General features: G+C 36.5%; 2 protein-coding genes across 3 annotated transcripts; both read left to right on the top strand.

Annotated features, from left to right (window-relative positions):
* The first annotated feature begins 14,361 nt into the window (after positions 1-14,361).
* Positions 14,362-26,737, top strand: TMEM33 (transmembrane protein 33). The gene is made up of 8 exons (XM_058803626.1): positions 14,362-14,400; positions 14,492-14,556; positions 15,883-15,977; positions 16,417-16,604; positions 17,567-17,634; positions 18,344-18,477; positions 20,420-20,503; positions 21,849-26,737. Exons 2-8 carry the CDS (start codon positions 14,500-14,502, stop codon positions 21,976-21,978), a joined length of 756 nt encoding a protein of 251 aa, XP_058659609.1. The 5' UTR covers positions 14,362-14,400; positions 14,492-14,499; the 3' UTR covers positions 21,979-26,737.
* A 6,053-nt stretch (positions 26,738-32,790) lies between these two features.
* On the top strand, positions 32,791-61,085 carry SLC30A9 (solute carrier family 30 member 9). 2 transcript variants are annotated; one of them, XM_058804394.1, is made up of 18 exons: positions 32,791-33,019; positions 34,786-34,962; positions 37,314-37,376; positions 40,127-40,226; positions 41,015-41,107; positions 41,328-41,410; positions 42,401-42,459; positions 43,179-43,246; positions 44,566-44,668; positions 46,091-46,146; positions 47,440-47,575; positions 48,002-48,041; positions 48,489-48,560; positions 49,015-49,122; positions 50,023-50,188; positions 55,569-55,698; positions 58,467-58,580; positions 60,112-61,085. In XM_058804394.1, the coding sequence occupies exons 1-18, from the start codon at positions 32,923-32,925 to the stop codon at positions 60,154-60,156; spliced, it is 1,710 nt and encodes a 569-aa protein (XP_058660377.1). In that variant the 5' UTR covers positions 32,791-32,922; the 3' UTR covers positions 60,157-61,085. The 2 variants fall into 2 exon arrangements, with proteins under 2 accessions (XP_058660377.1, XP_058660376.1); XM_058804393.1 differs by lacking the exons at positions 32,791-33,019; positions 34,786-34,962; positions 37,314-37,376 and adding an exon at positions 38,880-38,972.
* Positions 61,086-61,713: the final 628 nt, after the last annotated feature.

The following is a 61,713-nucleotide window of genomic DNA, read 5'->3' as shown; positions in this document are numbered from 1 at the left end:
CCTTCCCTGATCCATTGGCACCATGTTTCAGAGGAAGAGAGAGAAACACTAGCAGCTTCCCCTCTGTGACCCAGAACATGTGTTGCCCTCCACAAAACCTGCCAAAGTACCTAAAGTATACAGATAACTGCATTTTCTCTGCTGGCATATAAATCTGTTTACCAGCATTTCAGGACTTCCCCTCTGTTTATGGGCACCTCCTGGGTAACCACTGCTGACACAAACTAGCTATCTCCCCACCCTGATTTCCCAAGAAGCAGGGTCTGGTGGCGGAGCACAGAACAAGCTGGATCTGCACCTCCACCACATTCCTCTAATTTCACCTCAGGCTCTTTTCAGGGCCTCCACCAGATGCAGTTAAAGCTGATAATCTAGTCATTGGTCTTCTGTACCAGCTTTCTGTGCAGAGACAGATGGTACTTAATAGACTGCATACTCCCTTATTTCCAGACTAATATTCACTTAAACATCCAGGAAACAAACAAATTATTTTGTATCCAATAATTTTCAATATACAAAAAAAAAAATAAAAAAAAAGGAAAAGGTGAACCATGCATATTTTTTATTAAAATATGTGTCTCTCCTACCTTCCCCATCCTTGACAAAAAATTGTCAAGGGGCAGGGGAAGGAAGGAGTGAGCATTTTTCTCAGCCACTTTCAGCAATATGTTACAGACAGATATTTTGGCTGTAACTATGCAAATATTTGGAATATACAACTGAAATAACCTACATTTCTTTCCAAATTTGCCATATTACATTAAGTCTGTTACTGCTGGAACAGACTACAAATCTATCAAGCTTAATAACATTCTCTTTGGACCCTAAATCTTGGTATACAATGCAGAAAGTTTTTTATTGAAAACAAGCAACTGAAATGGCCCATTAGGACAGTTAGCCCAGAACCCTGCCTTGCCAGGTTCATTGCTTACAGTCAGGAGCAGAGGTATAATGCAATTATGTGGCTGTGTATTCTGCAGCATCTCAGGAAAATTTATCTGATCATAAGCCTGTTTTTCTCTGGTAAAAAGAGCTTGTGGACAGCTTGATGGCAGAATATGGCTGGTCTTTGTGTGTGGCGATAGCCAGACTGATTGCAAGAATTAAAGACAAAACACTGCAATTGCCTGTGATTTTATTTAGTTTTGAGTAACATTTGGAGTAATTTTTATATCTAAGGGGGCTGTATATTTGCCCAGACCTATTCAATTTTTACAGTGCTCATTGGCAGCCTTTTGGCCCATTCCAAGGGATGGATGTTATTTTGGAGGAAAATATGTACCTGGGGCTGCTCCTAATAAGCAGTCCTGGCAGGGTATATAGGCAGGGTTTGTATATTTTATCTGTATGCCCAGAAAAAAGACACAGGCCAACTTTATTTACTTATGTTGACAGCAATTTTCTCATAGTATCTTTTATAAATAGCTGAAAAATGAAGCAATTTCTTCTTATGTGATTAATTTTGAGGGGACCAAGTTATTTCCTGCCATGCAGTTAAACATTCAGGAGGAACTAATTCCATTCTGACAGAATCAGAGTTTAGAGTATGAATAAGTTTTAGTTTGCTTATAGCTTTTGTAAAAAAATCTTGCAGCAGAAATGTCTTTAATTAGTACAGCAGTTATTAGCTCATTAAGGCCAGTTATGATCTTGAACAAGAATTTCCTTTGTGCTGGGAAATTTCTTTTGAAACTTACAGGAACTGCATAGAATTGACAGTGCTGATTTTCCCAGTTAAAATGTTCCATCAATAAAGCCACCCTGAGCCTCATGGATGGTATGGATATGGAAAAAAAGGATCAGAATACAGCATTTCTGTTATCTCTACAGCTTCTTAGTGTTTGTAATGGGCAAGAGCACTGTTTGCTCAGGATAAGTCAGATGGTGTACCAGTGTCTCTGAAAACCCTCACAGGACAGGTAATCCGTACTGCTAAATTTAAAGGGGCTAGGCAGTATGACTGACTCCAAATGACCAAATAACATTTGTCCACATTGGTTTCTGTCTCCTTTACAGATTGTCTTTGAAGAAAATTTATGGAAGTAATCTAAAGCAGAACAAGGACTGAAAGAGGAACTGGTAGTATGGTCAGTCTATCACAACTGCTCAAATTCACTTTATGAATCTTTTTTTCTAAACAGCTTAAATGTCCTCTGCATCATCCTGACTATCCTGGATTTCTGGTGCAATGAGAAATGATGCAGTGGATTCAGCACATGAATCTTTTAAAACTTTAATTGATACCTTCTATGCTGGTCCAATCCAACCTCATCTAGGGACTGCCAGATGGCTCTGTGGGACGGATTGCAGAGAGAGGCCAGGAGTCCAAACTTCCTGAAATAGATAGGAAAAGTAAGTTTGCAGATAGGCCTTTGAATTAGGACTGCCATCACCTTTTGTAAGGATATCCTTCAGCAGCCTCATAACAGATAATAGAATAAGGCACAGGGTTTCTTTCTCACCTAATGATTTACAATTGAACCTCCTCATACACAGGTTCTTGTGATAGTTTAAACCATCACCCAAATTCTATTTTGTCTAGAAAAATATTTGGTTTTTTCTAGTTATTTTTACTTTTAGATTGATAAACACACTGAATTGTGTGGAGACTTGTTGACAAATATCTACAAGGAACAAGTAGGAAAACCACTAAGTTGATTTTCACTCCTGGTTTCAAAACCAGTAGATAGTCTAAATCAAAGATTAAGACCAAGTAAACTGTTTAGTATTAGCCTTAGGAATTTTGTTCTTCACAAAATAAAGGTTTACTTTGATACCAGGTGTTAATGCCTTTACTGAAATTGATCTCAGCTGATAGCATTACTGAAAAAGCTTTCAGCAACTGATAGAAATTGAAACACTGTCTCTATTCATGTATAACTAATACATATGGTAGACATAATTTAAAGTATTTCTCAAACTAGTTGGCTTGATATTCAGTATTCAAATAGGAAAGAAAAACTATTCACATTGATCTCCAGAGCAGAGCAAAATCAGATGACTAGTGACTGAGCAAGCTAGGTTCATGAAAACAACCTTTTAATATTATGGGTTGAATATAAAGAATGCACAGAACAGATAAAATCCAGAATGCAATACTGTATTTCTATTCACTGGATATCAATGTGCCCCTTTTATTGGTCTTGCAGAATCTGAGGAAGTCGTGATTAGATGGCATGAGTATTCCATTTGCAAAAGAATAGATAAATAGCATGAAAGTTCTCTTATGACTTTAAGAAGAAATTCCCCCCACACTATTTCTGGTTCCTAGTAAACTTTGCTGTTCTTTGAGAAATACCATTCCTACAAGATATCATGCAATTCGACATCTGCAGATGCCAGAAATACTGGGATGCCAACACCACTGAAAAAGTCCTTCAATATATAAAATTCATCTCCTAATTATCCTTCTTGTAATAAATATTATTCACTATTCATTTCTAGTGACCTTTTTAGCAGTGTTAGATTGTTTTATACTTTAAACAAGAAGAATCTTAGTTTGAGGGTCTCCAGTGAAATTTTATGAGATAATTATACAATAAATGATGAACGTACTATTTGCAGTCATCACTGTTCTGTGTTTTATTGCTTTTGTAAGCACTACCTCTAAAGGCCTCAAATGAGGCTATTGAGACTGTGTTGAATGCTGCACTTGCTCAGATTAAAAGAAATCTTGATGTTTTCTCTTTTGTTCCTGGGTTTTTGCAGTCTGAGGCCCTGACTGAAGTAGGTGGGTTCATATCAACCAAGGTAAGTGCACCTCTTAGTACTTACTGAAATTGTACAAATGTACTGGTCTACTTAGTTTTCAAAACCAATGAGTAGACATAATCCAGTTTCTGGATAATTAGACATCTGGATTATCATAAATCACCTTACTTAAAAGGCATGGTAGGAGTTAAATTTTTCGGTACACATAGAATAATAAAACTGTCAGATTATAATGCTTTAAATCTCCAGTAAACCAAACCCTGAGAAAACTGCAGAAACAAGAAATTCACCCATGCTCATCACCCATTTACTGTGTAAGAGTTCTCTTATTAACTCCAGAATAACAAAATGTATTTCAAAACCAAGGTCACCACTGGTTTGCTGTGTTACTGAGGTTCATTCACTGGAGTTTAGTGAGAGGAAGACTTGAATTGTCTGACATGATGTTGTTATCACAACAGAATCAATTGTGAGGTATTCCAGCACTGACAGGGACATAATGAAAACAGATCTGTCTTCTGGCCCTGCTATCTCTTGCTGAGCAAGGTGTGGTATCTTCAGAAGAGATGTGAAAACCCAGCTTATTCTTTTGGCATAAAATAATATATTTGACCACTAACCATGACTTTCCCTTTACCTGCTATTTGGTCCTCCATTCTTATTTTCATCAGTTTTGCAGCATCTCATCTCTTCTCTGGGCCATGCAGTAATACACAGGATATCACCCTGACAGGAGGAAATAAAAGATATTTGTGCCCTCATGATAGCCATGTATTTGACCAAGTAAAGAGGACAACAATCGATTTATTTTCTTAGGCTGATTTTTTTCATGTATCACAAGGCTATTTTAAATTATATTCTAATTAAAGGTAGAACCACTTTAGGAATAGAAATGTACTAACCTGATGATTCACTCATAATTTTAACATTAATCAAAAGTCACAGGAAGATCTCCAAACTCTTAATTATATTATTTTTTTACTTATCCATGTTTTACTTCTGAATTATTTTCCAGTTCTATTGCTACATGATAAATCCTCTGGAAAGCATATGTAAAGCCAAGACAAATAAATATTTGATTGACACAAGTTTTATTTTGTTGCATGAGCTGATGCTCACAGGTGAAAATAATTTTATTGTTTATGCCTGAGGCACCTCTGGTATAAAACTGTTGTAAAAAATACAGATCATGTTTAAGAGTTAGAAGTGTACACTGCCACTAGGGCATAGTAAGGTCATTAGACTAGCAAATGTTATCAATATTCATTTTTTTTTCTGGAAAAACATCTTTTTGTTTCTTTTGAGCCAAGGTCTTCATAAAAACAGACACACTAGAAACCATTCTTGAGGAAGCAGGTTCTGTGAACAGTCAAGACCTTTTATGGTTACCATGTTTTGAACTCTAGAATTCTGACAGCATCCTCATCTGAGTCATGGGCAACTCCACCATGTTAATTGAATGAATGTTTGGTGTCCTGGCCAAAAGTGTCACATCTTTGTTGTGAATTTCAAGAGGACAAGCTCTGTGACTGCTCTCTGTCCATATTTCAGGCTGCCAGCTCATCAGTGCCCAGGTCCAAAGCATCCATGTGCTCCTGAGGAGAAGCTGATGAATGAGGGGCTGACTTTCTTGGTGCCCAAAAGAGATCCAAAAGGAAGCCAATGACTGGAAACTCAGTGAAGTTTGGGAGATTGATGTTTGGAAATTCAGACAAAAGTCAAGATCTTACCTTGTGCTTGGAGACAGCATTGGCAGACTGTTCTCATGCCTTGTGACTTGTTTTTTAGACACTTCTAGGAGGATTCTGTCCCCCGCTTGAAAGCTGGGGGCAAATTTTTAGGGACATTTTAATTGTTTGACTATGGAATCCACTATGCCATCTCATTTTAGTCACAGAACCTCAGAGATGCTTTTTTACAGATATCTTGCAAAATTGTTTTCTCTCAGAAATTGCAGAATTGCAACATTTCTGAGATTATTAAAATAAAATCATGAAAGAATAAATATGCATGATGGAGAAACACTTTTGCTATGAAAAATTAATAATTATTTAGAGTTTTAGTGTGGCAGCACTAGCAGCAGCAGTTCTCAAAGGATGCACTAACCACTGAAATCCTCTTCATTTTGTGGGTTTGTTCACAGTGTCCTTTAAAACGAAATAGTAAAAACAATCATGGCTGATGCTGTTCCCAGCCTCCCAATGAGTGGGTAAAATTGATTCCAACCCTCTATGGATGATTCAGAGACTTTGTTCTTAGCATCCCAGAAGGAATCATCTGGAACGATTCCCAGAAGGAATCATCTACAAATTTACTAAACTGCATTTTAAGAGTATTTAGATGTTTTAATTCCACTATTTTCACTGTAAGGATCTTATAGATTCTTCTTGTTTCTACTCTAAATACATGATTAGCAATTTATACTCCTTTATTTTTATATCAACTTCAACCTAACTAATTGCATGCCTGTCCTGCTGCTACCTAATACAGAGCAATTCTCTTCTACTGTCCTCTCATAAAATCTGCTATGCCTCTGAAAAATACAAATCTCTTTAATCTGTTTAAGTTCCCTTTTTTTTAATATATGTCACCAGCCTACACTCCCTAATACTGAGATTTTTTTTCCCCTCCTGGCCTTTTTTAAAGACTGGGGAAGGGATTGCAGACATTCTGGTGCAGCATATATAATTTTTTATTTTCTTATTTTACTTTTAATTGAATTTCTCTGCATGGATGACATCACTGGTAATTTACTTAATTTATTGATGGATATTCTTGTAAAATATAAAAAGCTTAGAGAAATATCTTTTGTTTATTCAACTTATTTTTGACCATATCAACTTGAAATTATTTAGTCCAATATTATTTTCAACAAATAGTTATAATAGAAATTTTTTATTTCCAAACCCAAGATTGGTGCAGCAGCTCATCTTTTTGATGCAGTATTGATGAGGAAGTTTGTGAGCTGTAGCATTTCAGAATAGCTGTACTGTATGAATACAAATAACTATATTCTAGTGCCTGTATCTTAGAAATCAACACTTCTCATAATGATGGAATTCATTAAAACATTTATTCTGTTATTAACCTCCACTGCTACTCATCACTTTAATTCCTATGAATCTTTAATACTCCTTATCCTTCCGTACCTCTTAACAACGTGTGCTACTCCATGAGGTATTTGCTATCCTGACCATGGTGGGTGTCACACCCATCACCAGTTGTTCCAGTTCCTTCATTTTTGCTCCTTAAGATTCTCACTTTGTACAAAATCAAACAAATATTGTTTGGAAGGGATCCCAGGACTAGGTGGTCCAAGTACCCCCTTGAAGTAGGACTATAGCTGAATCTTGAAAATCTTCAAGGATACAGATTCATATCCTGCTGCATGTAAATTATTCTCTCATTTCTTATTGTTCATCTCTCATTTGTCAATCACATTCCTGTCACTAAGCCTGCTACAACTTTCTTCTTACAACTCAACCTTCTCTAGACTGATATTTCTTTAGCTATTTTAATACCTCTATTTCTCTGGTTTTGGCGGATTTCTAAAAATTGTGTTAAAATTAGTATACAAATTAAACTTCTCCCTTTTTTATCTTCTTCTCCCATCTTCTTTTTCTCCCACAATGTTGATCATAATCCTAGAAAGCTGCCCAAATCCTTATAATGAATAACTCCTAGTGGCCAAACATCTTCCCCTGTTTCCTACCTCCCTCATCACGAATTTATCTGCTGAGGGCATTTTCTCATAGCTTCTGTCTCCTCAATGGGCTGACAGAGAATCATACTGAGAACTGTCTGGGTTTCTTTTCCTTTAAGCATCTTTCCTGGGATATTATCCATGCAGTCATTGAATTTTGTCACATTGGGTGAACTTCCAGAATTTTTTTCCAGCTTCTGTCAGAATTATTTAAATGTTACATCTGCACATTGTTTCTTGCTGTAGATAAAAGACTGAAGGAATCATGTGATGAGCTTGCCAGAGTTTTTAATATTTCAAGGTTTTTAATAAAGACCCTCTTCCTAATGTCATCCATGAAGATTAAAGCAAAGGTGCCATCTGAGAACTATTTGTAGCAGTCTTGGACCAACTGTAATGTAAAGCAAACTTAAAGAATATTTTTTTTTAAATCTCTGGTTTATCTTTCAATTAGGAGAATTTGCTTACTTTTCAGAACTGTGCAGCAGATTGAAATTCCTATCAGGAAGAATAAATAACATAACTCACCAAAAGTCCCATTAAGCTTCAGTGAAGAAGCTAAGAATGAGTGTACTCAGTTTTCTATAGCCATAGACTGAGTTCCTTGTGTTTCTCTTCCCAAGTCACTGACTGATAATACATTAACTATTCAATTTCAGAAGCTGTCATACATGTCAATAATCTTGCTCTGTTTTTAACTCTTCGTTTTACCTGTGACCCTCTCCAGATTGCTTACAATTTTCCTTGTGTAAATGCCAAATATCTCCCTTAAACTCGAACCTCCCTGTATTTTACCTTCCCAATGAAGTAATTACTACTGACTCTATATAAACAAACAAAGATTACTAAAGCAGAAGTGTTAGACAGGACATTTCTGCAAAAGTCACAGCACGGAACTCAATAAAAAGCTATGAGCCTCAAAGAATATCCTTCCATTACCAGTCACTCTGGTCAATATATAAATCAGAAGCTTTAAGCTTTCTTCTTCTGAGCAAGAAACTTATCCTTGACTTATCAAGTAGACTATCTGACTAATTGGTATCCTTGAGGATTTTTATATCTCAGTAAGAACATCTTCTGGGCTATGGACAGCTTGATTTCATTCAATTTCATGCCACTTCAGCACATGATTAAATCAGATTTAAATGGATGGACTTTACCTATGAGTGTTTGGAAGGACAAATTGAATTAACCTGATTGTCTTTCCATGTATTCTTTATCTTTTCTAGGTTTTAAGCTGTTACTGATTATCAGTGGCTACAAAAACCAGCTGGATAAAATATGCATATACCTTTTGTTGGCAATGATAATAAATTAATCTAACTAAAACTATATAGAATAAAACTAAAAATACAGAGAATAATTTTATAAACTGGAACACTTGCCTGCTATGTCTGGAATTGGATATGCTGCGAATGAAAAAACACCAATGAATAAAAATATCCCCACGTCCAAAATAAGCAATAAAATATCTGTGGAACATGTCAGTGGACATGTCAGTTGACTGTGCTTTAAATTTAATATCCAATATCAATTGTTAAAAATACTTCTACACATTCCTATCATGTAATCACCCATCCAGTTTTCTGTGACTGAATTTCTGAATGGGATCTCATGAAGAATGCAGAAAGTTTCTGATTTCTGAGTTTATCTGTATTGCAAAGTGCCTTTGAAAATTCAGCACTTGGAGTATATATTAAAAGATCAAGCACAATTTATGCAATATAATAAATGAGATCACTCAAACTTACCCTGGTTGGTAAAACATACCAGATTGTGTAAAAAGCTATCCAAAATCTAAAGCTTTTCTCTGAAGCCTCCTCTAATTTTAATAAATTCTTATATTTATACCTGTATACATTTACTGCCTAGGACATCTATAATGATGGTAAGAGTACAGATGATGCAGACAGACATGATCCAAGATCTAAAGATGCTTGTAAATGAAGCCAGAGGCAGCTTTGTGGGTGCAGAGAACAAAAAAGTACAGCCCATTTGTTGCAGTTGTGTGAGAAAACTTTTGTATGTGAATGGGATGGGATTCCCAACATACTGCCTGGCATACTTTTGTCAAAAGACATCTTTGGCTTTGTCACCTTCAGATAAAAGCAAAAATATTTCTCAGTGGTTCATTTTTATTCAGTTTATACAGCTTGCAACCCTAATCATTTATCTGTAAACTTCTGCTTGCACTGAATGAGCGGCAGAATGTAATAATAATGTCTCTGCTGAAGAAAACAGGACCACAGATTACAGTGTTATTAGTTTTTAGTTATTAGTGCAGAATCATGTTAAGTGTTACATCAATCTTGATGGGATTTTGCTCAGATCATGTAACAGACAGCAGTTTAAAAAGTGAATGACTTCATTTCACATTTCTCTGCATAGATAGAGCTAACATTCTCTGCATTGCAACAGAACTTCTGGGGAAAGCTCACAGATTTGGGGTTTTGTCCTTTATCCTCTTTTGATTCCCCCATTGTATCCTGTGATCAGTATGAGATAAGGAAGCCATTTACCAGCAGCCCAGTACTGAGTTCAGCATTGATCAATACACTTTCAGATACTCCTCTGAGCTTGCAAGATGATGCTTATCAATCTCTCCTGCTGTGGTACTTATAATCAAACACTACAGGTAGTCGAAAGTTTACATCTATAATTCACTATGTTCCTCCATTTGTTGATATGGTCTCTTGCTGCAGATTTCTAAAATCTTCCTAATCTTCCTTTAATTAATTTTTAAAAGAACAGTTACCTATCTTCCTTTCCATTCTTAAATTTTCAATATTTTTCATGTCCTTGATGGGTAAGACATTTCAAATAAAACACGCTGGCAAGGCTGCTCTCTGATTTAATCACATGACAATCCTTGTGCCATGCCTTGAATCCTATAACACACATATATAAAGTTATCATGTTTCTTTATGTACTGTCTTAAGTTTATACTTGAAGCTTCTGCGTCATCTATTTAATAACATAGGGATATAACAAAATGCTGGGAGTTATGAAATGCTGACACAGAAAGCGATTGTAAGGAATTTTGCACATTTATTTCACACATCTTCAAAAACTGTGGTTTCTCTTTTTCACTGTTTTGGCACAGACTCAGTAATTAAAAGGGTAATGCTTCCAGGAAGGGTGAGTAAATGGAAACTCCAGCTGTGAAGGAAAAGAAAAAAGAACATATTTGATATTGCTACAGACCATCCAGCAAAAATCACAAAGCAATCTGGTAGAGACAGAAGACTTCTGTTTCTTTTTCTGAAAAATGTAACAGGCATTTACCCAATGTCCTTTATTGTTTCTTGAGATTTGGATAGGCAGCTTGAGATAACCTCAAACAAGAACTAAATTGTTCATTAGAACTTTGCATAAAAACTTATTTTATCTTTGCATTATACACTACTGATACAAATAATGGAGCTAGTTTGGCAACGAGGAACTGTAATCCTATCGATCTTGGAGGAATGTTCTTTCTTTTATTTGAAATAAATAAAAACTGCATACAGATGTTAGCAACAGTACCTTCTTTCAAATCAGGGACAAAAGAGATAAATCATTATTTGAACCTCAAGTGCCCCTTGCTGCAAGGTGATGAACACCACCTAAACAATGCTATGCCATCATCTCTTAAAATGATTGAGAACTGATGCCACTGGAGATTGCATGCTTGTGATGGTGATGTTATTAAAAAGACAATAAAAAATTCAAATTTTAAACAACCTTTAATGCAAAATACCAGTTCTATAAAGTATTTATTTTGGCTTTCAAAATGCATTGACAAAGAATTACTGTTATAAAGTATTTCCATAGTGTCTGTAATGAGGTTCTCAGTAATTAATTTGAACACCATCAGAGCCTTCTTTGGATATTCAAACTGGCTTCAGATTGTCTCTGGAGTTTTGCATATGATTTCATCTGAAAACACATAGTGACTAAGAAAACTGGCAATGCTGGCTCTGGAGTTATATATTCCATTTCTATCCATATGCTACTGCTTGTGTGCCTACAAGTATATTACTAACTTTTTTGACCTAAAGTCTTCATTGAACTTCATCTAATTAATGCTGATGTGAGCATTAGTAAACTTGCACTGCCTCTGGAGAGTCTCATCCTTTCAGTCTCAGCCTTGCTAAACAAACGCAAAGCACTGCAATCATATTTTCTTCCATACAGTTCTAAAATGTGTGACTGATTTTGCAGACATACTAATTTATGTCTGCATAAAAAGGTGCTTTTTTTTTCTCCCAGGAGATATCAAACAGATTAGTGGAAGTAGGTGTATTCATCTGGGCATAAAAGGTCAAAATATATGCCTTTGCATCCATAACTTTTTAAATTAAGAGCAAGCTGCTCCCAGGTATCATTACTGTCAGTAATATTCTGATAGGTGTATAAATTTTTGGGGGGAAAACATGGAAGTGCTAGTTACAATTTCAGCTGTGTCTGTGCTGATTGTGTTGGACTGCCACAGTGGGAAAATGGGACTGTACTGCTAATGAGGTAGGTAAGTCCTCAGCAATTACAATGACACTCTTATAAATATCTGAACTATCAATTACCAATGAAAGCAAACGAGGGCCTTGATGGTATGGAAGAATCCTCTTACAACTGTTGGAAACAAAATCATTCATAACACACAGATCAATTTCTGCTCCTCCTCTCGGCTCAACCAGTAATGCCATTGCAGAGGAGAACTGGGAAAAGGAGGAGCCAAGAGCTGACACTTGATTTCTAAAAATACAATTTTATGTCTTCGAGCAAGTTAAACTAAACAGTAGTATGGTCTGAAGTGCTCGACAGAAGAGACTACATCGAACAAGAAGCAACAAGAGGTGCAAAACAAAAGGGGAAAGTAAGAAGAACAAGGATTGGTATGAAGGAAAAGGGGATTAGTTGCAAAGGGCAAAGAGGGACATTTTGTATTAAATCTTCCAAAATATGATTTTTTTTAATCCATGAACTTTCAGAAATAAATAATGCTTTAACATTCTGTTTAAATGAAATTAAGGCAAAATTATCAAAGACAACTTTTGCTGTTATGACCAAGAGACCAAACCAGAATCTAAAAATTAATGCTTTGCATAAAGGTGCATTGAGCACTTCCTAAATTACAAGTGCTTAGAAATGAAAAGGCACTCTTGCTAAAGACATGTAGCTGTCATCCTAGGTTCATTTAAGAAATACAAGTAATCTTGAACACTGGCAAGGTTTTTATCCCTTTGTGACATTTCAGTTAAACATTCAGTGGTTTTCATGTTTCAGTTACATCTAAACAAATCTCCTGGATATATCAATATTTCATTTTGAAATATAGTAATCTGGAAATGGTTCAACTTGAATTTACTGGGCTATATTTGTAGTCTTAATTTTGGTTTAGCATAAATGTTTGTCAGTCTCTATTACACACCTGAGAATGCCCAGCAGACACACTGAGAATCCTAATTCCCTACTGCTGTTTAGTAGAGTCTCCTCCACCTGCAGAAAAATCAACTCAAAGTAGGAGGTAGTTCTTGCATCTACTTCACAGTCACCTAAATGAGAGATGAATGGTTGGGAGAGAAGTGGGAAATCAGGTTCTGCATTTTCAATTTAAAAGTGTTAACTAGCCTAAGATTGCTTAGATTATTTGCCATTGTTATGGTATTAGAATCCCTATCAACTGACTCTTTTGCTCCTTTCTTGTCAACCTACTTCATTACACATTCTTCCTGAGCATCTTCCAATCAATCTTCAGGTTTAATTACCATAAGTCAGAAATAAGGATGATTGCAGATGTTGATTCCCAGCATCCTTGGTGACAGGAATATGTCTTTCTGGCTGTTAAAGAGTAATTGAATTGAAAGCCTCTGGGAACGATTAGAACCTGGAGCAGACGCTTGCTGTCCTGAAACCCGTGCTGCCAGGAGGGGGAACCTGCTGCACATCCTTGAGAGAAAGCCAGACGCACAACTACACGAAGCCACAGCAGCCAAAAGTCAAAGGTGTCAGTCACCAGGCCTGCATTTTGGTTTGATGCCACTTCAGACGAGTTATAGACTTCCAAATGAGAACAGAAACATGTTCACATAGCTATTCGGCACAAATAATTTTAAAAACCCATCAATATTAAAGGCAAGGGGAAGATTAATGAAGGGAGGATTAAACCTTTCCAAGACCTTGCAAATTACATAAGCTACATGTTGGAGACCGAACAGAAGGCTGCTTCTGCTTTGTGCCATCCTTCTGTCAGAGGTGGCTGATATACCTGTACCCGAGTGAAGCTCCCTAATTTATGATTTGATGATAATTGACCAAAGATTTCAGAAACTTGTTTCAAAAATCCTGCTTTTTAATATAATACCACTGACAGTCTTTAGGCTCACGTGGCCTTGAAGAGGTGCGGTTTACCCCCGTCTTTTTACATTATAGGGAAGCAATGACACTGAAACACAGGGGCACAACCTTGCACCGGTTTTGTGTGACACCACTGGGCCACCGCAGCACCGGGAACTGCGGAGCACCCCACACGGGTCCTGTGACGCTACGATTCCCATTCATATCGCTGATGCTCAGCACTGAGCCTCGCCAGGCCGCTGTGGAAACCCAGAGCCCTGGAAATCCAGCCGGCCCTCAGTGAGCAAACACTCCCCAAACTGGGGCTGAAGCGAGCACTAATACTGTTGCTGCAGCTGTCACCACACACAAGTGCCCCTGAGCAGACCCTGCAGACGGAGCCGAGCCCTGATGTCCGGGCTGCTGTGCACAGCGGAGCAGGAACCAGCGTCCCGCCCAGCGGGCTCGGCCGCAATCGCAGCCGCGCTCCCGTCGGGCCATCCCCGCGCACCTCCCAGCGCCGGCCCGCGACGCCACCAGGCGCCGTCGGGAGCATCCCAGACACCGCCTACATTGCCCGGCAGCCCCGCGGCCCGCGGGAAGTGGCGTCCGGCCGCATCCGGGAGTGTGGATCTGCCGGAGCGTGTTCCGTGCCCGGTGCGGCGCTTGCGGTGGGTCGCGGCCGGGCCGGGAGCGGGAGCTCGGGAGGCGGCGGCTGCGGTCGCCCGTGTCCCGCAAACTGAGGCGCTTCTCTCCCCGCAGGTGCGGCCATGGCGGACTCCACGCAGAACGGGCCCATGGCAGGCGGGGCCGGCGGCGGGGCCGTGGTAAGGAGCTGCCGGAGCTGCCGGGCCTGGAGCCCGGGCCGGCCGCGGTGCTGCTCCGGCGGCGGGCGGGGGGTCCTGCCGGGGGGACGGCAGCGAGCACCGCTCGCCCGGGTGCGGGCAGGGGCGAGCAGCTTTCGCTTTCCGATCGAAAGCGTGCTGTTGGTGTGCCGCTGCTCTTGAAAATGGCTGAATTGAAAGTAATTCCGTGTGCTAGCATCTGTATTTCACAGAATCATAGAATATGTTGAGTTGAAAGGGACCCACAAGAATCACTGAGTCCAGCTCGTTGGCCCTATACATGACGCCCCAAGAAGTCGCGCTGTGTGCCTGAGAGCATTGTCCAAAGGCTTGTACTCTGTCAGGCTTGGTGCTGTGACCACTTCCCTGGGGAGCCAGTTCCAGTGCCCAAACACACTCTGGGTGAAAAACGTTTTCCTGATAATCTAACCTAGCCTTGACACAGCTTCATGCCATTTCTGTAGTTATATTGTGCATGTAAGATACGAAATCGTGTTATGAAGATGCTTGTAGGTTTCTGATCAATTCCATAGCGATGCACTAGACATATAGGGGAAAAGAGGATTCTTCAAAAGCTGGTCCAGATTTGGAAAAAAGTATGAACTCTATCAGAAGGAAGGAAGCTCTTGTTTAGATTCTGATGCACATAGAGCCAAAAGCATTCTGTCTTTCATTAGAGCCTTTAAGGCACTTTGGCTATATCAGGACTGAGGAGGGCAGTGGTTAGGGAAGAGAGGTGCAGAATTGCTGTGAAAAGTTTTCTGCTTTTTCAAGGCCAGGAATATGTAAGCCAAAACGATGCCACTTTCCTTGTAATGTGGTTATGCTAGTTTTACCTGACCCTGTATTTTTTTCCCCTTCAATTGGAAGAATTGTGGAGATTTAGCCTCAGGTTTGTGCATTGAATTCTAAAAGAAACCTTGAAGCAAAAGTCAGTCAGGTCTGGAGACCCTACATGATAACATTTGTGAAGCTGACTGTTTAGTGAGGCATGTTTGGATAGAAAAACTATTTTTCTGGAATTTCTTACCACTGTATTTAATTGTAATGTACAAAGGAACCTCTTGGTTTTGAGGAAGCTGAACTATTTTTGATCTAGCTAGTAACATCATATGAGCCAAGTATTACAGAACAAAAAAAAAAAAAAAGCTTTCTGCTTCAAGCTATAATTTGCTTATATTTGAGGTTGGAGAAAGATTTGAAATTTAATAGAGTTGGGAAGAATGTTCATTGTATGCAAGTATTAAAATACCAACTTCTGGTGGGGCTGGTATTTTTTTTTCTTTTTTTTTTTCTTTTCCAATGTAGCAATTTCTGATGGCTAACAAGTTGGATACAGCAATGTGGATTTCCCGCTTGTTCACGGTTTACTGCTCAGCTTTATTTGTCCTGCCTCTTCTAGGGTATGTACTGAAATATAAATATAAATATTATATACTGAAATATAAATTTAAATATTTACAAACAACTAGATTCTCTTTACACGAAATTGTTTTTTCATGTAAGGTAAATTGCTGTTATTTGGGTTACTTAGATTCTTTTTGTCAGAATAGTTTATAGATTTTAGATTGGTTTAAAACACTTGTAGATGTGTTTGGAAAATATATTGAAAAAATGTAAAGTAGTGGTAAATGCATGTTTTTGTGTGTAAATGGAGTATTATATTGAGTTGTCTTAGGCACCTGCAGTAAAGTCAGTGTTAAACAGCGTTTGAGTTATTTTCTGGGAATAGTGCTTATGTACGATAACATAAATAAATACGTCAGGCATTGTTCAGTTGTGATGCAATTCTCGAAGGTAGAGCTTGGTTCTCATGGTAACATCTCCTCTGATGATTTGCAGGTTGCACGAAGCAGCAAGCTTTTACCAGCGTGCCTTGCTGGCAAATGCTCTCACCAGTGCCCTCCGACTACACCAAAGGCTACCGCACTTCCAGCTGAGCAGGGCTTTTCTGGCTCAGGCTTTGCTGGAGGACAGCTGCCATTACCTGTTGTACTCCCTTATCTTTGTGAATTCCTACCCTGTTACGAGTATCCTTGTCTTGTGTCATCCTGCTGATGTTTTTAAATATGTTAAAAACATGTTTCTTTTCATCACTTTTGCCATGATTTGAAAAGCTAGTTGAACTAGTTTGATATGTTTGCTATTTATAGAACATACTCTGTGTAAAATATGAGAGGCTTATGTTGATTGATCCATATTCAGTTTAATCAGCTCTATAATTAGAGCACTGCATTCTCTGTCTACTTAGACTTTCTTTTTTGAGGCCTAAATTTGGGGGATTTTATGACCAGCCTCCAGTGATATTTGGGGAAGATGGTATCTCATTTATTGCCAGTGCAGGGTTTATACATGTCTTCTCACTGTAGTAGACATTCATCATGTAGACAGATAATTATTTAGTAGTAACTTTCTCAGATAAGTTATTAAACTGATAAAAGTCTGCAAAATTTGCTCCTGTGGATTGTCAAAGGTGACATGTCAGAGCTGACATTTCTTAACGCCACATGATATATGCTTAATGTCCTACTCCTAAAATCCTTCTGGCAGAGAAATGTCAACATTCTTGCTCTGTAAAATCAGAATGGCTGGCAACTGCATGTTCTTTGGTAAAGAAATTAATTTTGTAGCATATTTTAACCAAAGATATGACTACACGTATTTCAGAGGTTTTGAGCAGTAAGCTCAGGTGTGCCTTCTGTGCAGAGAGAACACATTTCAGTAGAAATGCACTGCTGTCTAATGGTGTGTGTTATACTTTTGTATACTTGCAGACACCCATATTTTGAAGGTAATAAAAGTGCATAGCAAAGAAGTGTAAGAAGCAGAAGGAAGAGTTATAAATATAGGTCGTAGACTTAGACATATCTTCATCCAGTATAGGTCATTCCAGCCAAACTTTTGCAAAGATCCATCAAGCTGCCACTGGTGTAACATCATGGAGAAATGAAGCACTTGCACAGCCTGTAATTTTCCTTATGGCTTGCTTCAGTGAGTATTTTTCCAGTTCTGCTGTTCTCTTTGCTTCATGCTGCCACATACACAAAGAAGGTTCTTGATGTAAGTATGATCTGTATGTGTTACAATGAATACAGTTAGTATTCTTGGGGTTTATAAACAGGTTTGAGTTGCAGCTCTGGTTTGGTTGTCTTTGGCTGAATTAGAGGAATTAGAGTGAAACTGTAATATAGAATCTCAGCTAATTATTTTTCTCACTAATTATTTTTCTTCAAATGTTTTTCTTTGAAGGAAACAAAATCTGTGGAACAATTAAGTTGAAACTTAAGACATGTCTTTTTCAAGCTAAACCATAGCCTCTGAATTTTACTGTTCTATTTCAGTAATAAAGTAACAAACTACAGGGTGAGACTAGCAAGCAAAATACTTGTCAGTTGGACTTGCTGCTCAATGCACTGCCTTGTGCATGTTAACATAACTCCAGGCTTTGGTGTTCCTGACTGGGCTGTCTCGCTATCATAGGCACTTCCTCCTAGTGGACTGAACAAGGCTCATGGCTGTCTCTGTGCAGTTGAAACTAAAATTGGTGGGTGAGAGAATTGCAACATCTGATGCTTTTAATTGAACTCTGTAAATTATGGAGTTCCAAGCCTCCCGTAGTTTTCCTTAGGATATTAATCTCAAAAGTGATGAAGTCTTAAAATGTTGAAATGGGTGGTAAATAGCAATTGTTTGCATTTTGTTTTCTCTGTACTTATGGAGATAGATGTAACTTTTATGTTTTCTGTAAATAATTTTTTCTTCTTTAAAGGCACGAAGTTCAAATAGTTTGCCCTTTTTGAGAAATCTCTTAGAGAAACTGAGTGCTAATCAACAGAATATTCTAAAATTCATTGCTTGCAATGAAATATTCCTGATGCCAGCTACAGTTTTTATGCTCTTCAGGTAAGAATAATGGTAAATATTTAAATAATTTAAAAACTTGCTACTCAAGACTGCTTTTTGCAAATGAGTTCTCTGTGGCTCGTAGTACTCCATTTGTATGGTTCTGGCTGACAGAGGCTTGAACTTCAAATAAAATTTAAGTGATTCTTGGACTTCTTAAGTTGGTACATCCTGACATCAAAAGGCATTCACTATGATGTAACTGAGCACCAGAAAACCTTCCCTTTCATAGTGTGGGTGATGAGTCACATGGGAGATTTTCAGGCGTGACACTTGAATTCGCCTACATTTCTATCAGCACATTGTTCAGTAAGTTTAATTTTGGTTCGTTTAGTAGAATATTAAGATCTTCAGCTTCACTAAAAGTGAACTCTTATTTTTGACAATTAGATTCCTGAAATTTAAATGGCAAAGTTTCATTATGCAAAAAGTGTGCAAGCAGGAGTAGGTTGCATTCTCTCCTATGCTGCTTCTGAGCAGTGACGCCTCTGGGTTTTTTTATTCCGTTTGATTTTTCTTGCTGTGTTGCCTGTTGAAGTCATTTTAGGGATCTCAAACATGTTGAAATCCTGCTGAAGTTGTACAGGCATAATGACCTGCCAGTCACAGAAGTTTGGGTCATTGCCTTTTAATATTTGGAGAGGGAATGCAGCCTTTGTTCTATTTAAGTTATAGCATAGTGGGAACATTTCTCATGAGTGGTCTCATAAACAGCATAAAGGAGGCTTTACCTTCTTGGACAGGATGCATAATTTGTCTTTATCTTTTGATGTATCAGCTGAACATTTCAATGCTTCAGCCCTCAAGGATTGCATTGCATCTGAGACCACTTACCAGCTGACAGATACACTCTATCCAGTATCTGAAACTTTCAAGTGCTTTGAACTTAGTATAGCTTTTTCTTTTTCCTTTTGCCTCTCTGTGGAGAATGTAGTATGTGAAATATTGCTGCTTGATATGTCATCTGGTAGATACTGAAGCTTGTAAAAGGTCATATGCCAAACTTGAAAATAATTGAATTGCTAAATGCAGCTATTGTGAGATTTTGTTCTTTAAATGTTGTAGCATATTAAATTGTTTGTCAGTACTGTATAGGTTTCAAGATTTCCTCTTTCTTCCCTCTTGTAGCTGACTTTCACTTTATATTTTTCTTTTGGCTAAAGATGCTGCTAATACTTGAAGGAATTCTACTTACTGGAACTTACTTACCATCATGCCTAAATTCAAACATAATTTTTCAATAATGTGTTATTTAAAGTGGCTTCAGTCACTAAAGCTTAGAGCATTTCTGTGCTTCACTGTGTATGGTTTGTGTGCTATGTTTCCACTATTTCACAGCACAGCTGTGTCAAACAGCAGTTTTGTGAAATACCAAAGCCTAATTTTACTGTAACTGAAATAACTGGATATTAGCTTGGCATTATAGTCTCATGATACATCTGGAATTGTCTGCAGTGTGTTCTAAGAAGTTTTGCAAAAGATGCTAGAAATAGGTCCAGATATTCAAAGTGCTGCAATTAGATGGAACAGGGTCACTGTAACTGGAGTGCTTATGTCAGCCAGTTTCTGGGCTTACCAACGAGTGTTTTCTTGCTATGGAACACGTGTCCACCATCATTCCTGTAATTCTTTGCACACCACCAGAAATGAGGCATATAAAAACATTTCATAAATATAAAATCAATACTAAAAAATCTTTAACTGCTTCATTGAGCAGTTTTATTCTATAATGTTTCTGCATTTGTAAGTGTATAGTTATGTACTTTTGCTTGTCAGATCTAGATTTTCTGATCCAATATGACCCAAATCTTAACTTGTTTTTAAGCCCATGTAGTTTACTTGCTTTTCTTTAAAAGTTTTTCTTAAAAATTCCTTGGGTTTGGTGTTCTGTTTTGGATTTTTGCTTGTCACTAGTAATCTCTAGTGAACTATTCTCTTTCAGTGGACAAGGGAGTCTGCTGCAGCCATTCATCTACTACAGGTTTCTTACATTACGCTACTCCTCTCGGCGAAATCCGTACTGTCGGTAAGTGCTAAATTGATTTTGGAAGCTTGTGTTTAACTGCATGGTGCTTAGGCATTCAGAAACTTCTCATTCTAAAATGAATGCAGAACTCATAATACTCTGTCTGTAAATGGCAGTTATAGAATATGAAATACACCTGGATGCTAAATAAAACATGGTTGGTTAAAGGTTAGATTTATTTCATATAAGTGATCAGAAAAGTACCACCATTCTTGAATGGTAGCTTTCAGAACATACTTGTGTAATTAAAACTACACTTTGGGAATAGAAGTCTTTCTTATCCGAGAGATATCCTTATTTTTAGATTCTAGGTAGCACTTAAAAACTTGTGTAATAATGAGAGAAAAAAGTTTCTGTGGATGATCTTAAACATGTTCATTACCATCTTTAGTTAAATCCATAAATAAAGCTAATTGTATTTGAAATAAAACCTTACTGATTTTGACAGTTGATCAAGCTTTAGATTTTATTGCTTTAGACTTTGAAATCATAAATATTCCTATAAATGTTTACTCAGGTGAGTGCTTTTTAGAAATTTTCTTATGAGCATTTCATAGTGTAAGATTTTGTGAACAGACTTTCCAGTCTACTGGATCAGAAAATGGCTTGCTAGAGTGCCAAGAGAGTGGCTTTGGCTGCCACGATATGCAAAGACAAGTATGAGAATCATAAATTTAATTGTCTTCTATTCCTAATTTTTGTAAGAAATCAATGGTTCCATCCTACTACATATATTTATTTTTAACAACACCAACAACATCTATGAAGTTGCTCTACTACTTTGGTATCTAAAAATAATTTAGGCTGTACAGTACTAAAATTGACATTCAGTAGAACTAGTTTATCCAAAAGCTTCTGCTGGCATTTTTGTAGTTTTAAGGGAAATTGGTGCCAAGGGTTTTACTTCTCATGTATGTCTTCTAATAGTTGCTTCTGCAGTGCAGGGTTCTTGGATATTGCCAAGAAGTAGCACAAACACAATAGCCTCCCAGCTCCTTACACTATTTGTGATAAAGCATTTTCCCCTTTTCTCTTTTTTATAGTGCTTGTGTAGCTTTTATAGTCTTTTTTTTTGTTGTTTTGTTTTTTTCTTGAAGCTGGAATTTTTCTGCTGTCTCTAGCTCAGTAACTTCCAGCTAAGGATAGAGTTAGTTAAAATGTTAATGTTTAAAAGTCAAGAATTCTGAAGCTCTTGGAAGCAGTACTGAGTTGGTCTAAGGAATTTAACTTAAAATGTGTGAGTGTGATATTGAGAAGTTAATGAAAAAGATGTATGTGGATAGTACTTCTGATAAATGCTGTAGGATTTTATAACTGATTTTTATCTTTAAATCTGATTTTTCAGGACTCTCTTCACCGAGCTCAGGATTGTTGTTGAACACTTAATAACGAAGCCCTCGTGCCCTGTTTTTGTAAGAAGACTATGCCTCAGTGGCATTTCCTTTATAAGCAGATTGGCACCAACTGTTGCATAGCCAAATTCAGGCACTCGTGTTTTGTGAACATTATGAGCAGCTGGCACTTCTGCTGATGATTGGAAATTCCTGGTTTTACACTGATTTCACTCCAGGCTGTATAAAAATACATAAATGCTTTTCTTGGAGATAATATGAAATTTAGCATATCAAAAACAAATAATAGAAACTTAATTAACCGTGCTGTATTGTTAATTGATGACAAAAGTATCTGCATCCTACCTAAAGATGCCCTATCATACGAGTTTGTTGTTTTGTTTTGTTTTTTTTAAATCAAGGATTGTTTGAGATTGATTGAAAATTATTATAAGAAATCTGTGCTCTCTAGGTTTATGTTAGTTGGAACTATAGCTACTTTAGGATGTCTCCAGTGGTTAGCAGTTGATACATATACCTATGCAGTACACTTTGGACAGTATTCTTCTGCTTACTAAATGTATCTGTAGAACTATTTTGTCCAATTTGCTAGATTCAGTGTGGAAATATGGCTCACTTTGAAGTTAACACAAGGGATTAAAATCTATCCAGCTGACAGAGATAACACTCCTTTGTGAAGGAGAGGCTATTTTTATTCATAATACTTTAAAAGAACTCTCCCATGTTTCTACCTTGTGACATGATCTTACGTTATGCTGTTGGAAGAAATACTAAGACTGTTTTCTTGTCATAACAAGTTGTTTTACCAAGCCAAACTGCTGACCTGTAGGATTTTAAGACTAAGATGCAATGCTTAAACTTTTAACCATGTCTCAAATGAACTAATCAATGTTCATGAAGTAACATTTGCAGTCATTGCAGATTTGATCGCGTGTCCACACATATGTGAGACTGCAGTAATTGAAGCATGTTAGCTTTGTAGAAAATTAATCTGTAGGTACCTCTGTATAAATTGTTATTCCAGTTTCTGAGACCCTCATTGTGATGAGAAATTTGCATAAAGAATTGCACCTGTTTAGGCAGCTTCTGAAACAAATGGGTGTAGGATTTCTTGGCATAAATCCATCTGATGACTGATCTGAAGCCAGTGTCATGACTACAGAAATGAATATTAAATTAAGTGCATAAATTAATAACACTGGTTATGCATTCACCCAGCAGCTGAAGGGTAGGTCATGGAAAAATAATACTGTGTGAACACAACTTCTTGCCAGAAATTCAAGGCAAAATATTTGCCGAATTTTCTGTAGTTAGTGTTAGTATTCTAATTGCATAAAGAGCTTTCATTGGCCTTTTGTAAAATTCTGTAGCACTCAAATATTCCTCCACAGTCAGAGAAACTTTATGAGAAAACAGTTTCAAAAGCAGTCTTGAAGCAAAGTATTTTGCTGTGACTATTGAGTTTGTGATATGGATATCATTCCAACTTTCCAGTTGTGTTAGTTTTTAGATCAGAGCTATGTATTTATGAACTTATTTCATTTTTTTTGCTCAACCTCTTGGTACTGATGAACCATTTGGTAATTGAATATGATATTCTTCGACTACTTGTCTTGCTCTCTGAATGTGATAGCTGTTTATAGAATACTTGCACACTGCAGAAGCAACTGCATGCAGTTAATGCTCTACAGCTGCTAAAGACTTGCAATGAGATTGATTATGTGTATATCCTGTAATTTGAGGATTTGATAAAAACTAAAATTTCTACTGCAATAAAAGGAGTGTTAAATGTAACTTGCTAGGCTCTTCAGGCTCATTTTCTCTCTTTAACACAACTTACTGATGCTTGAACCTGGAAGTTGAGCAGAATGCTGTCCTGTATGTATGTGTACATGTTTTTATATTCCCACTGCTGCTTCTGAATTGGGATATAATGTCTTGTGCATTTCTAAATTATAGGGAATTTTTGCCTTCTAAAGTGCAAAAATTTATGACTTTTCCTTCAAAATCTAACCCAAGACTAAGCACTACAACAATGGTATCTAATCAGAGAAAAGTCTAGACCTACTTACTACTGTTTCAGTTTCTCAGCACAATTCTAGACCCTCTGTCATGTCGCATGATGTGTTTTCTGAATGGTGACATCAGATTCTCTTCAGCTGTTGGCACCACTGCGATGTAAAAATGAATTTGGTCATCTAAGTTGATCCCCCATCCTGGAATTGGAAGGCAAATAAATCTGTAATTGCAGTAAGCAAAATAACATGTTACTTCTGAGCAAATTTTTGTGGTCTGACTGCTGTTATGGGTGCATTCTAGTGTTCCTTAATTGTATGGTGGTACAGAATTAGAGAGGAGTCTAAACTGGATCCAGTGTAATGCAGCTGTAACTGAAGGATGCTAAATAGAGATCCAACTCAATGAATGCAGGAGGAGGATTAAAAGGAGTAAGTGAATGACAATGCTGTGAGTAAAGAGTTGGAAGACTCTTTGCTGTGAAGTAGAAGTTAACCAAGAGGAGGAAGTTCCATAAAAGGGATTTGATTTGGTTTTGCTAGTAGCATATTCTTAGCTGTGCTTGATAAATGAGCAGCTTGTGGCCTGGTAAAACTTACTTCTCTTATGTGCTGAGAAAACATGGAACAACGTTGTAAGAATAATGTTTAAGCCAAATAAATAGGGCAACTGACCTGTGCTTTGCATTAACTTTGATTTTTACTGTAGCCTTTTAGCTGCCTAAGTGATAACATCGAGTTTCCTCAGTGCTGGCAAAAACATGCTATCCTTGAGCCTGCTTCCTCACCACAGTTTGTGACTGTTTCTATTCTAATGAGTAAATTAGATGTAAAATGCTGGTAGTATCTGTTAGGTTGAGGGGTTTTTTTTGGTGAAGGGAGCTGTATGTTCATGCTGCTATGCTGTCAACAGCTAGCTGTGATGCAGAGGCTGTGACAGAAGTCTGTGATTGTTGAGAAATTCTGCAACTGACCATAAAGTGCCTGCCAATCCCAAAACGAAGCAGAGGAGTTTTTGTATTACTGAAAGGTTTCCTACCTAATGTGATAACTGTTTCCACTGGCATAAATCATACTGCTCATTGCTTTTTGTCTTCTTGGCTTTCCTATGTTAACAGTGTTTGACAGATTCTGTGGGTAGACCAACCCCTTGCTCTGCACAAGCTTTCTGTAGAAGTGATGCTCCAGCTTGACACCTGTCTGTTTTCATATGTAGATAAAGTATCAGGAGCCATTGGGTCTGTTGGAGCAGCTAATGCCAGTTAGGAATTCTTACACACAAAGTAACTCACCAATACATCCATGCTCTCCTTTATTGCTTTTTATTTCATTTTATACATATATTGTCATTTCTGTGCTGTCAGTTTTATGTTTTGCTCCTTTATTTGGTGGGTGTTTAATTGGAGCAATATCTGTGAATGTTGTAAGGATTTAAATAAAAATTATTAGGAGCCACTATTTCTTCAAACAGTTTTGGAGCTGCTAACTATGTATGTGATTGTACTGTCCAAACAAGTAACATGGCCAATTATTTTGTACAGTCTGTGTTAGACCCTTTTACCATTAGGCACCTGTATTGCAACATCTGCTGTACAGATGCTGTGTTTATTAAGGAAGTTCTTACCCATTTTAAAGACAGGAATGGAGACAAGGAAGGAAGGAGCACTTGCCTGATGTAGGAGTTCTGGCAGAGTAGGAAATAGAAAAGAGTTGGACAAGTGCCCAGATGAAACTGATTTGTTTCTGCCCTACATATAACTTGTTAGTCCTGCTGCTAAAATTATTGTAACTGTGGTCTTAAATACTTTAAAAAGTACTGTACCTTACTTTGCTCAGATAAAAAGTGCTGTACTTTACAGTGCTCAGATTAAGGGTAAAGAAGATAGTGTGCTAGAACAACACGTTCTTTCAAAGTCAAAATTGATTTTCACGTGCAGTGCTAGGTGTGGCCCTTGTATTATCATCTCTGACAAAAAAATAGCATTAGGAGCAGAATAAGATCCTGAACCCTTAATGTACAAGATGGTAGTAGGGTATGCTAATCTGTTTTAATTGTCTATAATTTTTAATTGCTGTCATACACCTATTTGTGATTAAACTATATATATATATATACACTGAAATCAGTTAGTGTATCTTTATATTGTAACTTCTGTAGTGCTGTAATTTTCTTAAAGTCACAGGAACAGTCAGGCCTTGCTGTTTTAAATCAGCTTTTAAGGACAGAACCTTAAGCAATTCTTTATTCCAAAGATGGAAAGATATCAGTATGGATAGTGTAATAGAATTTAATCTTGAATGTGGATTCAAAAATCTTTTTCATAAAATCTCAGCATTACTTTTTAACTTCTCTGCAGAAGCTAGCTCTGTGATAATGGCAGATGTTGTGCAGGTAAGGGAGTTTCATTGCTTAGTTCTGTGCCATCCAGATGGTATAAACTTTTAAAATTAATTGAAAAATTCATCTTTTACTTGTATTCAAGGACTGAGGCACAAAATGCTAATGTAAGGGCTCAGAGGGGAAATATAGTTCTCCTGCATATTTGAGAAAATGTGAAGCCCTTTCAAGAAAATCTAATAAACATAATAATCGCAGGCTGCTGACACTAAGGAAAAAGCACCTCATTCGCTCTTTCTTTTATGCAGTGATTTACTGGTCCCTACTGATTTTCAAATTGGATCACTGCATTAAATTATCCATACCAGTACCTGTGAAAGAAAGCACTGGGATCCATATTTGTTCAGTGCTGTGCTTAAATCAGCAAGAATGATAAATTTGATGGTATGAAATTGGAAATACCAAGGGCTTCTCTCAGTGAATGAGCAAGTAGTTCCATTTGTAATTTATTGTGACCCTTTTTCACTGTATGTGCTTTGTATGTCAAATATTTATTTTGAAACAAATTAAATAGTTTTCTGTATTGATACCTATTGTTTTGTTGATGTTCTTGAAATCAAACTGTGTATAGCTTCTGGATTTTAAATATTACCAGTGTGTGTTGCACTTAAGTTCAAATCTCTGAGTGAGTTTGAGTTACTGACCAACAGCTTTGTGTTAAGTCTTCCAGGTGCATGTTGGGTGTTGTTTTTTTTGTGTGTTTAGAATAATGCAGAATGCAGTGAGCTACTGCAACACCTCATTTACTTTTTCTAGAGAAACAGGAAGATTAAGGTGTATACCAAAACAACCAAAAAAGAGCTGATTCCTGCCTTTAATTCTTGGAACTATTCTGCTTTATATCTGGCATAGATAATACCAAGTCCTATGGAAAAAAATCTACCTATGTACCCAGTCTACTGCCATATTTTCAGTGCAGGTGTTAGCAGAGAAATTTGTATACCTGTGTTTTGGCTTGAGGAAACTGCTTTCCCTGAACAAGTGCAGATAATGGTATTTTCATTTGTTGTGTGTCTCCCTATGAATATTCACTCACGTTACTTTGCCAGTGTTAAAAGTATGTTAGATGAAGATGATGCATCAGTTCTGATATTTCACAGGAAAATGAAGCTGAAAATCAGAAATTGTAAAAGACGCAGGACTAGATTATCTGTAAGATTTAAAGCAGTATCAACTATAGTTTTCATGAAAGTAGAAATGCAATAGAAAAAGAAGGTAGAAGAATGGGGAGAAAAATAATGAGAACACAGAAAATCACAGAATCATAGAATATACTGAATTGGAAGGGACCAATCAGGACCAATGAGCAAGTCCAGCTCCTGGCCCTACGCAGGACACTCCAAGAGTCACACCAGTTCTCTGATACAAAGATGTCTGGAAATCCTGCTGGATGCTCTGTTGCTTTCACAAACCCCATTTCACCTTTCATGGTTTCATGCCATCAGTATCCTCTGGATAGTACTTAAATTTCCAAGTAAATGATGTATAATTTATTCTCCATTAAAATACTGTTGAAATGCCACACTGTACAGGAGCAGACAGTCAATCTTGATTTACTTAAAATGGAAAACAGCTGCAGTGGAATTATGTGATCTCTTATTATGTTTGAAAGTTCTGCAGTGAAAAAGTAAAGAAAGAAATAATCTGGGCTTCTTGGCCCTTTTTTTTGTTTGGGTGTTTTTTTTTTTTTTTTTTTTGTTTTTTTTTTGTTTTTCTCTTTCCATGTTGCTTTGCTATATTTTTCTTTGCAATCTGGGGTAAAAACCTTGTATGTGTAATTCATGAGTTTTGTCCTGATGTATGTTTGCATAGAACACGATATAACTTAGTTTTAAGTTTTAACACGATGTAACTTAGTATTTCAACACTTTGGGATTTATTTTTTTTTAATCTAGAAAATCTGACCAAATGGATGTCTACGATCCCTTTCAACATACTTTCTGCTGTAACAACTTCAGTTATGTTCTGACTAAAGCACAACAAAAATAATTGTGAATCCTTTCAGTGATAAAGTTTAAATCAAATCCATGGATGAAAAGTTTTTTGTAATGGTAGATGGAAATCTGAGGTTGACTTTCTGAATTTTCATGTCTAGTGGCATTTTCAGCTGTGTAACTGTATAATACAGAGAAACATTGAAGCCTTAGAAAACTACAGGTACAGCGACAAGCATCAAGTTCAGCATGTTTTTGAGCATCCAATGGCTCTATTCACATTTCTAATTATCTCGCATTTTTTAACATCACTCTGGGGCAGAGGTAAGATGTTCAGTTGCATAATATGTATGTACTGTGAATGGATGATGTGTATATATACTTACAGCAGTAGATAAATGACTAAATAAAATGTAGTACTTTGGGGTTTTTTCCCCCTTTTTGGAAATGGTAATACACTTCACACACTTCATGATGAAACAGCCTCTTCCCGTCCTCTGGCATCCTTCTCTCTTTCCCTTACATTTGTAAGGGAAATAGTTGTTAAAGAAGATTGTTGCACTGCACAGGTGTTTCTAATATACTGCCTTTATGCCCTTGGAAACTACTAATTGAGGTTATTTCACATTCTTGTAATTCTTTTTTGTTCCTTACAAGCAAAAGAATCAAGCTGCTTTTAAGCTGGTCCTTGCTTGGTTCATGCTAGAAATTATAGGACAAGGAGCAAGAGACTGGAACTGATTAAAGAAGCTTCCTCCAGTCCTGTGTTCTTATGCCTGTCTGTATATTACTGCAGAAAATGAGTAGTTGTTTCAGTATTTTATGTATTATGTACCTAGTATTGTTTTTAAGAATTTTAAGCTACCTTTCTTGCTCTTGGATGAAGGTAAGTGCTGCTAACCTTAAGAGTTCTTTTTCCTTACTCAGAGGCTGGAAATTTTATTTGATTGTATGATTTGTCTATTTGAAATGAAATTGAATTCTTCCTCCATGTGCTAATTTTATTCTAAACCACTGACCTCTAGTGGCTGGTTTGCAACTATGAAGCTAAACATTTTAGTAATGTAATGTGCTCCTCCTGAGTCTATTGGCTACAGGAAAGTAATTTCCAGTTTAAATTTCTCAGGAGAATAAGCCTCTTCAGGACTTACTGTCCTTTGGCAGTTACTAGCTGCTGCTGGGGTTGAACTGTCTTGTTGAGGACTGCTGCCCCCAGTTTAAGAAACTGCAGACTGCTGATATTAAGGTGAATGAACTGCATGTGAATAACTGGAAACACTTATCCATGTGCTGGAAATGAAAATATTTACTTTTGTTTTATGTAGATCTTTGACCTAATGACCATGAAATGGCTTTACAGAGCTGCATGACTCAGAGTGGTGTTATGCAAGCTTCTGAAGATGCACCATTCCCTGCTTCAGAAGAGTGATTCCCCTCGTGCACCTGCCTGTCACAAAATATTGTCTCATTTTCTGTGAATTTAAATGGTTTCCCTGAAAAACTTAAAGGCTGTTTGGGATCGCTGGACATTATATATTCACACTTTTTTTCTACTGTTGGTATGTAGCTGCTTTGTGTTAACTGTATATGTGTAGGATCATAAAAGGTACAAAAATCAAAAGTATTTTCCTTTTTTCCCCTTGCTATGCTATATAAGAGACCCACAAGGCAGGCTATGATGGAAGTCCTGAAGAGTAATTTAAACTATATTAAGTCAATATCATCAGCTCTTCCAGTGGATCTGGGAACATTGCAAGTCTCTCTCCACTGTATGAACTTGAAATTGTTAATGAATTTCAGATTAAAAAATATTCAAATTTGCTTTATATTACTTCATTTTTCATACAAGGAACACTAAAAATCCTTAATTTCTTATTAGGCTTCACATATCACATATTTCTTGCTAGATAGTAATACTGGAGAATCATGATGGACTGTTGTAGCTAGAGTAGTACAGTCAGTTACTGAGTTATTTTAAATAAACAGGAATGAGGAAAAAAGTTTTCAAAGACCTATATTTCAATCCAGTCACCTGTCTTTCCTGGTCTGCAACCAGTTCTATGTAAACTTTTCAAGTGTCTCCATAAAACAGGATCTAAATCTTAAAAGGTTGTAACCATAGTCCCTGTTCTTCCTGAAGACCTGGTAAGGCAACTTAACCCTATAATTTTTTGTAGGCAAGGTAATATGCTGTATAAAAAAGGGTTCTAGAGTTTTTGCAAAAGCAGGCCTGAGGAAATGACTGATATGGTAGCAAGTCTTCCCCCTCTTACGAGCAACATACCGAGATCTTCACACAACTGTCCCCTAGACAGAGGTTCAGGTGGCACAAAAGACATGTATAAGCATGGTATATAGAAATAATATTTTTATCAGTTTAGCATTTAGCAACTTGAATGTAAATGAGACTTTTTTTTTTACTAACTTGATTTTATGAAATACAGGCTTAAAGTAGCCAGTTTGGATGTCCTGAAATACCATGTAATTTAGGATGTTTCTCTGTTCATTGCTAGTGATTGATAACTAGTGGTTGAGATGCTCATAAATAAGGTTGATATTTTTTTCTTAGGATGCTGCAGCTGCATGCCAGGAGTTTTGGTACTTCATTAGCAATTGCTTTATGTGTACTTGGCTGTCCCATGCAGAGTAGGCTGTTATTGATGCTCTTTTATTTGCTGTTTGTCTCCATTAGTTTTCAGTGTTTGCCAATATAAAGGGTCATGCACAGCAGCTGATTGTGTAAATCCTGGTTGATCACCACACTTAGTATCTATTAATCTGTCTATGATATTCCAGTTTTATTCTTTTCCTTCCTGCTTCATACTTACAGTGCCAAAACCTGACACAAATTCAGTTATTCAGATGGTTAAAAGAATATGAAATAGTTAGTGGTTCTCTTTGGTTTTAGAGAAGAAACAATAAACCTAAACTTAGCATCTCTTGTGGAGTATAGCAGTGACTCTTCAGGTACAAATGTTTCAAGAATTTCTATATGCTTTCAAACATCTTTATGTAGGGGAGGGAAAAAACTAGGGACTCTTAACCTTCTTTTTCTTTTTTTACTGTTAGGCTCTTGCTAAAATAACAAGCAGCCAGCAAATACATCAGCTGCATGTTATACTCCAACATTGACCTCACCTGTGCTACTTTACAACTTGCAGTCAATTTAGTATTTAACTCCAGCGCTGTACATCTGGTATTTAATGACACAGCATCTGTTGCAATGCTTCTGATTCATTTGGTATGGCTGCAATTGTACTTCTGGGAGGATGAGTGTCAATTATTCTGTGGAAGTATATTCTACCTCAATCTGCCTCCCCTGGGCTTCTAGGAAAACTTGTTTTGGCAGTGCTGCTCACTAGGCAGCTGGTAAAGATGTGCCAACAAACTTTGTTTTAAAATCTAATTGTGTATGTTAAAGACAGGCACCATAATAGCCCTCCTCAGTGATCAAATGCTTTGTGGATTATCAGGTACATTCATTATCCAAATTTCCTGTCAACCTAACTTCTGGTGAGCTCCCATGTTCCTCCCAGTGTGCAAATGAAGACAAGGAAGCCTGAGACATTTTCTCAGTCATGTAAACCAGTATCAAAGCTATACTGGAAAAAAAACCTTTTTATAAAAAAAGAGTGTAATACAGTGCCAGTGGGGCTGATTACAGGCATGGTCCTGAGCCAGGCTGTAGGTCAGCAGGGCAGGAGGTGTCACAGCTGGGCACAGCAGCCCTTACAACCCTGGAGTACAGGATCAGCCACATGACACTCTCCCTGGAGGAAGATATCATTTAAAATCTCATTTTATCAGCACTGATCTGGGAAGTGCATTTTAGGGGATGTCTTAGGCTAGGGGACCACATTTTCATCTAGAAATCATGCAAACAGATTTAGTGTACATACTTTAATGTTGTCTATGTCCAGGGAAAGGCAAGGTGAAGGATTTGGACCACAAGTCTTGTGGAGAATTTTTGAGGGGGCTGGGGGTATTTATCCTGCAGAAAAGGAGGCTCAGGGGACACCTTACCATTCTCTACAAATGTCTGAAAGGAGGTGTGGCCAGGTAGGAGTCTTTCAGGTAGCAAGTGACAGGACGAGAAGACAGTCTGAAGCTGGGCCAGGGAAAACTTAGATTGGACATCAGGAAGAATTTCTTCATAGGAAGGGTCACCAGACATTGGAATGGGCTGTCCAGGGGGGTGGTGCAGCCACCATCCCTGGAGGTGTTCGAGAAAAGACTGGCTGTGACATGGTCTAGTCGACAAGGCGTTCGGTCATAGATTGAACTCGATGACCTCGGAGGTCCTTTCAACCTAATTATTTCTGTGACCCTATTAAAACATTCTCTAATGTATGTTTCACCTTTGCTAAGCAATTCAACGCGCGTACGTTTGTTACTCGTAGCCGTATGCATTACCCTCCACCAGGCACGGTAACAGAGCAGAGGCTGCCCCCGAGCTGCTGCAGCCGGGGCCCAGCCGCTTCCCGGGGCCGGCCGCGGCGGCCCCGCTCCCCGGGCCAGGCGCAGGCGCGGCGGGCGGGGCGGGTGAGTCAGCGCGGCCCCGCGGTGCCCCCGCACATCCGGGTGCCGCGGCGCCGCCCACCGCCGGCCTCCGGCCACCACCGCCGCCGCCCGGGGCCAGCGGGGCTCCGCCGCAGCCGCGCCGGCCTCCGCCGATGCGAATCGCCGCCCGCCTGCCGGCCGCTGCCCAGCGGCCGCCGCCATGATGCCGGCCCTGGCCGCCCAGCGGCGCGGCTGCCGCGGCCTCTACCGCCTGTACCTGCGGTGCCAGGCGGCGCCGCGGCCCCGCGCCTGCCACGGTGAGTCCTGCGGGGCCCGGGCCGCTGCGCCGCGCCGCGCCGGCCGGGGCTCGTCGGAGCTGTGACGGAGCTCCGCCTGCGCCTGGGGCGCAGCGAGTGCCGGCGCTCGCAGGCGGCGGTGGCAGCCCGGGTCCCTCCCGAGGCGGTGGCACCGCTCCCGGCTGCGGGCACCCGCGATCCGGGGAGCGCCGGCTGCTTCCCGAGGGTCGGCGGTAAAAAGAAGGAAAACGCGCAGGCGATTTGTGAGCGCGGTGCGGGGCCGGGCTTTCATCGGCCGGGCTCTGCCAGCCCCGTCTGACGCACAGCGGGCGCGTCATGCCTGTGCCGGGCCCAAGTTTGCAGGAATTACATAAAATATAGCCCGGGTTTACAGGGCTGGTGTTGGTCCGAGGAGGCCACACATCCCATGGAATTTGAATTCCCAGCAGTTTTCCCCCTTTTTGCGTAGTCGCGGTTAAATTGCAGCAAATGCTCTTTTTCTTTAGCTGTTTCTTGTGTGTGCACGAATTAGTAGGAAAATGCCCTCTAAATGTGCTGATTAAGTTTCCCCTTTTTAACTGCTCCAGTATTACCAAAGCATAGGAAACAACACTGCTCATCTTGTACCACGTGTTTATTGTAGGGTTTTATAAATTCGTAATCAGTGAGTTCAGTGAACTGTGTTGAGTTCAGCATTGAGGGCTTTTGTCACATTGTGACAACTGTCAGTAAGCGCTGCCCTTTTTTAGGGAAATTTTTCCTTCAGTAAGGTTCAGGTCAGTGCATGTAGACGTGCAGGTGTGCAGAATAAAAAAAAAACGGAAAGCTGTTGAGACTTTTAGAGAACGGACAATTTTGTAAAATACTATCTTTTTTTTTTTTTGGTGAGAGCTGTGTTGTTCATGGTTAAGTGGTCATGCTTTGTATGACTTTATTTACTGGCACCTCTTAATTAATTTTAAAATGTATTTATTTCTTAGTGAGTGCTTTCCAAAGCAGACAGTTTCCCTGCTGCATTTCTGGTCGGAGGTGTTACTTACCCTCTCTACAGAAGTATTGTGCTCCCTAAAAGAAACTGATTGCTAGTTCAGGTTGGTCTGTACTGCAACTCTGCTTTTGGCTAATCTTTTGAGATGGAAGATTGCCTACCCAGAGTGGTTTCTCAATGGACTTTTTACATATTTATATTGTCATTCGTCTCTTGTGAATGCTGCAAAATCTAAGACACTTCGCTGTAAAATGTTTTGTACAATGTTTGCTTTTCTATGTGATTTCTGTAGCAACTGTATAATTTGCACACAGTTCAGTTTCTCTTCATTGGTAAGCCATGATTTGTACAGAGTGAAATGAAATGGCAACCCTGGCTAATGATTTTGTAGTGATCTGTGTTTGTTCTTTTATCAATATATGGTTTTTAAAGACTTTGAGGCAGTGTGACTAGAATGAGACAATGTGTCACAAAGCTGATCTTGTCAAATAGCTTTGGTTTTGGTGTTTTTTTAACCCTTAAGATCATCCAGAGGTCTCTGGGAAAAATGCATACTGGAGTGTGGGAAAAACTTTCTGGTTTTAGAATGAAATTTAAAAGTGGATGTTGAAGGGAGGTAGCGAAAGCATGCTGTGTATTCTCATTTTGTAATTTTACCCATAAACATGGGTAAGATGAGCCCATGTCAGTACTTAAAAGCTCACTTTCCGTAACTTTTGCTGCCAGAGCAGGACTGCTTTTCCTTCTTTTTCCTTCCAAAATGGCTGCCTGAAACAGCTTTTTTTCTTCCCCTTGATAGGATGGAAAGTTTCAACGAAAAGTGGGAGCCTGTCTTATATTCTGCCATGTAATCGCCTGCCCGTGCAGCTGATGAGTCAAGTGAGAGTTTATACCTCCAATGGTCAGAAGAAAGATCTTGGATCACAAGATACAAATGGATCAGCCCGTGGAGAAACCCTGCATAAAGTTGAAACAGGTAATACTAAGCTACAATAAAGAGTATTTATAAATGTGTAAAAGCTGAACATATTTACTGATAACAGGTTTTTTTTAATTGTATGATATTACGATTGCAGAATTCTTAGTATTTTGGGTTGTAGGCATCTCTGTATGAAATTCAAGTGCATAAGCAGGGAGGAATGCTGAAATTTATTTCTTTCTCATTCTGATATTTTAAGGGTTTAAGTTTAGAGTAATCAAATTTAAAGTGATGGTGGAAAAAATGTGGAGGTTGAAAGGGCTTAAGTAATTTAAGGGATATGAAATGGGATGTATTACTCATCTTTCACAACTTTGCTTGTTTATTTGATTTATTTTGGTAGTATTTCTGGTGTGTTGTGTCAAAGGAATTAATGATAAAGGTTGAATGAGTGCCCCTGTTGAGCATTGTGGCATCTGAAGGCCAGGCTATAAATGACTGGTAAAGAAGGTTGAGCTGTTTCATGTGCTGTAGCTTTCTAATCTGACAGTTGTTAGAACTGCAGCATTCACCTTAAACATTTGATACACTGTTCATAACCTGACCCTCCCTGCTGTTTGATTGTTGATCTGTTGCTTGTTAGGTGCTTGTGAAATTCAGAACTGTCTTGTCCTTGCTTCATTGTAACATCTATTTTTGGTGCTTGTTAACTGTGTGACTGCACAGATACCTGCTCGGAAGACTGTGCTTAGGAGATAACAGATGCTTTTCAAAATGAAAGCTCTCTTTCTTTGTGCTTTTGTCTACAATGGAGTGGTCTTCTAAAGAAAATTTCCTTTTCCTTGTCAGGATAGCAGTTATTTGTTCCTTCTTTAGTAACTTGTAAATTCCTGGGGTTTGCAACAGTCTTAAAAAGCTAGTAACTGTAGCCAGCTAAGAGGATTACATTCTGATGTTTGGAAGTACAAAAGTGATTCTTAAACATTGTTCAGTCTTGAATGTTCTATTATATCAACTTCTACTCGTCTGAAAAACTGATTGTGAATGCAAGTATTCTGTATCCTTTTCCTCAGTGATGCACTGTGATTTTGTTCTGGCTCTAAGCTGAGGTAGAAAACTTTGAAAGGGTACTTGATGTACATAGATCTCTGTGCATGGATATAATCTTAGTATTTTTGTGCTTTCCCAGGTAAGAAAATAAAGGAAAGGAAAAACAAAGGGATTTTGTTTCTTTTGTCTTCAAGTGAAGGGGATGACTGTTTAAGGAATGCTAGTTAGTTATAGTGCAGCCTTATTTGCTGTGTAGTAAGACCAACTTCATAAATTTATAAGTGTTATTTTTCAAAAAAAGCATCCTTGAATTGTTATTAGCTGTAGTTCTCAGTTGCTTTTAGGGCATTAACTAATTGCCTTATTGAAACATAGTAATGTAGTACAGGCTTTGAGAGAATCTGATCTTGAAATAATTTAAGTACCATGTTAGGCTAGGAGTACCTCAACACTAACCTGCCAAAAAAAATCTTCATTTTAAAAACATTTATCACTTTTATTAAGGTAATTTTTAATTTTTGAATGATTATGAATGTCTGGTAAACCTCCAGTGTTCTAGAGTGGTAGGGCACAAAAGAGTGGGTATATTGGTTTGACACCATAAGGTTTTTGTTCTGAAAGCTATGTTGAGATGTGTGAGACAGGGATGCAATATTTGTTTGAGTTTCCAAGTAGTACTTCTGATTTCTAACTAGAAATCTCACTAAAATTACTGGAATTTGCAGTTTTCCAAATATTAAGATTCATTTCACTATTGTAAGTTATATTTTGTTGGGTTTTTTAATAGAATCATATCCTCAGGTTTCAAAACCAGCTAAAAGACTTTGTTTTTGTTCTAGCTCCAGCTTGTTACCTATGAGTTGTGGATTTTACTTTAAATATTCTGTGTTTTAAGGAGCCAACTTTTTGTAAATGAAGAACCTTCCTTCACTTAAAATTGAATCCCAGCTTGGAAGCTCTGAAACACTCTGATACATAGCAGCCATAAGCCATATAGAATTAATTATATGGCTTTATTATATTTTACTAACCTAAAGTTTTGCATAAAACTTGTCCCGAACCAGAAGTGCACTGTTAAAATATTTTTTTTTAATTTGGGTGAAGTATGTTACAAATTGGTGTTCTTCTGCAAGCTGCTAGAAGTTTATTGATCAATACTATATTAAATATATTTGCTTTTGTTATTTTTTTATTTCTGTCTTTTGAGAGTTTCAAATGTTGGAAATCTGGCAAAGACATTTTCTAATTGTCAGGGTGCAGTGCAATATTGAGATATATTCTAATGTTAGTCAAACTCCTAACTAAAAAGAAAAGTAGGTACTTCTATATTTACAGTGAACTTTAATTTTATTTTATAGGACAAGATACAACCAATGCAGGACAAAAGCAGTCTTCACCTAAACAGCCAATCCAAGTAAAAGGTAAAGAAATACTTAGTGTATTGGAATTTTCCTGCTGTTTGCTAGTAGTAAAAAAAAAAAAAAGGAAACTGTGTCTCCTCTTCCAGACATAAAAATTGTGTAAGCAAGTTATGTGAATAGCATTTTAAAACACACTTGTGTGCCAGCTTTGTTTGGTACAGTTTGTTTCAAAATGACTCATAAAAACCAAGCATAGCACTATTCCTTCTAATTACTCACTCTTCTGTGTTTGTTTGTAATTTTCATTTAAGCTGCAGAGTTCATCAGGAGAAGACTGATTTGTTTTTTCATGTGCTGTTGCAGTCTGTCCTCCTTGTGTGTTTTTAGTTGTGTCCATTCTCCCTCTCAGACTTAATGTGGCTAAGCTGAATACTTGATCTTCCCTGTTCCTTGTTCTAAGTCTTCCTCTGTTCTTTCTTATTACTGAGTTAATCTAATCAGTGTTGCTTCTAAATATATTTTGACCACATGAACTGCCTAATCTGAGTTCTGTACAATTCCCAGTTGTGTGCAGTAATGTGGTGGGCTTGGCACTGGCTGGACACAAGGTGCCCACCCACACTGCTCTGTCACTCCCCTCCTTAGCTGGATAGGGTAGAGGAAATGTACTGAAAGGCTTATGAGTTGAGATAAGGACAGGGAGAGATCACTCACCAATTACTATCATGAGCAAAACAGATTGGACTTGGGGAAAGTCAGTTATTTTATCGGGCTACAGTACTGAGAAATAAAAACTAAATCTTTAAATACATTCCTCTAACCCTTCACTTCTTCCCAGGCTTAATCTTTTCCTGCTTTCTCTACCTTCTCAGTCCCAGTGGTGCAGGAGGATGTCAGTTTCTTTGCATTTATTATCTCTTAGTGTATGCATGCAGGGAAAAAATGCAAGGTAGATAGGAGAAATTTCTGTGAAATAATTGTGAAAATAGATATATGTTCCAGTAGAGAGTTTCCTCTCTCTTAATTAAAGATGTGCGAGGAGAAATGTTTATGTCAAGGATTTTGCTAGTGTCTAGAAAGTGGAATTCTAATCTTAAAATGCTGCTCTGGCTTAGAAACTTACCACTCCAAGTATTGCTAAGTATTAGAAACATTTTTAAATGCTCACTAATCTTAAACGTGCTTTTTAAAGGGTTTTATTTACATCATCTTTTGTTGAGCTTGTCTTTCTTTTGGAAACACCAAATAGAGATTTTTGCCCTCCACATTTACTACAGTTTTATACAGTTATTTGAACTAGGAGTAGGATTGTTGGTATGCTGTGCAATATACAATTACAGTACAATATATACAATGTACAATATGTGATTTATTTTAGTGAAATTTACCTGTATTTCTGAAAGATGAGTTAGTAAGTTTTTTGATAAATCCATGTGTTGTTTTTTTAGTGAGGTTAATATGATTTGGGCATATATTTGTTTTAAATAAAAGATGGGAAGTGTTTTTTATTAAAAATGATCAGCCTGTTCTAACCTTAGTAAATTGTGTACTGTTTTTAGGAAATATCTAAAGTTTTTTTCATCATCTTCACTCAGGAGCTTTGTGGCATGAATGTGATTATTCAGGGACTTAAAAAATTCTTCAAGTTCAAATTGGGTGAGAGAAATCAGATTATTATGATAAATATTAATACCTGTGCTGTTAGTGTGTCATGAAGAGTCAAGCAATATATTTTGCCGTTAAGCATCAAAACACAGAAATAAGGCAATGTAGAATTCTGGGAAAAATTTTCTCAAAGTCTTTAAAAGCATTATCTTTCTGTAAGTATCCTGTGACTTAAGGAGTAGTTCTGGACCAGCTATAGAAATCATATCAATCCTGTCATTTGCAAGAAGTTCATGTGTTCTCTAAAGTCTTCTCTCCAGTAGAATCTGAGCTTTAAGTTGTATTCTGTAGTGTTTGTTCCATTACAGTGTCAGTTAGTTGTTTTATGTTCTTCTGAATGTAACTTGTCTTCTAATAAACATGTTTTTAATGCATGTTAGTGTACAGTGACTTCCATTTGAGAGTAAGATGAAATTATGTACATACGACCAGTAGAAAATAATAGCATAAATTTAAAATTCCATTTATAATTTTTCTGAATATGTGTGTTATTCTTTTCCTTGTGCATGAAAACTCTGATGTGATAAGAGCATATATTCCAGACATAAAAAGCATTATAAATAAATCATGTATGTTTTTAATTGGTGTAAATGCCCAATTTTAAGAGTACTAAATTTGAACATAATAGTTGAGAAAAATAATGTATACAGTCTGTCTCATTTCTCTGTATGCTGTGAAAGTTCAAAAGTCTTAACAGCAGAAAGTGGACTTGATTATTGGAAAAAATAGAAATAGAGCAGTCTGTTGCTGTTTCAGTTTTTAGACCAAGGGTTTCCAAATGGCAATATTTGAATGAAACAGCTTTTTTCAAGGGGTTTCCAAATGGCCTTATTTGAATGCTATTTATGTAGCCAAGCACCATGTCTGACATCAGAGTTGGAGAAGTAGCTGACTGTGGCAGTTAGGTTTGAGAACCCTGAACTGCAGCTTAGAAAGTAGCAGTTTTGGAGGTAAATCATTCCACCTTACTCATTTCCACAATGGGGAAGATACCTTTCTCTTCACTGGCAATTTTCTGTATCACTGACACTGATTTTCAGATTTCCACAAAGAGATATCACAGTATGACACTAGATTGAATTAATTTTTGAAGTTCCTGCTGTGGTTTCTATGAGTGACTTGTGTATCTATTTTCTTTTTTAAAGTGAAACCAGTCCTTAAAAAAAGAGAGTATGGACCAAAATACACACAGAATAACTTCATCACTGGAGTCAGAGCAATAAATGAGTTTTGTCTTAAATCCAGGTATGATGGATTTGAGTTGAGATTTAAATTCTGAATATTTGTTCATACGTGCATGAGAAGTAATTGTGTTTGTCGAGTGATTTTGCACAAATTTTTCTAAATGTTTTTGTGGTGTACATAATTGTAAGTGGCTGAAGCTAGTTCTTGCTTAGTTTTACACTTGACTAGGAGCTTGCACTTAATATTCATGTTTCAGTACTTGCTTCCTAAAGTAGATGATTTGTACTTATGAGACCATAAATCTGCTTGGGGGGAGACACCTCTGTTCCTCATAGTTTTACATAATGGTGTAGATGCCCTAATGTGTAGCTCAGCACGGGAAATTTTATCTGTTTCCCCAAGTAGCTTTGTTATCTTCAACCTTTTGCAGCTTGTGCTGGGAGTGTAAATTTTGGGATTAAATTTTCTTGTCACATGACTGCTGATTTCCATTTAGGGAGGCTAGTTCATAGAGCCTCTTGTTTATCATATGTGTGCATTATCAGTTACATACAGGTCATTCATTGAATATTTTATTATTTAGTGTTTTAATTCTTTGTCTTCAGTGTGTAATATTTCATAGTATGAAGACATGATTTGGACTTCTGGATGTGAAAAACTGTAGTTTTCAATGGAGGAGATCACTTGCTTCATGTTGTCTGTCTGTTCTGTTTGAATTAGACAACTTCACTTTTTTTTGTACAACAAATTAGTAAAATCAAAATGGTGGATCATCACCCAGACATAAAAGTCAAATTAGAACAATATGTTCCTTTTCTTACACTAAACTCTTTGTCCACTTTCCTTAGTGATTTAGACCAGCTGAGAAAAATTAAACGACGAAGTCCCCATGATGACACTGAGACTTTCACGGTGTACTTGAGATCGGACGTAGAGGCAAAGTAAGAACATTTGAAAAGGATGCTGTGAGAGAGAGAAGAGTTTTAAAAGTCAGGTTTGCAATGTGAAAGGGCAGTAAGGTTTTCCATTTTCTATCTGAACATATGTTATGTCATGATTATATAATTACATTGTGTATAAAAAAACTCAACAGTATGGTTTTATGCTTGAAAAAAAGTTGCATGAATAGAAACATTTTTAAGATACTTTTACTTCATGCAGGTCTCTTGAAGTTTGGGGTAGTCCAGAGGCTCTTGCCAGAGAAAGAAAGCGACGTAAAGAGGCAGAGATCAAGTACAGAGAAAGTGAGTATGTAGTGTTCAAATACCTCCAAATGTCACAGGAAGTGTGATTGTTAGGAATCTACAAGATAGCATTACTTTATTGAAAGCATGTAAATTTGTAACTAGCAATTGCTGACTAGGTTTTGTGGCATAATCTTAGAGTAACATGTTACTATCTATGCAGATACAGTCTGTTACTATCTTGCAATTTATCACCTTTGTGATACAGGAAGAACATGCATTTGGTGTTCTGTAGACATGCTCTTGGTGGGGTGGGGCTTTCAGTTTTTAGATGATAATTTACATTTTCAATGCTTTTGCATTTTATCTAATTGAGAATTTTGAAAAGAGTTGAAACTGATCCAAATCTTTACACCATGCCACTATTAATTAATTTTTTCCTCTGAGAAGAATTCAGCTTGCCTTCGTGTTTCAGAAGGGGAGAAGTACCCCCAAATCATATTTTTTTCTTTGTGTAATATTATTTTTGTAATCCTTGCTGGCATTATCAATACCGTGTACAGCCAAATCAGTAGTTCATGACGTATTTAGATCTGTCTAGTCAGTAAAAATCACACAAGAGGCAGTACTGCTTCAAGATACTTAGTCTGGTTGTGTACCTTAACATGAGAGGTCAATTTTTTTTGGAACATTGTGCCACAAGAACACCCTTCTGTCAGAAAAGGCTAGAACTGCAGACACTCGTTGAGGTATCTGTAAGTGTACTGAAAGTGTAGTGAATAAAATGAAGTGTATAAATAAAATGAATTTGAGTTTTTTCCCCGTGCATTATCATTTGTTGATTGAAATGGTAACAATGTATAGGATCATTACAGGTTGTATTTGGCATTTTGCATGAGTGTATAACAACATGTGTTTCTGATTAACAACATCAAGGGAGGAATTCTTTCATTCTTATTAGAAGTTGGCTGCTGCATTAAAAAAGTAGACTTCAATTCCTGAAGCTACTGGTTGCTAATACATATTCACAATGCAAATTTTGTACTGCAGATCTGTTTAGAAACCAAAGGCTGTTGTGGGAATACAAGGAGTTCTTTGGAAATACTAAGGTAAGGTCATTTTCAAATGTTTGGCTAGAAAAGTGTAGTGAAATGTGTTATGACACTCTTTGAAGGTAAATTTGTGTAACTGAATATTACTGGAAGATTTTTTTGCACTGTAATATACCAGATCTATATGTGACTGTTATGCAGTAGTAAATGTTGTGATGACAGCTTGATTGGGTTCCTACTGTGACAATGTAATCCACCAGAAAGAGAGTTTTCTTTCAGTTGCCTTCTTGTCAAAATTGCAGCTGTCAAAAATCTTGTCAAAATCATGCAACTTATGATTTCAAGTATAATCTCTTACTATGTGTAGTGAATGTATTGTTAATTTAAAAAACCTAAGTAAGTTTCTTTAAGAAAAAAGACCCCAGAAGATGATTGCTTTTGTCTATGCACTGCTGGCCCTTCCTTTTTTCTTATTCAGACACACACCCTAGATCAGGTGGTTGGGTGTACAGAATGACTCCTTAGTGGCCTCTGGGCCTTATGGCTGCAGTGGCCTCTGCTGGAGACTTCATTGGAGTTTAACTCTTTAATGGCCAACCATTTGTAGAAATACATAAGATCCAACTGCAGTTTGGCTGAACATTTAGTAGTAAATTAGTTGCCTTTCAGAACTTTTGCAATACAGGGCAGTGCAAAGTTTTTTATTTAATTTGTATGTTTGGTGTCTCATGAGATCAAGATTTAATTATTAAATAATCTGTTATTTCTTTATGTAGCCACGCTCCAGTACAGCAGCTATGTTTTTCAAGGGACCAGGGAAGGTGGTAATGGTAGCTATTTGCATGTAAGTAAAAAAAAAAAAAGTTTTGTTTATGCAATAAAAAGAAATTTATTTATATTATCCTGGAAGTAGTAACAGTGTGTGTATTTAAGATAAAGATGCCTGTGTCTGTAACTAAAGTTAATATATTTGTTTATTGAGAGATAGAAGAGAATTTATGTGAATACATTGATCAATACATAGAGGTCAGGCATTGAATATATCTCTGATGAGAGAAGAGCATTTTTTTGGAGTGTATTACCCTATAATAGTTTCTTAAAGTAAAAACCAAAATTTTGTAGGATCTGAAGCAGCAGGTATTTAAAGTTGTCTATTTTTCTTGCTCCTTCTTGAGAGAAAGCTTTTCATACATTTTAAAGAATTTTTTAAATGACCAACAGAAAAGAATTCACTTTTCTCTGTATACTGTTATTTCTTTTCTAATTGAAAGCTGCATTCTCAGAAGCTGCTGGGTTTGTTTCTAACTTGAATATAATTTCTGGCACACATTAAAATATGCCACTAGAAGATGTTGTTAATAGTTTCTTATAACACTTAATTTATTTAGATATTTTAAAAATTTGCAATAAATGAAGCTCATGTTGAAAAAATATAGAGGAGGATATTATAATTCTCTAGTCTGATTTTCTGTGCAATACATTTGTAGCAATGAACCTACTGATTCTGATAATGTTTGAAGGGAGAATGTAGACTTGGACTTTGGAGTTAATAGTTACCTCTGTGCAACATAAGACAATGTTTACTCCCATAAACCTGTAGTTGTAAAAATGTCTTTACAATTCACACTGAACATCTTAATGGAGAGGTTCCATAGATAATTTTTACAATATAACCCAGTGACAGCCTTGTCTTCCTGTCTGTTGTCTCACATCTGTATCCTACTGAGAATGGCTCAGACTGAGGATGAAGTGGGGAACCTTGCACTACGGTATTGGTGGAGGATGTGTAGGAGGCAAAGCACTGAAACAATAGATAAGGAAGTTGTAAAGACTTGTATTCTCCCTCTGGTAGAAAATTAGTTGTTCTGAGTAGTGAGTGTGATGATAGTTTTCAGGAAGTGTAACTTATTTGGAACTGCTTAGAAGTTAATGATTTCTGAAAAATAAACTGTGTATCTTTATCAAGTTTAGCTGAAAGGACTTTTTTCACAGTAACCATGCAGAAAATCTCTATCAATTATCTGTTTGCACAGCTCTCTAATTATTAAACTGATGTTTGAGTTGACCCCTTTCTGGCAGATAACACATGATTGTACAGCACTTCTGGCTTTACTGAAAATATTTAACATAAAATATTCTGTTATTTCTTCTCTTTGTTTTCAGAAATGGGTTGAATTTTTTCTTTAAGCTGCTTGCTTGGGTTTACACGGGTTCTGCAAGTATGTTTTCAGAAGCCATACATTCTTTAGCAGACACATGTAACCAGGTGAGTATTTTTTTCCATTCTGCTCAAGTTAGCACTTGTAATAAAACTGGGAATAAAGACAGATACTTACAGTAGTTGTAATGCACTTGAATAAAAAAAATAGGATGCTTCTAAATTTGTATTAGTGTAAAAAGGAGAAGTCAGAATGTAGATTTTGAAGATTTTTAGAAATAAATTGAAAGAGTGGAGTTGCAATAAGAACTGTACTCAGCTTCTTTATGGATCATGAGTGATACTTGAAACTAAAATGATTTTGGTTAGTGTTTTGGTTAAATGTTAACTAGAAATGTTTTTCCTGTCAGTTACTATAATGCAATGACAGACTTTGTTACTTATTCATCTCTAAGTAGAATAATGATGAAAATTTGAGCATCTTGTTTTCTTTTTCTATTTCTTGATTACCTATCAGCCTGTCACAGCACAAGTAGCCACATATGTGGCATGTTTACTTTGAGAAGTAGAGTGGCAGGCTCAGAATTGGATATGTAATATTAATGTGCAGGGATAAAATAATGTTGTTTTCTCCAGTGTTTTCTAATTCAACTGCTAAGGCTGGCCTCCCCATAAATTTAAGTATTAAAGTGTGCATTTTTTCACTTGGCCAAGTGTGTCAATGTACAGGCGAACCAAGTTTGATAGTACTTTTATATATATTGAAGAGCTGTTCTGTTTTTTAAATATCAAAGTTGAAAGTTCTACTGAGATGGGGAGGGTTTGTTTTGTTTTTCCAAATAATTGAGTGTGTGGTTTTGGGAAAAACACAGGAGAAACCTTACTTCCTCAAAGCAGCTTGCTGCTGCTAAGACTAATTGTTACTATGTTTCATTATCCATAGTCTTAAACAAAACACATGCTTTGCAAAATTCAGGTTTAGGTTTATAACTTCCTGCATCAACTACTTAATACATGCCTAATTAAATATATCCCAGGTAGGCAATTTAGATAGCAAGAGGTTATTTCTTCCTTCAAAATATGCTGACAAGTTGCAGTGCAAAGTTACTGCTTTAAATGTTGTCCTCACCCTACTACACCTCAGTCTCAGTATAGTTTCTCTTCAAGAGGGATTTATTTAAATAGCTTTGTTCCCTGAGCAAATTCATTCCTTCTCACTGAAGCACAGTAACAACACTTGTGATTGCATGTAATGTTCATTTTCAGTTGTGATTCTAAAATTATAATTAACAGTAATTATATATACACACACCATATAATTGCATATATATTATGTATGTGGGTGTAACTAACAATTTTTTGGGAGTGGTAAATTTAGATTACAAATTTTGAGGATTATATTCCAGCTTTAATAAGATATCAGTAGCAAAGCATATATGCAGTTCAGCAAATTACATCTGCCTTTACCTTTCATGTTCAGTTGATACAGAAAGTTTCTAATTTTTTTTTTAAATCTCTTGTCTTAAATAGGCATTGCTGGCTTTGGGCATCAGTCAGTCTGCAAGGACACCTGACCCTAGTCATCCGTAAGCTTTTTGAGTAAATAAAGATTTTGCTAACTATATATAGCAGTAAGATCAGTTCTTGTTTGTGCATCACCTTGTTCTTTTTAATTTGCTGTTTTCTGTCATTTCTGAAACATATTATTTCTGATTTTACAACAGCTAAAATAAGAAAAGGGTTTTCTTTCAAGCTCCAGGAGTTGGAGCTTCAATGGCTTGGTGTATGTGTTGGTTTTTTTTTTGTAGTACACTTTTGCTATGTTTTATTTTAATTGTATTATTTCTCTAAGGTGTTCTGGGCTCTTCTGCCTCTTCCAACTAATATATCTACTTTTTAAACACTGTTCATAGGAATCACGAGGTTTTATAAAAAAATAAAAATTACTGTCCTCTTCCTTTTTTCAACAAAGTGCTTTTATGCAAGCTAGTTACTTGTACCATAAGGAGATGTGTTTGGTATAAACTGCTCTTTGTATCTAGTCATAGGAATATTACTTAATAAGTTCTTACATGTTCATAAAGTTGTAAGCTGTACTCTCCATTATATTTTCTCAGTGTTGAGCTGTTTTACTCCTTGTATGTTTGGACAAGTCATTCATTCTTTAAGAACTACTTCAAAAATATGTCTAATTTATGGGATTAGTTATGCATTTTTTCATTAATTACATAATTAAAATTTGAAAAATTTAAATCTTAAGCTTGTGCAAATATTCATCATATCTCATTTTTCCCTCTTGCTCCTTTCCCTTTTTCCTCAATATAGACAAAAGAAGTGCACTGTTTGTAGATGGAGTTAAAACCAAAAAAAAGGAATAAACAAAAACTTCTAATGTTGCTTTAAATCCTCCACTGCACTTAAAAACTGCCAGTGTTGGATGTCTGTAGTTAGCTGAAATACTGAGAGATGTGTAAATTTTATTCCCATTAAGGTACCTTTATGAATTATGTAGACTGGCTGCTCACAAAACTAGAGTCCATATTTAGAAGTAGCATTTCACTAAAATCTTAAAGTGGTACAAATGTTGTTTATTTTGGGGTCTTTTTAGTTGTAAAATAAAATCCTCAGTCATGGTACAAGAGCAAATACAGCTGTTTAAAAATAAATTAGAGAAACATTTATGCTTGATGTTCTTCCATATATTAGATATCCTTTTTCAAGTAGGTTTGTTTTTTTTCCCTTGGATTAGATTGGATTTGTTTTAAATAGATCTCAAGTCATATGATGATAATTTAAGACATGTAAAAATTAATATGAGGCATGTTTGTGGAGATGTAGAAACTTATATTCCTAAAATAGTTTTCTTTTCTTTCTTCTAGGTATGGTTTCACAAATATGCGCTATATTGCCTCCCTGATTAGTGGAGTAGGCATTTTCATGATGGGTGCAGGACTTTCTTGGTATCATGGGATCATAGGTTTACTCCACCCTCATCCTGTAGAATCTCTTCTCTGGGTAAGCTAATCTTGTTTGGTATTGTATTTAACACCAGTGACTTAATAAAAAATAGTGGCATAGTCTGAAATGCTCTTCATGAGTCAGTCTGAGTCTCAGCACAATTAACTCAAACCATTTTTAATGAAAATGTGTTTTAAGAAAAAAAAATCTTTAAACTATAGTTGATCCTGCAGCAAAATGAGCTGTTCTCTAAACCCTGCATCTTTCTTTCATATCCCCCCACTCCAAGAGGTCTTGCTTGCCTGTTTTGGAATATATTGCATGATCCAATTATTATTGGTTTGCTTCTGTTTAGGGACAATTACATGACACTGTGGGTAATGTGATTCTGGAATGCTACATTTGGATAGCCTGTAGTGAAAAGGTCTGTAGAAATATGCATATAATATAATATCATATCTGATTCTTGTTTTTTCCATACAGGCATACTGCATTTTAGCAGGATCATTGGTATCAGAAGGAGGTATGCAGTTTCAAGTTTCTATTTAATTATTTGTAATCTCTTAAGGTAATAACATTTTACAAATGTCAGTAATTACAGTAATAATTGATCTTTGCTTACACAGTGAAATTTTGGGCTCTGTTGCAAATACTTGTAAACAAACAAAAAGAATCATGTGAAAACTTTTTTATATATGTCAGTATAGTAAGAAGTTGAAGAACACAAAATTTGGAAAGTAGACGTGGATTGTCTTTTTGGTATTAAACCAACAATGAATATAACTGTTCTGATTTGTGTGGGAGACACACTTGTGGAAAAAAAAGTAACTATACTTTATTCAAAGTACCTACAATCAGAGCTTTCTTGATGATCTGTTGCTATGATAATATAACAAGAAGCTCCTCTTTTCAAAATGGAAACAAGTCCTTCTGCCTCTAGCAATTTTCAGCAACAACTTTGTTGTTTCAGCCACCCTGCTTGTTGCTATAAATGAAATTCGGAGGAGTGCTCGAGCCAAGGGTCTTTCATTTTATCAATATGGTAAGTATCATTATAGCAGTAAGGTATGTGGTGTTATTTAAAACACAGTCTGTTCACTAGTATTTCCATAATGATAGAAACAATTTTCTGTTTTCCCTTTTACTTTTCCCTTTATTGATCTGTTTTCTATTCTACTAACAAATAACATTTTACAAATTAGGTGAGAACTGTTGATTTGAGAGTGCTATTAAACACTTGGCTAAGTTCATGTGTTTTTCATGATAAATGCCCCTTTTAATTTTTCTAACATTTTTGAGAAGCTGCCATAATTGGGCTTGTTCTGTGTGTGTATAAATGCTCTCAGAAGTGTGAGCATATGCAAAAATTCAGTTTACACCTATGTAATTGCATAAATTATTCTTTTAAATTACTGTTGTTAGTATAGTTTAAGTGCTATGCATAACATAGTAAAGCTAAATTTTCAGATAATGTAACTTTTTTGTGTTGTGTGCAGTTGTGCAGAGTCGTGATCCTAGTACCAACGTGGTGTTACTGGAGGATGCTGCAGCAGTCCTGAGCGTGGCTGTAGCTGCTACCTGTATGGGACTGACTTCTTTAACAGGTAAAACTCTGCACAGAGGCAGGCAGAATGTGGATTTTTTCCCATGTATGGATACGGACACAGATCATTTAGTTTATATTGGTTGACTTTGTCTCTGTAAGCAGATTTTTGAGCTGTTTTGTCATACAAACTAAGTTATTTTTTACTAAAGGTAAGATGATATGTATGCCAAGTGGTTCAAAGTGCATCTTTGCTGCATAGTTAAATTTTCTAAAGAGGGATGATTACTTATTTATCTCTTTTTAAGTATTGATTTTTTTAAAGAGAATAAATATTGGAATTTTGTTTCTTGTGGCTTCCAATGACTTAATTGCAAGTTTCATTTTTTATATAGAAGGCATTTTAAAATTGCATTTCTAGTTTCCTTCATCAACTTAAAAACACAGTACTATTTCTATAGGTCTGAACATGAGTGTTTGAAACTTAAGTAATGTATTCCAGAAACATTAATTTGCAAGTTAATACTTGCAAATTTTTGAGTTACTTATAAAAAACCACTGGATTTTGTGCTGCTACCTATGTTTCAATGTATATAACTTTGTATATAAATTTATGTTTACTAATATAGAAACACATACAGACAAGAGTTTACTTATTTAGTAGTCCTGCAGGAGACAGGAGTGGTCAAGGGACAGGAGGGACTTAAGGCTTTGTTTTATGATAAATTGTTTTGTTCCAGCTTCATCATGTTCCCCAGTAGGAAAAAATTTCCACTGAATTAAGAAAATAAAAAAGTAAAATAAATGATTGACTTAAAAAACCACACCAACCAAAAAAAAATCTCACTAAAAACAAAACCCAGAAAACCCCTCAAAACTATGAACTCTTTTCAGTGTGAAATTATAATTCTCTGCTATGTTTTAGAAACACTGTGAAACTAATTTGCTATATCTCATTTAGGAAACCCCTATTATGACAGTGTGGGGTCTCTGGGTGTTGGAACTTTGTTAGGAACTGTGTCAGCATTTCTGATCTACACTAACACTGAAGCCCTGCTGGGACGATCCATCGAGCCTGAGCAGCTGCAGCGGCTCACCGAGTTCCTGGAGAATGATCCTGTAGTAAGGTAAGAACCTCTACAGCTCAGTCTCTGCTGTCAACAACAACTAACAAAAAGCAAGAAAACAACATTTAATGAGAGAAATCTGGTAAGATTACTTTTAATGTGGAATCTTCTGTATTGGGATTCTAGAATCTTTATTATTGCTAACTTCTATTTCTGTGCTAAAACTTTTAGTAAAAGAATGCTTGCACCTCTCGGGTGTTCAACAGCTAAAATAGCATTGCAGATATATTCCAACTGTTACATTAATTACAGGAATTGACAATGACCTAATGAGAAAGCCATCACAAACTTTAAACTATTTTCAAATTCATTAAATTCAAGCACTTAAATGATACTATTATGTTGCTTGAATAGTTTATTAGCACCTAAATATTTAAATTCTGTTACTGTTTATATTCAGTGTGTGGAATTCGGTAGCAATTGGCAGGACATGCTGCAGTAGTACATGATGCCATGGATTCTTCATGTTACATGCTTATAAATTAACTCATTGCTAATTTCTCCTTCTTAGCAAGTCTGCAATTTGTAGTAAACTGATAGCTCATAGTAATTCTAAATCTTGTTTAAATGCTTTTCAATGAGCTGTTTTAGCCTTACCCTATTAATCTTGATTTAGAAGCAAGCTTCTTTTTGTTTTCTTTTAGATCTTTATTTAGGAATATATTTCTGTGTAAATCAGCTGAAGTATTGTAGTGCTTTTTTAATTTGAAGTAGTTTTTGAGCTGTGGAGGGAAAAACTCCATGTCCATTAGTTAATGATACCAGAGTACTTGAAAGGAACTAAGTGCTGACACCATCACAGTTCCAAGCAAGAAGTCTGGATGACATGCCCTTCATTCCAGAAACTAAACAAGAATCTTGTTTGGAATAGAATTCTGTTACAATTTGCACATGTCAGTAAATTAAGCATTTGTGGTGGCCCTGGATTAGTCTGAATGGTGAAGAATGTGTCAACAGTGCTATGTTAGAGTAGGTGAGTTCACATGTACATGACTTCTGTAGTTCTTTTTTCCAAAGTGCACAGGTGGCTTTTGTTTGTCTCAGGCTGAAATAATAAAATTTTTCCTAGGCCAAATACCATTTTATAATGTATTCCATTTTGTAGGTGTCTCTAACTTCCCAACAGAGCAGACTTAGTTCTTCTTGCTGTAAACATTTTTTAAAAACAAGAAGTACCTAATTAAAAAAAAAAAGCATAAATAATAGAAGAAATAAAGACTTGTGAGAAACTGTGTATTTTGATTTTTTTGAGGTTAGAAGCTGAAACATGTTTAGGTGCTTATCCTACTCTCTGTATTCACTTTGTCTTCAGTTATCTCTTTCTTAGATCCATGATGTTACCAGCTTTGATTTCTTTCAGTGTCCAGTTTGTCTTTGACTGGGTTCTTACCACAAGCCTGCTGTCTCTAGCTTGGGTAATGTACTTCTTCTAAGATGACACCTGGTATTAATCTCAGTTCTCTGCAATGTAAACTTATATTACCCTTGGTTGTTACTAGGTATAGGTAGGTATGATTTGGAGAAGAGGCTGAAAAAAACAAACCTAAGGATGAAATAAGGAAAAAAGAAATCATAGAAGCTGAAATGAGGAAGAGGAAGCCTTTTAATATTAAGTATTTATCCAAAGAGCTACCTGTATATTTTCCTCAACATAAGCTTTGGACTTCTAGGAGTGTCAGCATTTTCTTGAACATTCAAACTCACATTTTCTTAAATGGAGATGTGTAGTAGTGTGTTGTAGTCTTACATATCCTTCTGAAACCAATGTAAAAGAAAAAGCTCCAGATTACTGGCCTGCTTCTAATAGTGACTAATATTTACTTTTTTATTTCAACCTTTCAGGGCTTTCAGTTCTCAATGCAATGTTTTTTGCAGTTACTGCTCCCAGAATATTCCTCCCTTATTCTTTCAGGCATGGTTTGCAATGTTTACCTTCAGATGTGTTTTGCCAAGTCAGAAGGAGATCTCTTAGGGAATCATTCAGTATTCATCAGAAAGTATTTTAGATCCAAATTGACAAAAGGATCCAGGGGCTCTGAGATCTACTCCCTCAGCCCCTGTTAGCACCACACTTAAGTTGCTGTTCCAGCAGTAGCTTGCCAGAACATTGTGATCCACTGCTAATTATAAAGTATTTGATTATCAGGCAATACTAACTGCTGTCCTACTAAAATAAGTCTCTCTGGTGGTGATATTTTTTCAACTAAATCTTTGATTCTTTAATTTTTTTTTTTATAGTAAGATTGTTTGACAAGATCTACATTCCCTAAAATCTTAATGACTGGAATTAGTGTTCTTAATATAGAATTTTTCTCTCCACCTTTCTAAGTATTTTCCTTCAGTTGTCAGGTGAAACTGTCCTCACTTAAATAGGTGGACTTATTTACTCTTCTTAAATTTTGGCACAGTGTTGTTAATCTGGTTTTTGTTTTAATTCTCATCAGCATGGCTAGATGAAAAATTAATTTGCCTCCACATTTATTCTTAGTTCTTTTAACTCTTGAATATAAGTTGTGGACTCTGTTGGATTAGAAGCATTTTTTTTTCATTTAAATATTCAGTATGCTTCTCTGCTCTAAGTAGGGAAATGCTTTGTTGTACTAATATAATCTTGCTTTTTTAGATTAAGAAGACAATTACTGCATGATTTTTCCTATTCTGTTTCATCAGTAACAATTTTCCATTTCTGTCTAGTAGCAGGCTTGTTTCCATGTTATCCTTTGGTTTTGATATACTTTAAAAAAGTTGGTTTGTATCACACTCTGTGACTTTTTCATTCTACTTCTCCTTTCAGCTTGTTGGACTTTATAATTTCTCCTTTCTTTTAATTTTTCTTAGTAATTTCTTGTTGTGTCACGTATTTAACTCATGATCCTGAATAGGCTTTCAGAGTTGCTCTCAGCTGGAAAATGATTTGATTTTATTTTTGCTATACAAACATTCAATTCTTAACTCTCATTGACACCTTTGGTGTATAAATCATTCTTGTGTTCAGCTTAACTGAACTATGGGAGATTAGCCCTTCATAACTGTGAAATAAAATATGTGATGTCCTGATTCTGTCCTGATTCTGTTCTTATGGAATTTAATCACAGATTCCTAGACATAAGCTATTTTCAGTGACAGTTTCATCTTTAATTTTACTTCATTATAACAGCTGTTGTGTAGTTGTGCTTCTGTTGTGCTGGAAAATCTGTCATTCTGGTTTGAACAAAAACCAAAAATATTACAACCAATTGCTCAAACCCAGTAACTTGATGTTTTCTGACAAATTTTTCATTAATTTGAAGCTTGCTCTTTTCCCTAGTTAGAATTTATGATTTCTACTAACCATCCAGAAGCTTCCATAAACAACCTTTGTAGCTTAAGATTTACCATACACATCTGTATTTTTGAATGATTATTGATTTTTTTCCTTCTGATTCACTGTCTTATCTTTCCTGGGCAGATTATGTGCACTAAGGTAGACTGTTTTCCTTCATATTAATAGAATATGCTTAATTTAACTGAATTTTATCAGGCTACAGTTTAATGAGAATCTCAAATACCACTTGTTATCTTCTTGCTTAGTTCTGATTGGCACTTGATATGTCTTCGACATTTTTGAATCATGTGGCTCCAAATTGTCTTTATTAACCCGTTACTTTAAATACCCTCTTTGGAATAAGGCAGTTTGATGTCATGTAGTTTGCTCCAATTAATACTGTTTTGATTTGATAAATTCCCACAGAATAGTTGTGTGAATTGGAATGGAGCTGGAAAGTCTTTATTGGTACCAGTAAGCTGATGGTTCTTTTCATCTGCTTGAATATTTACTAAGATGTATTTTTTGGTGTCTCTCTATTTAGTTCATGTTCTGCTTATTTTTTAATATGCTTACCTCTCCTCCACCCTGAGTATTACAAGAATTATTCTGTAAAAGTTCCTGTGATTATTTATCTTAAAGTTTCTGTCTCCTGTTCTATTTTGGCTGTTCATTCTAACAGGCTCCTTCCAACATACATGCCTTCTGCTTTCTTCCTACACTGCCTGTGAATTTATATCTGATTTATAAACATTCAGATGCAAAGAAGCATTTCTAGTTGGGAAGAGTAAATTTGCTAAAGACAAAGGGCATGCTAAATTTACAGATTCTGTGACATTCTACAATTTAGTAAAGTTTGGTACTTTCCATGAAGTGAGCTGCATTGCTGAATCTAAATCTTGTGTTAGAATTTACCAAATAGTCAAGAATGCATTTTTCTGTTAATAAAACTAAAAGTCTTTGAAATCTTTTATACCTGTTTTACTTTGAAAATGTTAGAAGCAAGAATTTTAAAAATGTGAACCTGTTGTGAGTTGTGTCCTGTGTTTTAGTGTCCACTTATTTTTCTGACTTTGATGGGAAAAAATGGAAACTTGCTCTGCAGTGGCAGTTTAAGATTTTCTTGGCATTGAAGATAAACTTGAGTTTTTGTTAATATAACGAGGAAAAAATCAAGTATTTTATATTGTGTGTATTTCACTCTTGAAATTTATCACAGTATGGCTTGGTCCTGAGTTTGCTTCTTATCCTAGAAAAATTAAGATCTTGTTTACTACCTATATGCACGTATTAGAATTTGTACAACAAGCTGGAACAAAACTCTGCTACAGAAACCCAGAATTTTTCAAGGGACCAAAATGATAAACATCAGAGCTTTCATGTTCTAGTATTTATTAGGAGCCTTTAAATAAAGAGAGATTTCAAGCATTTACAAAAAGGTGTATCTTGATAAGCTGTGATTAATAGCTCTGAAGGATCAAAAATTAGTTCCAAACACAATATTCATAACTTTTTCTGAAGTCAAATGTATTTTTGAAAACTCTCCAAAAGATCATGCATTTACCAACTTTAGGAAAGGACACTTCTGTAATTGCAATGTGTCCTTTCAATAATTCTCAACAGGTTATTGTTCCTTTCCTCAGAATTGAAGGTACTTAAAGGCTGTTAAATATTGTCATGTATATGCACAAGAAATTCTCTGCAGTGGAAAGTAAGTTGGGCTTAAACTTTTAACACAGAATGGGGAAATTTTCACATTTTTAATTGTGGAATTTTTTAAATGTACTGTTAGTCTAGTTCTGAATCTGTGGTGCTTCTGGTTGTCTGTCTTCTATTGCAGTGATATACAGATATGTTGGTATTGCAGAAATCTGTGGAAGTGATATAACCAGTTAAACATAAATCAGTATTTAATGGAAGTGTGGGTGGGCAAAATGAGGTTATTTTGTTAAAGACTGGCCTTTTAAAATTATAGGATCATTTTGTGGTGACAGTATTGTTAACATGAGAAGTCAGACTAGCTAGTGGTTTGTTCTATGTTGTTTTACATTATCTTTAAAAATGTATGTGTTTCAGAGCAATTCATGATGTTAAAGCCACAGACATGGGAATGAGCAAAGTGAGATTCAAGGCAGAAGTAGACTTTGATGGACGTGTTGTTACTCGGTCTTACCTGGAAAAACAAGATATTGAACAGCTGCTACAAGTATGTAGAAAAAATTGCTTTTGTAACCCCCAATATGTGATACCTACTCTCCAATTTCAAGTACCTCTAAACCCAAGACTTGAAAGTAGATGAGATACATTTCACTTCTTCCTTTGAAGGGTTGCAGATGTTCTTGCTTTGTGTTAGTGTTTTAAATGTACTTTGAGAGATCTGTATTATGTGCTGGTGAAGAAGACCTACTTTTGGCCTGAGAAGGGGGAAGGCAGATTTTTTTTAACTCATTACCCTTGAAATTGGTTCATGTGATCAGAGCCAGGTGCTAATAATGCCAAGGTTGTGCATTTGCTCCCTGCACTGGCCATTCATATAAGTGTTGGAGTCAATAACCCTTGTGTGTCACTTCCACTCTCAATATTCTATCATTCTGTGATTTTTTGGTTAGAAAATGCAAATCTGTAAAAAAAAAAAAATTGGTGAGAACATAATTATTCCAATACATTTATTGAATTACAAGATCTGCGGTTAAAACTAGAAGCTTGTCATCTGCAAACAGGCATCTGTTTTGAGAGAGCCATTTGCCCTGGGTGTTGGTGGTGCTGTGCTGGGGTTTACAGGTCCAGCTGTTCAGACTTGGTGTGAATATGGATTGCCTGCATTATAATTTAGCATTTTGATAATGTTTAAGAATTAATTATCTTTAGTAAGTGTCAGTCTCTGATTTTAGTATAGTTCAGAGTAGCTTTTATTAAGCTCTCTTTTCAAGACAGAACGAATTCTCTGCTGTAGTCTATATCGCAAAATTATGGAATATGAAAAAAATAACTATTTATCTAAACTAAAAGGAGAGCTTTAAGTGAGCAAAATGTTTTGACAAAACAATGTTTGTGTTTTCACTGGTAACTTTCTTATGAGCATTTGTTTACAAAATTTCTTTTCTACCCTTTCAAAATGAAATATAGGTATCTGCATTTTGTCTGTCAAATAAGCATGCCTTAGAAGTTATGTTTACCTTTAAATTTTACTTTATAATTTTTAAAATCATTAAGTCAGTATCCCAGTTTTAAAATCCTGTTAATGTCAAAATAAGAATTAGGAATATATATGTATAGTGCAATATCTGATCTATTCATCTGCAGGACTTCAATTTAATACATTTTGAGAGGAAAAGTGCTATCAGCTTTGTACCACTGAGGCACTGCAAGTTTGCCTGGTTTTATATTGTCAGTTGCTTTGCTGTTGCAGTTTTAATACACTAGTCTTCTTTTCATGGCTTTGTTAGCTTTTATTCTTTACCTGCTATTCCCTTTGGCAATTGCATACAACCTCCACTAATTCTTACAATACCTCAAGTATTGTTGGGAAAGATCTTCCTGATTGATTCTAGGTTGGCAACTGCTTCTTTCACAGGTCATTATTGTTACATATGGTAACCTCATGTCAGCTATAAAAATGTCATTGAAGGATAGCTCCTTTCAGAAGGCTTCAGCCATCTGAAGTCAGAGGCAGACAGTGTGCTTGCCTTTTGACCTATACTTTTTCAAACAAGCAGCTCATTCAACTAGCACTGCTGTCAACATTATTCTTTCTACAGTTGTGAAGTATTTGTTGAAATGCTGTCATTTAGATTACCTTGGTGTTTTTCTTGTTAGACTTGCTGTGATTGTAGCCATGGGTTATTGTGGTTGAGGTATGTTTTAAGCTTGCTCAATTCATTATTCTTCTTCAGTATTGGAGTAGTGAGAAGGGAAGAGAAGTTGCTGTCATGCACTTGTATGTACAAGAAAAATAAGTTGTTTCATAGTTTGTCTTTTTGCAATAACATATTTATCCTAAACATACTTCAGCTGAGATAAACTACAGGACAAATGGCTTCCAGACAGGTTGGTGTGAGACCTCTAAGGAAAGCTCATGGCTTTAAACTGAAAGGTGATGGACATAAAGGAGATAAAAGAAAAAACTTTACTGAGGTGGCCAGGGTGCTGAGACAGTGGACCAGGTTGCCTAGAGAAGTTGTGGATGCCCCATCCCTGGAGTTGTTTAGAGCTGGGTTGGATAGGGCCCTGAGTAACCTGGTGTAGCAGAAAGTGTCCCTGCCCATGGCAGTGGGGGAACAACTAGGTGATCTTTAAGGACCTTTCTGACCCAAACCATGGTGTCATTCTATGGCAGTACTGTAGTACCTGCTTTGGTGCTGCTGATGTCTGTAGTTTTTTTTGGAGAGTGGAGTTTAAAATCCTGTCTTCCTTAATCTCATTCCTTCCCTTTTTTATGCTGTTGGTCTCTTAGTCTGGCTTCCCATCATCTGTCTTCAAGTTTCTGATATTATGGAGGAGTCATATTTACAGCAGTATTTGTCATAATCCCTGTGGACTTTCAGATGGGTTGGTAATGTAATGCCCAGAGAAAACAATGTAATGGAATAGCAAGAATGTAGAAAATGGAGGAAGAATACACAGGGGTACCCTGCTCTGCCTTGCTGTGAGGAATACCTCAGAAATTTCTGGAAAATGAAAGAAATTCTCTAAACTTATTTGGAAACTTAAGGATGAAATCAATTGAAGATAGAAGAAGGTTTTGTATTAAATGCAGGTGTAATGACAGAGCCAGCTGTTTTCATCAACTAGATGCTACTCTTCTGGGTCTTTGAGACACAAGAACAGATGATGTTTTGAGAGTAAATGGCAAAAGATGAAGTGTTTTGTTTAGGTTTTTTTTCCTCCCTCTTGAAATATGTCAAGACCCTCTGGAGTGTTATTCCTTTATTTTCTTTTCCTCATCTCAATCTCTTAAATTTAATTTCTTCCTAGGAAATTCAGCAAGTGAAAACCCTTGAAGAATTAGAAGCCTTTATGCTTAAGCACGGTGAGAATATCGTTGACACGCTGGGAGCTGAAGTAGACAGACTTGAGAAGGACCTGAAGGTAAATTTAACTGCTTATTAGTGAGTGCTTATTCTGTGATTTATTTTAAACAAAATCTCTGCATCTACTTTCTGGGATTTAATTTGGAAATATGAGAGAGGGAAGGAAGTTGATGTTACAAATGCAGATTTTCCTCTGTAGTATTATTATCTAAGTTCTGGCCACCAGCAAATCCTTACTTTGCCACTGATCCATTTATTAAATTTTTTGTTCCATTTCATACCAACATAGAAAAAATTTTCATTCAATAGACCTGAATGTGTCTTTTTTACTGTATTCTCAGAATGCTAGACTACTTATAGGCTGTTGAAGTCTGTTTTGGCTGGCTGTAAAAAAGAATTTTTTTTAAACTCATTCTTAGAACTGCATCAAGTATTTCTCTGTGATGGGACTGCTACTCAACATCTTTGACTCTTGTTGAAGCTGTACAGTGTTTATTTTACTTTACAAAAGCCTCTCAGCTTTATATTTTTTATTATATTATGCTTTATATTATCTCAGTCTTACATTTTTTTTCACTATGCAGTTTAAATATTCTCTGGCTGATGCAAGAAATGGTTGTTCCCATTTTTGATTTTCTAAGTGTATTGGGGCTGTCAGTCTTACCTTCTTGGTATGAATTCAGAGCTTCAAGTATACTGACCCCCAGATAAATGCAGTCCTGCCATGACTGTTCCTTCTGGCCATGAGACACTACTCAAGAGCATGTCTGTCCTTGCTTGTTATATTTCATGAATATTCTAGTTTAAGTTTCTATCCTTAGGGTTGTCCTGTTCAAGAATCAAAATATTATTTTTGAACTTAATTGCATCATCTGAATCAGTTCTTCATGCATGGTTTTTGAGGAGCGGGATCATGCCTAAATTTTTTATAAACATGGATACTGCTTTTTGGTATAGGCATATATAAATATATAATATATATATATAGTGGTTATGTTGGTATTGAATATATTAATAAATATACTAGTCAGGTTCACATGCTGGATGTCTTTGAAGTCGTGACTTTCTCATGGATTGTACAATTCATGTAATGGTGATAACATATTTCTATAATATCATAAAATGCATATTTCTTAATAGAAACAGTGTTCTGAATCTTTATAAATAGCTTCATGGCAGAGAACAAATTATTTCAGCAATCTTACCCATTGTTCAGGAAAGCATCTGTTAAAACTTTAAGAAAGTGAGATATTTATTTACATGTATATCTGAACAGTTTATATAAAACTCTACTGCCTTGTTAAAATTGAGAGCTCCTCCATATTTCATAAAGCATAAGAACTAATTTATCCATGATGTTGAAAAGTATTTTTCAAATAAAAAGATGACTTAGCCTTCCAAAAGGCTAAGCCTTATAATATGGACAATGTTTATTGAAACTCTTCCTCATTTTAAAATAGTCCCAATGTTACCCAAAAAGGAAATTTGTTATCCAGTTGACAATATCATACCAGAAACACATTACTTGTAACCATGTGCAAAATTGCATTTGAAAATTTTCAATTCATTGTTTTTAAATTTTATTTCAGCAACGAAATCCTGATGTTCGTCATGTGGATTTGGAGATACTGTAGACTTGAACAGGAGAAGTCTCCAGGTTGCTGCCCTTGTGGGAAGAAGTGACATGAAGGGCTGCAGAGCTTCTGGGATTGCAGAACCTCAGCACCATACCTCGCTTCCTTTGCCCTCAGCTTCCTGGACTCTTGGCACTGCTTCTGTTTCTGGAAGAGCGCTAGACTTGCAGACAAAAATTTCCATGGAAAAATCAGTTTCAAAAAGCTACTTGAGTTAAATTCCACAGGAGAGTCTGTCCAAGAATATTTACTGTGATTCAGAGCTTACAACCTAACAACCAGGCTTAGTTAGGCAAGTACAGCTGCCTGAAACTATTCAACACATGTAGTTTTCTGTTTGTGTCCCTTTTGCAGTCTGTTTGCACTTCTTTAGTTTCTTTCAAGATATCATTAAAGGTTCTTGGGAGATATTAAGATTAGATAGGAAGAGTTTGTTCCAGTGGAACCTGCCAACCTTAAATTGTAATTTTTCAACTGTGTGATTGTTTCACAGTTTTTCTTTTCTATGAGATAAATTGTTTCATATGGGCGCTGGCCTTATCTCAATGACCATGACCTGGAAACTTTTTTTTTGCCACCATTATTACTGCACTTGAGGAAAATGAGGCTTTTCACCTGAGAGGAGCCAGCTGGATGGTTTAGCCAGAGTACATTGAGTTACTGTGAAAAATTACTGTGTACAAATTTTGGTGCATTTCCTCTCTTTAAATTTTGGGTTTTTTTCCCTACTTTAACATTTGTTTTCTTTTTTGTAAATATCTTCAGATGTGATCTGGGAGATATTTATGGTAGTGCTTATTAAAAGTTACCTGGCATTTTTGGCTTTTTATATTTTAATAGACTCTGTTGCCAGATATGGGCTTTGCTAGAAGATATGAGAGATGTAGCTGGAATATATAATAGTAAAAAATGATCTATTTATAATTAAATGAATGAATACATTGTATTTTTAATTTATTTGCCTTTAGATATTACCTGAATTCAAAACCACTTCCTCTGAATTTTTGTATAACTTGACCTTGCTTGTTTGGGAAAGTAGAGTAATTCTATCAGTGGTCCTCAACAATCCAGAGATAAGTGATTAGTTTATAACTTGGAAATGTGAAATTCTAGAGCTGTGTACAATTGTCTCAAGGCTTTCTGCAGTAGGTACTCAAGTTGTATCAGATTCTTTGAGACCCAGTCTTTATTCATAAGGCCATGAGTACTGAACATGTGGGTTGAAATATAAGTGAAATAACCGTATTTAAGTAGCACTGAGGAAAAGTCTTTATGCACTTTAATGTAAAATAAGATTTACTCATGCATGACAGGTGGCAATAAGACCATCCTGGTAACTCAGTTGCTTAGTAATGGCTGAATTGCTGAAAGAAGAAATGTTGATATGAAACAAAAGTCTTCAAAAATCAATTTAAGATTATATTATAAGCGTTGCAGCAAATAATTGTGGAGACCAATATGTACAGATTTGACTAAAAGCATTTTAGAATTTTTTTTTTCATACTAGGTGTCACTTTACCAGTGAACAATGAGAGTTTAAAATAACATGCCTTTTTG

This window comes from Ammospiza caudacuta, chromosome 4, assembly GCF_027887145.1.
Source record: "Ammospiza caudacuta isolate bAmmCau1 chromosome 4, bAmmCau1.pri, whole genome shotgun sequence".
NCBI lineage: Eukaryota > Metazoa > Chordata > Aves > Passeriformes > Passerellidae > Ammospiza > Ammospiza caudacuta.
Note: the sequence above shows the minus strand (reverse complement) of the source record. Positions and strands in the feature narration are given on the sequence as shown.

Excerpts from the sequence above, each read along its gene's own strand:
- SLC30A9 (XM_058804394.1), top strand. The coding sequence starts at position 32,923 with ATGATGCCGGCCCTGGCCGCCCAGCGGCGCGGCTGCCGCGGCCTCTAC. Across the intron at positions 42,460-43,178 it reads AGTTCTTTGGAAATACTAAG|CCACGCTCCAGTACAGCAGC; the intron begins GTAAGGTCATTT and ends TTCTTTATGTAG. Across the intron at positions 43,247-44,565 it reads GTAATGGTAGCTATTTGCAT|AAATGGGTTGAATTTTTTCT; the intron begins GTAAGTAAAAAA and ends CTTTGTTTTCAG.
- TMEM33 (XM_058803626.1), top strand. The coding sequence starts at position 14,500 with ATGGCGGACTCCACGCAGAACGGGCCCATGGCAGGCGGGGCCGGCGGC. Across the intron at positions 15,978-16,416 it reads TTTGTCCTGCCTCTTCTAGG|GTTGCACGAAGCAGCAAGCT; the intron begins GTATGTACTGAA and ends GATGATTTGCAG. Across the intron at positions 17,635-18,343 it reads ACACAAAGAAGGTTCTTGAT|GCACGAAGTTCAAATAGTTT; the intron begins GTAAGTATGATC and ends TCTTCTTTAAAG.